Consider the following 72089-nt stretch of genomic DNA (forward strand, 5'->3'; position numbering starts at 1 on the left):
CCTACCCACCTGGCAAGGGCGCCGAGCCGATTTGGGCTCGCCCAAGAAGACTTATGGAACCTAGTAGGTTCCAGAATGCTCTGAAGGCTCTGGAGCCTGTCAGCGACTCAATCGATGTGCAGGTGGACATGTGGAACATCAGGCTGTCCAATGCACTCGACGAGATCGCCCCTGGACGCACTCTCCAACCCCGCCGAAATCGATCTCCTTGGTTCACCGAGGAACTTCGATCGATGAAGCGGGAAAAGAGACGGCTAGAGGGCGTGTGGCGAGAACTTCATGACAGAGCTTCGAGATCAGCTTACAGGGCATTTATGGAGTCCTATGAGCATGCTACCATCGAAGCAAAGAGAGTATACTATGCCTCTTTGATAGAGTCCGCCAGCTCACGCCCGGCAAAATTGTTCAAAATAATTAGATCTCTAACGACGGTTCCTACCAACCCAAAAAGTGATGATCAGACCCCTTCAGCCGAGGCTTTTCAAAGCTATTTTGCTGACAAGATCTCACTACTACGCCGGGACCTCCCCGCCACAACTGATACAATGAGAGAACTTGAGACTCCGTGGCCACTTGCTGGGCCCACCCTCGACCAGTTCATCCCACTGGACGCAGAGGGTCTCGATAGGCTCATAGCTGCAGCTAGACCGACCACTTGCTCCCTTGACCCGTGTCCCTCTTGGTTAGTAAAATCCTGCTTGGAGGGATTACGTGACCCGCTGCTGAAGATAATAAACAGCTCCCTTGAGCAAGGAGTCTTTCCAGAGGGATTAAAAGAGGCAGTGGTCTCTCCTCTGCTGAAAAAACCAGATTTAGATCGTTTGGTTCCCTCCAGCTACCGCCCAGTTTCGAATCTTTCATTTCTGGGCAAGGTGATTGAGAGGGCAGTAGCGGTGCAGCTGCAGCAGTTCCTAGACGACACAGCCGGACTGGATCCTTTCCAGTCTGGCTTCCGTGCGGGGCATGGGACAGAGACTGTATTGGTTTCCATCACAGATCATCTCCGATGCCAGCTTGACCGGGGCGGGTCAGTGTTGCTTGTGTTATTGGATCTCACAGCAGCATTTGACACAGTCGATCACAATCTTCTGACCCACCGCCTTGCCGTTGCTGGAGTTAGGGGGACAGCTTTAAATTGGCTGGCCTCCTTTCTTCACAACCGTGGACAGCGAGTGGAGAGGGGGGGCCTGGTCTCTGAGAGGTCCCCTCTACATTGTGGGGTTCCTCAGGGGGCCATTCTCTCCCCTCTGTTGTTTAACATCTATATGCAACCACTTGCTCAGCTGGTCCGAGATTTCGGGCTCGAGTGTTATCAATATGCTGACGACACTCAGCTTGTGTTAAAGATGGAAGGCCAACCGGAGTCTGTACCCGACAGTTTTCACCAGTGCCTCGAGGCCATTATTGGATGGTTGCGTTCCAGTAGTTTGAGGGTGAATCCAGCAAAGACGGAGTTCCTATGGCTGGGCCGACCGGGCAGTGGGGATATCCAGTTGCCAACCCTGGATGGTGAAGTGCTACGCCCGTCTTCACTAGTAAAGAGTCTGGGAGTCCTCTTGGACCCTTCACTGACGATGCAGGCCCAGGTCTCCGCCGTTACCAAAACTGCCTTTTTTCATCTTCGGCAGGCTAGACGGCTAGCCCCCTATCTATCTAGGGACAACCTGGCTACAGTGATCCAGGCTACAGTCATCTCGAGACTGGATTACTGTAATGCCCTTTACATTGGCCTTCCTGTGTCGGTGATCCGGAAGCTCAAATTGGTGCAAAATGCAGCTGCCCGGCTCCTTGCGGGAGTCCCCATAAGATGCCACATAACACCAATCTTACGGCAGCTGCACTGGTTACCAATTGAGCACCGGATCACTTTCAAAGTGATGGTGCTTACCTTCAAGGCCTTACATGGTCCAGGGCCGATGTACCTGAGGGACCGCCTCACCCCTTACAAACCCCAGAGATCCCTCCGTTCTGAGGACCAAGACCTGCTGGAAGTCCCCAGTTTTAAGACCTTGCGTCTAACTGCAACTAGACGCAGAGCCTTTTCAGTAGTGGCGCCATCTCTGTGGAACACCTTGCCACCTGAAGTTCGTGCCTTGCGGGACTTGTTGGCCTTCCGCAGGGCATGTAAGACACACCTGTTTCGGCAGGCTTTTGAGTTCTGTTGCTGATGTTTTAAAAGGTGCTTTTAGGATGTTTTAAAGATTTTTTTTAAATGATGTTTTTAAAATGTTTTTTAAATTGTTGATTTTAGCCGGTTCTTGTAAGCCGCTCCGAGCCCTAGGGGAGTGGCGGCATATAAGTTTGAAAAATAAATAAATAAATAAATAAAAATTTGGGGGGGATTTCTGGTTTCATGCTTGAAAGATTCGGTCCATTAACGCCAATGAAGAAAATTTAGAAGCTCGTGTCTCAGTCATTTTTAGGCCTATTGGAATGAAACTTGCCTCACTTATACATCACATGTTCTACTTCAAGCCGCCCAAATTTTAGGACATTTCGCCAATCCACTAGTTTTTGGAAATTTTTAAAGTTTTTACCATAATATTTAAAAAACCTCCACAAAAATTGAAGTGCCATGCATAAGCCACAAGAGAGGAGGAGACTGGATGGACACAGTCAACCAGGCCTCTGACTGGCTGAGAAAGAATGTGAGAAAAACACACAGAGAAAAACCTCAACTCTCATTATGACCTGGGAGGGAGTACAAGGCTCCTTCAATGCTTACACCACACAAAGTGCTGCTGAGGAAGCGAGTTCCCATTTGCCTCAAGCAGCCATGGGGGGCCTTTAGGAAGGGATGGAAGAGTCTGCTAGCCTGGGGAAGAAAGCAAAGAAAGAGCAGCAGTTTCCTGATTATCAAGGCTGCCCTGCCCACATGCCACCGGCTCGGATAGAGTGCCGCTCGGCCCCATTGGGCCCTATTATTAGCCCCCATTAGTCGAAAAGATCTAGCTTATGTGATCTATACTGGTCAAGGCTTCAGCTGCCCTGCGTCAAGCTCATTTCCATGCATTTGACAACCAAATCCACCAAATCATTCAAATCCGGTGCACAAAAATGAAATTGTGCACAACCCTATTCACTAATCCACTGATTTTTGGGAAATTTTAAAAGTTTTTACAAATAACCCTTTAAAAAAACCAAAAGAGGTATCCCTTGAAATTTCTCCACAGTCACAGAACAGGAGTAGGGCATAATTCCTGCCAGGTGTCTGAAAGATCTGCTCATCCACCATTTTTTGGGAACATTTGGGTCATTAGGACAAGGCGTCATTTATCCATCATGTTTATAGACATCAAGATGAAACTTGCCACACTTGTAGGACAATTAGAATCATAGAATCATAGAATTATAGAGCTGGAAGATACCTCATGAGCCATTCAATCCAACCCCCTTCCAAGAAGCAGGAAAATCACATTCAAAACACCCCTGACAGATGACCATCCAGCCTCTGCTTAAAAGCCTCCAAAGAAGGAGCCTCCACCACACTCTGGGGCAGAGAGCTCCACTGCTGAACAGCTCTCACAGTGAGGAGGTTTTCTTCCTAATGCTCAGATGGAATCTCCTTTCCTGTAGTTTGAAGCCATTGTTCTGAGTCCTAGTCTCCAGGGCAGCAGAAAACAAGCTTGCTGCCTCCTCCCTATGACTTCCCCTCACAATTTTATACATGGCTATCATGTCTCCTCTCAGCCTTCTTTTCTGCTGGCTAAACATGCCCAATTTTTAAAGCTGCTCCTCATAGGGTTTGTTCTCCAGACCATTGATCATTTTAGTCACCCTTTTCCAGACACATTCCAGCTTGACAACATCTCTCTTAGATTGTGGTGCCCCTAATTGGACACAGTATTCCAGGTGTGGTCTGATCAAGGCAGAATAGAGAGGTAGAATGACTTCCCTGGATGTAGAGCAGTGATGGGCAATCTTTTGCACTTGTTGTGTCAAAATTCACCAAAAAACCTAGCATGACTTGGGTGGTATGTCACTTTGAGGAAAAAAAAACATAATTTTGCAATATGTATAGTTTAAACAACAAAAATGTATAATTGTAATATATACAGTAGAGTCTCACTTATCCAACATAAATGGGCTGGCAGAACACTTTTCATTGGATAAGTGAAAATGTTGGATAATAAGGAGGGATTAAGGAAAAGCCCATTAAACGTTAAATTATGTTATGATTTTTCAAATTCAGTACCAAAACATCATGTTTTACAACAAATTGACAGAAAAGCAGTTCAATACCCAGTAACATTATGTAGTAATTACTGTATTTACTAATTTGGCACCAAAACATCACAATGTATTGAAAACATTGACTACAAAAACATTGGCTACTAACAAATTGACTACAAATAAAGATAGAATTGAATAAAATGAACTTACAGTAACAACATTGTTGGAAATTAAATCTGTAAAATGTTAATTCCTTGCTGCCTAGAGAAACAGATGTGGATCCGGACAGGAGGCAGACTATGTTGGATAATCCAGAACGTTGGATAAATGAATGTTGAATAAGTGAGATTCTACTGTAACTGTATTTAATAAACCAAAAACTATTTACTACCATTAGGTGATTCATGGAAGGGTGACACAGGGGATCCTGGTGATGTCACTGCTGCCTAGAATCCAAGGGAATGCAACCCACCCACCAATCCTCCCGTTTTCCTGCCTTCCTTCCTTCTCCCACCAGCCACCGCTTCACCCAGAACATGCACCTCAGAGCTCCGGGTTGTCCTCCTTGGCCCGAATCTTGCGGACCTTCACCGGCCACCTGCTGAGCATGGCTAACACTATCCTCTGTTGCAAAAAGTTGCTACCAACATAGTTGAGGGAGTGAGATTGGCTCGCCATGTTGCTGGGGCTGCTGTGCGCCACTGCAATCACTGGCCCCCCTCCCCCCGCCCCTTCATGAAAGCCCGGGCAGCCAATAGGCGCCTGGACTCCATCGAGCGAGCGTGCTGCTAGGCTCACGAGGTATAGCAGCTTCCGCCACCTAGCGCTTGTGTATCGCAGTGACAGCAAAAGCTGCATGGCTGCCCCATGCACAGCCCACGTCCTCTGAGAGAGGGAGGGAGGGGGAGGAGGAAGAGGAAGTGGGTGGAGCCTTCAGGGCAGAAAGGAGGGGCAGCTGGAGCCTGACAGCTGCTCACTCCCTTTCCTTTTAGGGTGCATCTATCTACACGGGACCTGGGCAAACTTGGGCCCAATTCCCCTCTGTATGCAACCGCATATGGCCGCGTGTCAGCAAAAATGGCTAGGTGTGTCAGTTCTGACACGTATGTCATAGATTCACCATCACTGATCTAGAAACTATACTCCTATTTATGCAGGCCAAAATGCCATAGGCTTTTTATCTGACATGTCACATTGTTGGCTCATGTTTAACTTTTTGTCCACAAGGACTCCAAGATCTGAACTTCATTCACTGCCTCATTCATTCCCAGAACAGAGTTATTAACTGAAGAGCATTGACTTTTTCAAAAGTAGTATTCTCTGATTCTATCCAATAGCAGTCAATGACAGAACCAGGCCAGTGATTGGCTGAGAAATGTGACGCAGCAAGTGTGGCTGTGGTCATCATTCAACCCCATTGCCCCCACCATTGAGAAATTGCTGCTTGTGCTTGCAAAACAAATGGTCAAAATACTAGTGTGAAAAAGAAGTCCAAACCAACAAATCTTTCCTGATTTTTAGACAAAAGATTAAGCAGTCTGTGTTTCACTCCAAAAAGGTTTCTAAGGGGTCCTTCTCTGTCCGTTACTGGTTGCTCAGCTGCTGGATCTCTGAAATTATCTGAAATCTGAATTGACCAATGGAATTTTGCACACCCCTAATAAAATGCCTTTTTTCCTTTTTTGTATATTACTTTGGAATAGGCAATATCGATCTATCATCTATTCAAATCCTGAGACTTATTCAACTTGATTTCAGTGATACTTTTTGTGTTAGGAGTTCAAGTTCATCTTGTTTATATATTGAGTATTGACATCTAAGACCACGGGGCATTCTCTCTTCCTTGTTTTTTCTCCTATTGTCCATGATTCTCGGTTATCATATATGTAATTGGAAGCAAATCACATGTGTAATTTTTGTATACGTGCTGAGAAAGGGAGACCAGGTGATCTAGAGCTTTATCAAGTGGCTTTAACTTCATCTTCACATGGATACATCGCTACTACACAGATGGGGCATTACTATCCTGACAGACTCTAAAGTGCAATATCCCATCAGCAAAATGTCTTTTCTTTCCACTTGTACCCCCAAAGAGTTTATGTGTGTGTGCATATACATGTGAATCAGAATCAGCGGTTGAATGTGGATAAAGAGAAATTCCTTTTTCTCATGATGAAATCCTTGTGTCTTTTCCTCTGCCATTGAAGTGTTTCTTGCTTAAATGATAGTTATGTTTCCAATAAAATACTGTCAACCCTTTGCTTTTGACATTGCATTAGCAATATATTTTACCATTGCTGGTTACTACAGCCTTGCTGTTTGCATTTAAACTGTCAGAAACAATTGTGTAATAACAGTTTGCCAGGCAAGTAAAATACAGATCATGGCCCTGGGAAAACGAAAATAATTTCTGTGCATCTGTGATGAAATAATGTTGGCCAAAGCCAGTTTGAAGTGGCCTTTGGTACTTTACTTTAAAGTGAATCATACCAAATCATTGTATTTTCCCATACTATTTCCAGCCCATAAATGAGATTAAGTATAACATAGATTAGTATTGGCATAGAACTCTGCATGATTACGAACAATAATGTGACTATCTGGCTTGCCATATGCACAGTCTTTCAATGAGACTTCATTGGTAGCATGGGATGGCTAAAGGTTTCCAACTTTTGTCCTAATAGAAATCCAAAAGGGTGGGTCATGGAAAATAAAAAAAAAATAATATTCCCTAATCCTAATCCTGAAATAATCCCTCTTCCCATTTTGCAGTCTAAAGATCTGTGTGTGTGTATATATATATGAGATGGAGGGAGGAATGGGCAAATGTTTGCTTCTGTCAAGAGTCACATTTTTCACTTCTCTTTCCATATTAATGGAGTCTGTAGCAACTTTTTAATGGTGTCAGAAACAAAAGTGGATGGTTCTGTTTCACCGTTCTCTCTTTCCCTTTTCCTTCTTACTTAGGGATTCTGGGATGGGTGCATGAGTTTGCAATCCTGAGCCCATGGCTTTGCAAATTAGGTTGAGTACCCCTGGGACAAGACCCTAAGTCACATGGATGTTTGCTTTTCATTCAGACTTTCCTCCATAACCCTTGCCCATAGGAGTTATAGCAATTTAGACAAAGTTGATTGTTTCAATGCATCTGGCAAATGTTGACAGAAATGAAACAGCAGCAGCTGAGCAAATCCATGCTTGGATTACGCAGCTAACAAATGGTGGGAAAGAACTCATGGGAACATGTGGCCATGCTGTTGCAATGCCAGGAGAGAACCTGCATTAACAGAAGGTGGCACTTTCCATCATGATGTGTGTAACAAGCACTCTTGGAAAAAGTAATATGAAACAGTATGTGTGAAATAGCACCACCTGCTGATATATACCACAATACCATGTTGCATTTGTTTCCATCCATCAGTAGAGGCACAATTGCTTTCATGTAGAATGTAGGTGTGCTTATGTGTATGTGTGCATGTGCAAAAACGAAGACATTACTACATCAGCAACATAAAGGTTTGTGACTTCTGACTAACTAGGAATGCCCAGCACAAGTGTGGGCCACTGCTTTCAGTGGTCTACACAGCATGGTTAATGGATTAGCAACCATACCTATGGCATGATACCTTAGCTAGTAATAGTATAGGTCCATGTCCTGTCTGGTTGACAAATCATCCATGAATTTAGGGTTGTTAGGGCAAGAGTATGTCAGGCATTGAAATTCCTAACCAAAACCTCAATCTGAAGGATGGCTTCATATGATATCTCAAGGGGTAGGTCCTGGAAATGTTACAGTTGCTCTGAGTCTCCCAAAAGTTACCACAGATGACCTAGCAATACCTCTCTAGGAATTTATTGCTCCTTCAGGACAACTTTATGTTATGCCAGGATTAGAAGTTAGGAGTTTAATCTATCAGTGGCTTCAGGTAACCACAGTCCAACTGGGAACATATTCCCGTGGATATTAGGCATTACTGTATATTTATGTACACATATATTTGGAATGTCTGATTTCTCCCATGTACCCTGACGGCCAGAGAAGAAGGTCAAGGTTCGGAGACTTGAGGCCAGGTTCTGAAATCTGAAACTGTATCAGTGATGCTCCCTTCCAAGATATAGCACACAAGATTTACAGCTATCCTTATCTGTTCCCTTTGCTTTTATACCAGTTTAGAACAATTATGTCTGGAGGCAGCTGGCTGTGAATTATTTGTGTGTAATTGTTGGTGTAAACTGCCTTGGGTCTTTGGAGAAAGGCGGTATAGAAATGTCCCAAATAAATAAATAATTTTTGAAAGTTGTGCAAAAAAATAATGTTCCAAAGCCTGGTACAGACGTCTTAATTTTATCAACCACAGCAACCTGGGATTATGAATGGGCAAACCAGTGTCTTTCAAGTTCATGTCCTTTTCCCATTCACTCACATAGATTTCTTCTGTCTCATTTCTGCATTCACTCATGGGATTCTTTTTAATGTGCATGAATTGTAACATTGAAACATGCATCTAGGCACCCTGATAGTCTATAGAGATGGTACATTATATAAAGCTACTGATTTGGCTAGTGGAAAGACCATGCTTAGACTTCTGAGATTTTGTACAGAAGGGGGAGTATCGGATGAGACGGAGGAGTCAGATAATGAAGAGGTCCATAGAAGCTTCAAAAGAAAGAAGGGGAGTAAGAAGGCCAAGGACACTCTTCAGGCAGCTGGACAGATAAGATCAACAGAGCTGGAAGCTGCAGACAGAGGCGGGCAAATAGAATCATGCTCGACTCAGAGTATATCTGTTATTGGAGACTTGATGAATAGGGAAGGAGAGCATGGTCAAGATTTACAAGAGACTATAGACTTAAGAAATTTGAAGCAAATGGACTTAGACCAAATACGAACTTTGGAAAAACAATTGAGAGAACTAAAAAAGCAAAAGCTGAAAGAGGAAACAAGGAGAATGGAAACAAGATCCAAGATGTAAGAGGAAAAAAACCACTTTGATAAACTGGGTTAAAATTTTTTGCAGGTGTGGGAACTGGCGAAGGGCAACGCAGCCGCCAAGTGGAGTCTGGGAAGGGAAGAGAATAGAACTCTTTCGAGTCCTTCTCTGATGGGAGAAGGGAAAGGACTGGACTCTGAGGGGAAAGGGGCACAATGGGGATCCAGGGAGGGGGGCAAAAAGGGGGAGAGGAGAAGAAAAGAAACTGAAGAGACAAGGGGGAGAGATAAAAATGGAATTATACAAAACAAATGGGTGATTTAACTATATTGGCACTGAATATAAATGGAATGGCAGATCTTAAGATTTATAGGATGTTGAAAATGGCAAAGGAATGTAGGATAAATGTGATAATGTTATCGGAAACTCATAAAAAGAGGGGGAGGGATAAATTGATTAAAGATAAAACATGGAATAGAATTTATGAATCTCGAGGGACAGGGAACTCACGAGGGGTAGCAATTCTAATCAATGAAAATGTTCCATTTCAGGAGCTTGATGTTCAAAGAGATAGGGAAGGAAGAACAGTTTTCGTGAAAGGCAAGATAAATCAGGTTAAAATAACATTAGCTGTGATATATGCACCGAACAGAAACACAAAACAGTATATATTGAATACTAAAAAGAAGCTGGATAATTATGCAGAAGGGACATTGATTTGGGCAGGCGATTTCAATTTGGACTTAACTAAAAAAAATAAAAAAGCAATAAATGTAAATAAGCTTAATATGGTGGATGTACACGCAAATCAAAGTATTAGGGATACTTTTTATTCAGCAAGACATAATAAATTTAGCTGTATAGATTATATCTTACTAAATAAAGCAAGCATAGCCCAAATAAAGAAGGTAGAAAGGAAACCAATATTTTTGTCAGACCACAGTCCTCTGATTGCAACCTTGGGATTGAGTAATGAGATTAGTCAAAGAATTTGGAGATATAATTCGGTGGTAACAGAAAAAGATGAATATAAATTGAAGCTTCAGGAGGAGATAAAAGAATATTATAGAATAAATGATAATGGAGAGTTATCTAAAACTGTGGTGTGGGACTCATTTAAAAGTGTATTAAGAGGTCAATGTTTTAGTATTGAGTCCTACATAAGGAAAAGTTGGAGAGAGAAAAGAGAAAAATGTATAAAAGAAATTGAATCAATACAAGAACAATTGAGAATAACGAGGAGAAGAAATATAAATAGTATATTAAGGCAGAAAAAGAAAGAATTGGAATTAATGGATGAGGTGCAATGGAACAAAATGAGACAGAGTGTGAGACAACGAATTAATGGATGGGGTACAAAATCAATGAAACAAATGGTGAGATATTTAAAGAGGAGAAAGGAAAAGTCATGTATAACAAAACTTAAAGATAAAAATGGATTGGTGAAAGATGGAAGAAAGGAACTTGAAGAAATAATGAGAGATTTTTACAGGGAGTTGTACCAAAAAGAACAGGTGAATAATGAAGAAATAAAAATTGGGAATAAAGTAAATGAGGAGGATAAAATTATGCTAAATGATGAAATAACACAGGAAGAAGTAATTCAGGTAATTAAAGGACTGAAACAATATAAGGCACCTGGTATAGATGGATATACAGCAGAATTTTATAAGACCTTTATGCATGAGTTGGTACCATATATGGCTGAAATGTTTAATGAGGTATATATGAGAGGTATTGTCCCGGTAACATGGAAACTTTCTGAAATTATTCCAGTTCTGAAGCCAGATAGACAACCGGAGCTCCCAGAATCATATCGTCCGATCAGTTTAGTAAACCAAGATTATAAGATATTCATGAAAATCATAGCAAATAGATTGGAAATTATTCTACCAAAGATTATAGGAGAAGACCAATATGGATTTGTTAAAGGGCGGAGTATCAGTGAACTAATAAGAAATGTTGTTAATGCGATTAGTCATGCGACAAAAACAAAAAGAAAATTGTCAATTCTAAAGTTAGATGTGTATAAAGCTTTCGACAAAGTAAACCATGAATATCTGTATAGATTATGTAAAGAACTAAATTTGGGGAATAATTTCTGTGAAATGATTAAAAATGTATATAGGGAGAATACGGCTTGTATTAGAGTGAATGGACAAAGAACGGAAAACATTCAAATTGAGAATGGGACCAAACAAGGTTGTCCATTATCCCCAATGTTATTTGCTCTGGTAATAGAACCCCTAGCATATAAAATAAGGATGGATGAAACATGGGAAGGGTATAAGATTGGGAGGAAGGAGGAGTTGAGATTGAACCTGTATGCGGACGATGCAATAATTTTAACACAGAGACCAAGGGAAATGATTAAATCAATGAAAATAATATTGAGGGAGTTTAAAAAAGTATCAGGGCTATCAGTAAATATGGAGAAATCAGAGATATTATTTATTAATACGCCACCGAAGGAACAATTAGAGATAAGGAAGGAATCAGGATTAAAATTGGGTATTAAAAAGATGAAGTATTTGGGAATTTGGATATTTAAGACACTTGATAAAATAATAGATGGAAATTATAGAATGGCATGGAAGAGAATGTTAAAACAAACGAGTAGGTGGAAGAATAAAAATTTGAGACAGATGTCTAGGATAAGGGCATTGAAAATATTGATAATTCCAAAAATGATGTATTTATTTCAGGCTCTCCCAGGAATTCCTCCCATGGCAAAATTAAAGGAATGGGATAGGAAACTAAATTATTGGGTTGAAGGAGGGAAAAGACCAAGAGTAAGGAAAAAATTGATAATTGCAAAAGAAATGAAAGGGGGATGGGGCTGTCCATGCCTAGAGCTATATAGTGATGCCTTCCAAATTGAAAGAGCAATAGAATTACAAGTGACAAATAAAAAATGGGTGAGATTTGAAAAGGAAATGAATGGAGTTAATTGTGAAGAAATAATCTTTAGAAAATGGGATAAGAGAAATATAGATAAATTAATAGGACCAATGAAAGGAACAATGCAAGTGTGGAAGAAATGGCAAGGGAGAATAAGTAGCTTAAAATCTAAAATGTCAACAGTATGGATAATCAATAAGGATAAGGAATCAAATATGAATAGAAATATTCAAACATTGAAGGAACAAGGAATAGAGAGACTAGAACAACTATATGACAGAGAGGGAACGGTAAGAGAAAATAAAATTAAACAATGGCTTGGAGAAGAAAATTGGTTACAGATAAGAGCAATCAGTGCATATTGCAAAATAAAAGAAAATATTAATATGGTTAAGAGAGAAGATAACGCCTTTGAAAAGATAATAAGAGAAAAGGGGGAAGGAAAGAAGGCACAGGCCAGCAAAATATATACAATGCTCATAGAGGCTGATGGATGTATAATACGGGATCTGAAAAGTATGTGGGAAACAGAGCTGCAAATCACAGAACAAGAGATGAGAAATGTGGTAGAGACAATAGGGATGAAAAGGAATACCAGAGTACGAGAAATGAGGAGGAAAATATTGCACAAATGGTATCGTACACCCTGCCAATTAGCATACTACTATAAAAAGGGGAGTAGTCAGTGCTGGCATGGATGTCATCAGAAAGGGCGGTTTATGTACATGATGTGGGAATGTGAACATGTACAATATTTTTGGCAGACTATACAAAATGAGTCAAATCAAATACTAGGAAATGAGTGGGTCATAACAAAGGAAATAGCGGTATTAGGGAAAAGAGAGGAAATGGGAAATAAAAGGGAAATAAAAGAAGCAATAATTGAATGTGCACAAGCAGTAATAGTATTAGGGTGGAAAGATAAATCAAAATGGACAGTAAATAAATGGTACCAATATATGGTGGAGCAAATGGAATTTGAAATTATGAATGTGAAACTAAATGTTGTAAAAACTAATGAAAATAGAACAAGAGAAATGGAAGAAAGATGGACAATGGTAAAGAACTATATCATGAATCAATCTGGAGATCAAGCCATAAGAAATAAGATACGAATGTTATATAGTATATAGGTTGGAAATGGATTAAGATAAAGATATAAAAATTGTCTCATAAAGAAATGAATATGTAAAAAGAAAACAATCCTCGTGTTGGTGGTGGGAATTGTAAATGTTGTGTATGTCTACGGTATGTATTTTTTGTGTTTTAAAAAAATAAAAATTTATTTAATAAAAAAAAGAAACATGCATCTAGGCAGAATTTTAAAATTTGTTTTCTTCCATCATGTATGTTTCAAAACTCATTTTCTCTCAACTCATATATTGTCTTTTGATGTGTTTTTCTGAGCTGAAGTCTATGTCAGACCATTCAAGAAAAACAGAAGCTAGTGGAAATTGTGTTCCAGTCCATTCACGAGTCTGTGTAGCTGTAAACCCAGTTTGTGCTGGGATTCAATGAGATTGAAGCTACCTTACCATGGGGGTATGTCCAAGCTTAGCCTAGTAGTTTGAGGCCTGTTTCCAAATTTGTATGACCTTTGTATGACCTGCAAGGATGTTGTAATATAGATGATAGTATGCTAATCCTATTAGTGAATGTGCTATGAACCAAACTCTTAAGCTTTTCTGGCATCTGTAAAAATCACCCAGCTGTCTTTAGGCAATATCCAACCTTCTGTTTGGACATATATTTCCTCAGCAATTATCCCTGCTTAAACTTTTTTGTTACTTCCTCATCTCATTAAGGAGTGTGAAGTTCAACACACTGGGTGTGTATGTGGGAAGGATAACACACCCTTACTTATAGGTTGGTGATCATGTGAGGGTATGATTTGTAACCCTGGGAACTGGTTCATTATTCTTCAGAAGCAACTACCAAACCTGTTTGGTATGGGGATTTCAAAACCCATTGGGCTAAAGTAACATTTCATGCGGGCACGTATATAAAACCTCCCCCATCATCTGCCAGGACTGGATTAATATGCACTCTTGTTCAATATATCCTGGCATTCAAATCTTCAAGCAGAGCCCGATACTAGAAGTTTCATTGTTTTCAGCTTAAGAAACACTATTTTTTTTCTTTTCACGTAATGCACATGGAAACTGATTTTTAAAAATCTTGAGGAACACGTTACTTCATTTCAAAGATCTTTGGAATCAACATATCCTCAGAGATTCTTCTGAATTTAGCAGACGTTGGGATGAAACAATGCTGAGAGATTCTGAAGGTCCACATCTGATGGCTTTTTCCAAGTAAGCATGGCTGAAAGTTTTAAATAATTTATAGAAAAGTCTGCAAAACATGTCAATTTAACTTAATTCAGATTGTTTGAAAACTTATAGTTGCTTAGGAGACCACACCTGACTAAAATACACTTGACCTCACTGCTATTTCTACTCATATTGTTACACAAACTGAGATGGCCACGTCAAGCAACCTCAAGATGCTAGAGGCAGGATTTAGGAGGACAAAGTGCAACTTTCCTGGGCCTTTTAAGTTTAATTACACCCATCAGATGTCATGAAGAACATGTCCCAAGTGATGAATCATCATCTGCCAATCTGGTCAGTTTGTGGAAATGGTATGGGAAGGAACATTATTGTGTCCTTCACCTTAGGCATCAAAATGCCTTGGCACAGCCCTACCCCTGAGTAAATTTGATGAGTTTCAAGATAATCTTAGACAATATTAGGTGCTGAACGGAAGCTCATTTGCACCAACAAGATATGCTAATTTTACAGTTTAATCAGGTATCTGCTTGCACAATATGAAGAAAGATGAGTCTAAACTGGCTCCTTAATGAGGAACATTTGTATGTTGATAGATAATTGTCTTTAATTTAAAATGATGAAGAAGATTGCTTTTACTTTCAATGTTATCCTCCCTTATGGACAGATTGGCTTAAACATCTGTATGCAAAGGTTGCCGCTCACATATCTGAGAAGTTACTTATATACTCAATGAACTTTCCTCACCGTTAATGAAACATTCCCTCACAGCACTTTGAATCTTGGTGTGATTTTGTGGACATGATATTGCAATGCTTGTAAAACATGTCACGATAGCCCCTACCCCACCTCACCATGGGGATGAACATTTTGATTGATTTTCCCCACATATCATTGTTAGCACATAATTGTTGATGTGACATACAAAAATCTTGACCTTGTTAAGAGGAACCTGTGTTAAATTCATGCTAAGCATATGCTCTACTTTGCCACTACATGTGCTAACTGGCTTCCTAAATACTAAAATGCTTGGGTTGTCAGCAACTGTTCTGTGAACCATCAGTATTAATATTTATTTATTTATTTACCCTATTTATACCCAGCTTTTCTCTATCCCAAAGGGAACTCAAGGTGGCTTACTTATGGCAATTATTCAATGCCTTAAAAACACATATAAAACATAAGCTTAAAATATTTGGAAATTAAAAATCAATACATATTGACAATTAAAACATTATGTTCAGTTAAAATCATGCCATCCAGAAATCTAAAGCTGTTCCATGGTCATATTACACATCTATTATTGTACTGCACTATTATCCAAAAGCTTGACCCCAGAGCCAGGTTTTTACTTTCCTTCTGAAGGCCAGGAGGGACAGGGCTTATCTTATATCACTAGGGAGGAAGTTCCACAGCCGAAGGGTCACCACTAAGAAGGCCCTGTCTCTCATTCCTGCCAGTCGCACTTGCAAAGTAGGCAGGACCGAGAGCAGGGTCTCCCCAGATGATCTTAATCTTCGAGGTCGCTCATAAGGGAAGATATGTTCGGACAGGTAAGCTGGGCCAGAACTGTTGGTAATTGGTTGATAATATGGTAATTATCCTTTTTAGTCCCTGTTGCATTTAATTTCCACCAGGCCTCAGTATCTTCAGTCCAATTAATCATCTCATCTAAACAAGACCTATCGGATCCATGGGAAGTTGATAATTCTAGCAGGTTCCATTAATTCAGTTGATACATTTTAGTGGAAAAAACTGGAAACAGCAGTGGCCTCATCACACTTGAGCATTTTTCCACTTTAAATGCTGTGATTGTTTCCTGCAGAATTCTGGGGCTTGTAGTTTAGGGAGGCCCAGGGCTTCTCTGGATGAGCAGTTGAAAGGCCCCTCCCTAACCTACAAGCCCCAGAATTCTGCAGGAGGCAGACACAACATTTAAAGTGGATTAAAGTGGGAAAATACTCAAGTACCCATCTACAATCAGTCTGTCCCCAACTCTGTGTACTGACCATTGGAATAATACTTCATGCATCTAACAAAATGGATAATAGTCACAAAAGCTCATTCTGGACTAAATACTTTTGCTTTTATGGAGTCATGGGAATCTTTATTGTTTTTGCTGTAATTCCCTAACACCCCTTTATAAACCACCAGGTCCGTCAAAAATGTTAAGAGAGCCATTGGTAGGAATAAAAAAAGAATGCTGGTTTTAAGAATGCTGCCCTTGGCTTGCTGGCCGAAATGATTGGATGATTGCCCTGAAATTGTCACTTCAGTTCAAAAGTCCCAATAGCAGTTTGGAACTAATTTAGAGTACAACTGTCAGTATCTAATGAATAATTTGGGGGGTGGGGGCAAAACTAATAAAATGAAAACGCCAGCATATTTACTTGCCCTTTTTTTACCCATTTCTGACTTTTTTCCAGAAAGGTCTCTTTCTTTTTGCATGAAACATACACTTCATGCAAAACCCAAAGCTTTTTAAACAATATACATTTTCATTAGTTACTGAACCATCCTTGTGTTTATGAACTTTTTGTTCTGCATCAAGATGACAAATTTTTCTTCAGTTTTCTGAAGCTGTGTCTTTGTCTCTTGATGAGCTTAGAATTCATTTTCAAACTTTTTTTTTGAGAATTCTGATGCTCTGTCTTCAAGCTCTTTTGCTCAATGCAGATGTCTAAAGTCTATGACTAAAGTCTATGTCTAGTCTTTTATGATAACTAAAATGTGAGTCTACTCCACTTTGGTGAAATACTATTTGTTAAATGAACTCTGAAATTAATTTTAAATACAGAGGTTGTATATAATGGTCATTTTGAATCAGCAAGAGATGTTGAAGTATATGAAGAAAAGAACCTTCTGCACTTGTGTTCTTAACCATGTTCCATAGCACATTGCAGGCATCATTTGCTTCATCTAATTCTAATCTAATATTTCCTAAACAATGTGAAAATTCAATCATTTTCATCAAAAATACAGAAATTATTGAAAAAATTCATAATCTAAGTGGCAAGGAAAGTTTTGATTTTTTTCTAGAAGAAATGAATAAAATAAAACACAAAATAACCCCCTACTAAACAATATTTCTGCCCACCCCCATATGTCCCAGTCAAGATTTTTTTTGCTCCACAACAACTACTGTAGGTTCAGCATCAGAATGTTTTCAGAGGTTGACTTGTCCCTCCACTGCAAGTGGCAGCTAGTAATTCTCATATCAGTTTGGTAGGCATCACGTCCAAGTTTTAGCTGGAAATGTACAGGAAATGCTGGATTTATTTCAAACAGTGGGTTAATTCCTTTAAAATTTAGACTAAAACCTAGAATGGATTTGCCACCCACATGGATGCCACCAACCACCATCACTACCTTGTTTGTAAATAATTCAATTTCTGTTATCAGATATGTGACTATGTATTTGTTTTCTAAAGGGATTGACTTGTTGCACTTAGGCAGAAAAGCATTTTTGACATTCATGGCTGACTCTAGGATTTTACCTGAAGAAAAGCCAACAGGAGAGCATTGAAAGACAATATTTCCATTTTGTCTAAAATTGGTTCATGTGTTAACTAGGTAAAGTGGTAATTTAAACTAAGAGTTGACAATGCACAGGACCCTCCTTCTGAACTTGCTGACCAAAAGGTTGATGGTTTGAATCTGGGGAACGGAGTGAGCTCCCGCTGTTAGCCCCAGCTTCTTCCAACCTAGCAGTTCAAAAACATGCAAATGTGAATAGATCAATAGGTAGCAGTCTGGCGGGAAGGTAACAGCGCTCCATGCAGTCATGCTGGCCATGTGCTCTTGGAGGTGTCTATGGACAATGCCGGCTCTTCGGCCTAGAAATAAAGGTGAGCACCAACCTCCAGTGTTGGCCACGACTAGACTTAATGTCAGGGGAAAACCTTTTCCTAGAAAATGGACATTGCCACACACCAGGAGGTCACAGACCAGCATAAACCATCCCGCGATGGCCTTACCAAATTCTAATAAAAGGGTAGGTTTAAAGTGCTTGCATTTTAATAGGTCTATTAAACATCAAATACATCTTTGAAAGTAGCATGCAAAGCGGTTTTTTGAAATGCAAATATTAGCTGTGTAATTTGTGTGTGCACAAATGCATGATAATAAATATGGAAATATAAATAGATATTATTGACATATTTTTCAAAAAATGAGAAAGCGTAGATGAATTTCACATTGCACTTAATTTGTCCCTCAGTTGTGTGCAAGAAAAGCAGTGACTGCTAACTTTCTTGTATAGCATTTTGCTGTGATGCTCCCTCATGTGTATTCTGGAAAAGTCAAAGGATATGTCTAAACTGCCTCTTGAGGGAATATTTAGAGAAACTTCTGCACTGCCATCATACCATTCAAAGACCTCAAACTAACTAAAGCCACTTCTACACTGTTTCAAGCTGCATTATATGGTCAGGTCAGTGTAGATTCATATAATGTATTTTATTGACATCGAACAGAACTTTCAAACTGCATAATATGGCAGTATGAATGGGGCCCAAGTTCACATACTGTAATAATTTACTGATAATTTTGGATGATTCTAACGAAGCTACAATTTCTCCATTCCTTCCCCCAACATGCTTGTATCTGGAGAATTAACCAATGTCTGATAATATAGAAGGCCCTATAATATTTGAGCATTTTTTTAAAAAAAAATTAAGGGTGCCATGGCTCAGGAGGCAAATTTCCAATTATTCATCTTTGCATGTGAAGAGATAATTTTCTCTCTACTACATGAATATTTCTCTGTGTATTCAAATGTCCCAAGGTATTCTGCAGGAATTATTCTTCACAGAAAGACTTATCTGTTTTTTGGGCACAAAAAGGTCTTCCTGGAGAGAAGTGTTGTCTGCACAGGAAACCTGTTTTTTTTCTTCCTCACAGAATAATTTCTGCATAGCATTTCAGGACATCAAATATTATGTGTGGGTGTGGGGGAGGGGGCGGGATTCCACATAATTCTAACTAGTCTATTAGAGGGAAAGCCTTTTTTCTTCCAACCCTAGTCTTGAACACCAAGATAAGATTCACATTGTGAAGATGATTGTGAGACAGATTGTTATGGTGGATAGATAATTGGACTGTAATGATTGAGGCTCAGCAGGTGACCATCATGATTAACTCCCTTGCACAGCAGTCAAATCTCTTCCATAAGGGTTTTTTTTGTGAGGATAAAACTGGCAGAGCTCATTTACACCACCTCAAGCTTCTTAAAGGAGGCAGAGGCCATAAAAGACCTCATCACACTGAAGTCCAAAGTTGGGTGGCAGTGAGGGTATTCACCACACAGTGTGGCAAATCCAGCGGGTAGTGAGGGGAAACCATTGTCCCATGTCCCACATCACACACTGCACCATTTCCCCCATCACATGGAACATGAAAAGCCTCCTGTTTTCTCAGGAAAGCACTCTAGCATGCTGCCAGGATGCTTCCTCTACAGAGCCTCGCCTGGAGTAGCTTTACGTCATGTGATGGCATCCGTCAGGCTCCACTAAGAAAGCGTTCCAACACCATGCTAGGATGCTTCCCAACCTCCATGTGATGAAGTGGCATGTGAGAAAAAATAAAATTCAATTGAGAGTTTCTAAGCCTGTCCATATTGCTTTCTTCCCACATCTGATTAGCCAGTATTTCCAGAACTCTCTCCTTTCAGGATGGCATTTTAGAAACACTTTTTTGCCATCTATTTAATGCAACAGCATTCAGCTTAGATTTGGCAAGGCAGTAGAAGACATAAAATTTAAGAGTGAGCTTTCTCGGAGCATAAAAATCACAATTGGTCCTGCTAGTAAAAGGATAAAATAAATGTCTATGCACTGTAATTACTATCAAGCCTGCGATTTTTTGGTTTTGTTGTGTTTCCTTTCTGTGTAAGTAAAAGCCAACTTGGTTTTTTATTGTATAGAGTGCAAATGCTTACCATTTAATAATATAAATCCTGCAGAGAATTAGGCATCTGCGCATTTCCCCCCTTCTGGCTCTTTCTTGCTTTAACTCAAAACGTCTGTGATCCCTGGCACAGAAAAGAATAATGTGGGCAGATCTGCACTTCCCTCCTTTCCAATTAAACCCTGGTTTTCAAAGCATCTGGTAGTACATTTGTGATGGCTGGAGTACATGTTGCCTAGTGCTCCTTTCCCTGCAGAGAAGAAAGAGGAGAAGGCTGATGAGTCATAATTTATGAAGAAGATATTCCTCCTTGCCCTGGTGGAATCTAATCATGATGATGTGATCACAAAGCCTGGGTGAAAAACTACCCTTCCCTGTTCTTACGAAAACTGGAAAGCCAAACTATCAAATAAAGCATTCAGTATTCATTTCATGAATCAAAGTGTTCCAAAAGATCAATTTCCCGATGCACAAATCAAACAGGCATCAACAAAGGTGTTGTTTCAAAGGTGCTACAAGATCCCTTTGTATACTGTTCGAGACACACACAGCTATGTCTTTCAATGTTGACACCAATGTTGCTAAAAGTTAATGTCCAGCTTTCCTCATGATTTTTTAAAAGAAATCTACATGGAATATACTTTTAATTGCTGTCTCATGATACAAAGTTATGGTGCTGTTGGCTTTCCATATCCGTGGATTCAACTATCCATAGTGTGAAAATATTCCAAAATATAAAAATAAATAAATCCAAACAGCAAATCCTGATTTTGCCATTTTATGTAAGGCACAACATTTTACTACACAACTATATATAATGGGATGTGAGCATTCATTAATTTTTGCATCCTGGAACCATATCTCAGTTGATACCAAGCACACATTGTATATCAGGAGTTATGGGGAGTTCCATTGCCCTCCTTCAATGAATAAGGATGCCAGACAACAATATGGGAGAGTAAAGACAGCAGCTTTCTTAAATCCAACTTGGCAATATCACAGCAAATGGGATAAACCTTGTATCAGACAATGACTTTCCAGTTTCCAATCATGACATCCTTTGCAGTCTGGTTCATCACTATCTGTTATTCACTGAAGAGGAACAAAGTGCTGGTTAGCATTGTTAAGAGGCATATACCTCTTGAGAGAAAGGATCTTTTTTTCCAGATCCTGTCAGCAATGAGAGGTATGAAGACTGGGTTCTTTCACCAGCTGATGCTTCAAGAAGATCACAAGGGCAACCAATCATTCACTTGAGTGCCGATATTCCAGTTATGAAATGGTAGAATTCTAAATAACAAAAACAAAAAAAAATTAAAGTATACCAAGAAGTGGTCAAACTGTGTTCATGATCAATTAGAGTATGATAAAAATATTGAAAAGAACCCAAATATACTTAAAGAGAGAGACTATGGGACTGCTCAACATGTTGAAGTTCATGTCTTTGCATGGAACCCACTGTCCTTTTCCTGCACAAATGGCAAGGGAGGACAAAGTTACTCCTGATCTAGTACCAGAGGGGTGAGGTTACCAGACATCATTCCATATTTTCATAAAGGAGAATTGCATCTACAACTCAGCAATACAAAGTAGACCTGCAGCACTGGGAAATAATTTTATCCTTCAGATCAAACTGGAAAATCACACCCCTCATTTCAAATTGTGAGTTCTTGTACTTGCATTTGCCCTTAATTTGCTGCTCTTACCCTGGAAATACCATTATTTGTTTATTTTTTCCGCATTTGCTAGTTACATCTTCAAGTAAATTCCAAGATGACATCCTAGGTAATGAAAAGCAAAATCCAAGCCATGACAATTAACCACATTCAAATTTAATATGAAAATTCCTATATGAGAAACAATCTAAATATGTGGTTTCACCACCAGTGTGTATTAAAACAATGTTAATAAATGTATAATGTTAGTCTATAGGCACACTAAGATAGTCTGTAACATATTACTTACTTAGGCGATCCCTCGTAGCTCGAGGACGATTGTCTTCCATCCTTGGTGTCTTGGGGGTGGGTTCTTAGGTGGCTGAAGAGACCTATTCTTGACCCGCATATTCTCCCGCAGTGAGGACATTGGTTTCCAGGTGGAAGGCGGTCCCAGTCGGGGTTAGCTTGATGCTCCTTCCTCTTGGCACGTTTATCCCTTAAGCCCTCCGTTCGTGCCTCTTCGAACTCCGCAGCACTGCTGGTCACAGCTGACCTCCAATTACAGCGCTCAAGGGCCAGGGCTTCCCAGTTCTCAGTGTCTATGCCACAGTTTATAAGGTTGGCTTTGAGCCCATCTTTAAATCTCTTTTCCTGCCCACCAACATTCTGTTTCCCGTTCTTGAGTTCGGAGTAGAATAACTGCTTTGGGAGACGGTGATCGGGCATTCGGACAACGTGGCCAGTCCAGCGGAGTTGATGGCGTAGGAACATCCCTTCAATGCTGGTGGTCTTTGCTTCTTCCAGCACGCTGACATTTATCCGCCTGTCTTCCCAAGAGATTTGCAGGATCTTCCTGAGGCAACGCTGATGGAAACGCTCCAGGAGTTTGTTGTGATGTCTGTAGACAGTCCACGTTTCGCAGGCGTAGAGCAGGGTTGGGAGGACAATGGCTTTGTAAACAAGCACCTTGGTATCTCTACGGATGTCCCGGTCATCAAACACTCTCTGCTTCATACGGAAAAATGCTGCACTCGCAGAGCTCAGGCGGTGTTGTATTTCAGTGTCGATGTTGACTTTTGTGGTGAGGTGGCTGCCAAGGTAGCGGAAATGGTCAACATTTTCTAATGTGACACCGTTAAGCTGTATTCCTGGCTTTGCAGAGGGATTAGCTGGTGCCTGTTGGAAGAGCACTTTGGTTTTCTCGATGTTCAGTGAGAGGCTGAGCTTCTCGTATGCTTCTGCGAAGGTGTTTAGAGTGGCTTGTAGGTCTTCTTCTGAATGCGCACAGACTACGTTGTCACCAGCATATTGGAGTTCTATAACAGATGTTGTGGTGACCTTGGTTTTGGCTTTCAGTCTGCTGAGGTTAAATAGCTTGCCATCTGTCTGATAGATGATTTCCACACCGGTGGGAAGCTTCCCATCAACAAGGTGAAGTATCATAGCGATGAAAATGGAAAATAAGGTGGGGGCAATAACACACCCCTGCTTGACACCTGATTCCACCTTAAATGGGTCACTTTGGGAGCCGTTGCTGTCCAAGACTGTTGCCATCATGTCATCATGGAGGAGCTGCAGGATGTTCACAAATTTGTCAGGGCACCCGATTTTTTGGAGGATGGTCCAGAGAGCGCTGCGATTCACTGTGTCGAATGCCTTTGCAAGGTCAATGAATGCCATGTACAGAGGTTGGTTTTCTTCCCTGCAGTTTTCTTGGAGCTGTCGAGCAGTGAAGATCATGTCCACTGTTCCTCTGGAGGGGCGGAAGCCATTCTGGGATCCTGGGAGGGTGTCTTCTGAAACAGGGAGAAAGCGGTTTGCAAGGATTCTTGCAAGGATTTTCCCGGCGGAGGTTAGAAGGGAGATACCACGATAGTTCCCGCAGTGTATTCTGTCCCCTTTCTTGAAAAGGGTGATGATGGTGGCATCCTTGAAGTCAGCTGGGATTTTCTCGGTCATCCACACCTTTTCAATGAGCTGGTGGAGTTGTTGTATCAGCTCAGGTCCACCCTCTTTGAAGATTTCAGCAGGAATCCCATCAGGTCCGCTGGCTTTGTTGTTTTTTTGTTGGCTGATGGCATTGCTGGCTTCTTCCAAACTAGGCAGTGCTGCAAGCTCATCCCTGGTTTGTTGTTGCAGGATTTGTGAGATGGTCTCTTCGGCCACATTGGAGCTGCGATTCAGCAGGTTCTGGTAGTGCTCTTTCCAACGTAGTGCAATTGATGTTTTGTCCTTCAGAATTTTGGTTCCATCTGATGAGTGTAGAAGCTGTATGCCATGGTTTCTTGGTCCATAAATGATCTTTGTGTCTTTTCCTATGATCCCTGGCCACAGGTCGGAGTCCCTTCCGACTCTTGCATTAAAGTCCCCCAGGAGGATGATTTTGTCCTCCTTAGGTATCTCCGATAGGATGGTGTCCAGCTGACTAAACATTTTCCTTGATGTCTTCGTCAGCATCTAGAGTTGGTGCATAGGCGCATATGATGGTTGCCTGTTGGTTTTTGTCAAGGTTAATTCGGAGGGTTGAGAGTCATTCGTTGATGCCAGTGGGTGCTTCAGTCAGGTGCTTCACCAGGTCGTTTCTGATAGCAACGCCAACTCCGTGTATTCTTCGCTCTTCTTCAGGCAGTCCCTTCCAGGAGAAGGTGTAACCTCCCTTCTCTTCCTTCAGCTGTCCCTCTCCTGCTCTCCAGGTCTCCTGAAGGGCTGCTATCTTGATCTTAAAGCGTCCCAGCTCCCTTGCTATGATAGCAGTCCTGCGTTCGGGGCGTTCGCTGTCAGTGTTATCCAACAGTGTCCGTACGTTCCATGTTCCAAAGTTCATTACTCTTTTTTGGCTGCAGAGTGGTGACCCCTCTGGACGCGGCAGTCCAGTCAGGGTAGGAGAGGCAGACTATGTTTAGGGCACCTTTTCTAGCCCCTTCCCCGTGTGGGGTGAGCAGAGCGGATCCTAAAAAGGGGTGCTCAGTCATGGATACAGCTGCCGGACTACTCAACTGCCTCGGTCCTTGAGGTAGAACGACTGAGTCCATATCCACTGCCCATGTGCCAGTCTGTGACTAGGGGCTTCCAGATTTCACAGTCCTGCCCCCGTCGCCACTTGCTGATCGCCATGGGACTTTTGTAGGTTTGTTTTTATTTTTGTTGGAAGACGCCTGTGTGTGATTTTTTTTAATGTGTGGAGATCAGTGCACGGCCGGTCAACACACAGTCTTCACAGAGTGAGGTTCCAGCAGTGGTGTGGTTAACACAACGAGAGTGGCTTCTCCGTCTGTTGCAGCCTTCTTCCGCCTTCACAGCCATTGTAACATGTACCATGTTATCCTCCGCCTGCTCTGCCGTTGAGGTCTTTGGGTCTTCGGATTGTGCTTGGTCTGGAACCTCCCCTGCGGCCACTCCTGGGAGTGCATCACTCCAGTGGTTGTGCCCACAGGTTCATCAGAACACGCAAGCCCCCTCACCACGGCAAGGTGACAATCTATCGAGGGGGTCTGTAACATATAAACATACAAAGAATGAGTGTAGTGTATGGTTTAAGTTTTGAGCCAGTTGGCCTGTATTTAAATTCTCATTAAGCTATTGAAATCCACTGGGTGATCTTGCACAAGTTGCAGCTTCAGCCTCAGAGGAAAGCAATGATAAACTACTCACTTAAGAGGGTTGTCATAAATCAGATTCACTTGAAGACACATAACGGTAATAAAAAAATTGATTTCTCAACTTGCAATATATACAATGTTGTGGTAAAATGAAGCCCTTTATATAAAATGGGAAACAACTCAAACAAGTGCTGGAGGAAGCCTGGAGATCTGTGTAATAGCAGGAGGCTACAGCAGGGTATGCCTAACACCAGCATAGTGGTTGACACGCAACAAGATCAAAGTTTGCTTTTTGGAAATATTTTTCCCCAAATATTTAGGAGCCATGGTTGGTTGAATCCATAGATGCAGAAATCATGGATATAGAGGGCTGACTGTATACTATTTAATTACTATACTGTGAAATTCACTGTGCTACATTACACTAATTCCTACTTTACTTTGGCTTTGGTTAATGGCCAAAACGTGGATGCACCTCCCAGATGCTGTGAGAAATTCACATAACACACAGCTGGACTCACAGCAGAAGCACTGAATCCATCTGTTTATTTGGTTCAAAGGGAATCAAGATTTGCAATGGAAGTTCCAGACTGATCCTGGAAATTTGGAGGTGTGGACATCTGTTCACATGTCCAACAGACCCACCCCTGTATTGCTAGGTCTCTCAACATCACTTCTGGTGAGGTCACATCATGGTGCCCAGTCTTGTACCCAGAAAAAGGTGATGATGTTTGCAAGACTCTGCCAAAAAACTCCTTGTTCTAGTGATGAAGTGACAGTAGTGATGATTCCAATGCACTCTCGATTTAGACAGCCATCTGGGGACACTACTGGGTTGTATCAGGGCACCTATGAAGTAGTTTATCTGATTAATTGGGTAAGAGTAGATACATCCTTAGTTGCTATGATCACTTTAGATTGGAATGTTTATCACAAAGTCATTTTGCTAGTTTACCTTGCTCAGATGATATCCCAAGAGGTCATCCCTAGATCTCAAGACATGGCAAAATGCTACTTATCACTGCCTGTCTCCACAATGTATAGGGACTGTTTTTTCTGGCTATAGTTTGACTATGCTCTGCTTTAGGCAAAGTTCAGGGATGCCCCAGAGTTTGCAAGAAACTCTGAGTATCCTAGGTTTCATGGCAGACTTAGTACCCAAATCAGATCCATTTTAGCTTGATCACCTATCCAGATGGACACTACCACCACCACCCTTTCTCTGTGCTGATTTGTGGAGGGAAAGTGGATGGTTCTTTCCCATGTTGCTGCCACCATTCCCCACAGGCCACAGAACATGCTGCAAGTCCCTAGCCATCCTGGTTGCATCCACTGTTGTCCACTTGGCAAGCATGCCTAATCATGTAGGTTTTCCATTCTGACATCAACACTCAATAGTTGATGGCCAGGTGCTTGCAGGTAGCTTCATAGTCACCAAGGAGTGGTAGCGGTGACAGATAAAATGGGACATCCCAGCTAGATATTGTTTGGCCATGGCCCGAGATTCAACAGGTACTTGCTGAATCTGAGACTGCCCAGTAGATACAATCCTAGTCTCAATGCAACCTATTTCCAAAAGGCTGCATCCTGCCTTGGCAATGAAGCAGATCCTAGGAACTCTCATTGTACAAACAAAAAGATTGTTGGGAAGAGAGAAGGTAGATTAATAAATTGTGAACAGTTTGTATGTTCCCCTAATAACTTTCCATTAGGAGTTCTGGGTAGACAGGTTTGATATTTCTAAAGGAGTACTGATCTAGGGAGAGATACACAGAAGAGATTGATGTTGGGAGGCAGTAGGAAATGAGAAGTTATGTCAAATTATGAAAAGCAATATTTTCCTGCCTATATTAGCGGCGAGTGGATGAACCGAGTGTTCAGGCACGTGTGCCCTTCAGACACCATTTATAATAGTTTGTTTATTTAACCTTTCTTTGTCTTTTCTTTTACGTTCAGGTTTCACATGGAAGTCAAAACTTGCTCCTTCGTCTGTTCACTAGATGCTGATGAAGAAATATATGTCTATAGGATTAATGGACATACAAAGCTTCAAGGCAAATATCTTTTTTTCTACTTCAGGGACTTATAACCAAAAATAAGCTTTTTGTTAAGCAGTCTGCTGAACATTATAATCTTTTTTCATACTGCAGTTTGGAGGATTTGAGTTATAAATTGGTTTCTGTTAAAATTAGTTCAAGGACTATTTGCACATACATCAGCCTAACAAACTAGCCTGGGCTATGGATTTATGGATAGAGGATGTAGTATTGAGTTCTAATACCCAAAACTCTCCGGTATATTCATCATGTACTCAAATGCACTCTGATGAACAAACATAAAATAAAGCACAATTCTCGTAGCATTTGTTGTTATTCTTAACCAATTTGATCAACATGCCTCAGAGTGGTATTCTAGGATAGTTTCACTTAGTGATCAGAGGTTCTTTCATGAGAAGGTAAGTAATTTGAATGCACAAGAATGGAAGAAAACAGTATACTTCTTTGCTGTTGTTATGAAAATTTTCTGTTGTTTCATTTCTGTTGTTGACCGCTCTGGGTCCCCCTGGGGAAGAAGAGCGGTATATAAATTAAATAAATAAATAAATAAATAAATAAATAAACTAACCACCAGATGTATCAGGAACATATCTACATGCACCAAATAAGGTGTACTTACCGTGAACCCACTGTGAGCTGTCTACATGATGTATTGCAGGAGAAGCGATTCTTCCGACCATTAATATTAGGCATGTGCGATCCAGGAAAAAAATGGTTCTAAGCTCTCTTTGAAAGTAGGGGGTGCTGGTGCTTCGTTTCTAAAGTCATTTCTGAATTTTGAAGGCAAAAAGTTCAAAACTTTCTGAAACTTCCAAATCTTTGTATGTACCTCGTTAATGGCTAATGCGCATGTGCATGAAGGAAAACATTATCGTCAATGGGGAAACGTGAGGGGCACTTTCTCCCTCATTTTTGAGCTATCCTAATGAAACTTGCTACAGTGGTAGCCCCGCTGCAAACCAGGAAGGAAAACGCTCCGGGTTTGGTTTCTATGGGGCTCTTAAGCCCCGATGCTAGCCAGGAGATTGGTTGAATTAAAACACTTTCTCATATATCCAAAGGTATTCTGAGGCCATTAAATAAATGGACTTCAACACTTAGAATTGGAAGGTTAAATCTGAAGCACCAAACCACCTTGGAACCCCATCCAGAACCCAAAATGGATATGATTTCATTTCTATTAACAAGGATTCTGATTAATTTGCACATGCCTAATTAATATGACACAAGAAGAACCACAAGTTACTCTGGAGCTTCCAGGAAGCCCCTGAGTGACCTGTGGTGTTTTTGATGTGTGGAGAGCTGGGTTGGATCTGGGGTGGTCTTATATCCGCATGACAGTAAGACCCACTATTGTCCAGAAGCAGCTCTCCAGCAGAGCCTTGCTGACAACGTCACTTCTACTGGTCACATAGCTGTGTACCCACTTGTAACCTCATTAGAAGTAATGTCACCAGCAAGGCTCTGCTAGGGAGTTGCTTCTGGCTGGTGAAATAATGGTAGTAGAAGTCCCCAGGAGGACAGGGTAAAAATAATGGTATGCGTAATGCCTGGCCAACTGTCTGGACAGCAAAATGATTTTAAGATATTCCTGAGGAATATCCAGCAACAGAGCACAGTACTTCAAAATATTTCACTTGATATAGCTTCAGCTCAGATTTGCCTACATTAGACTTTCTCTTCTGCTTTTTCACTTTTCACTTGCTCTTTCTCTCTGCACTTTCCACTCTTTTATTTCTCATTGGTTTTGGTCACCCCGTGATTGGCCAGATAGAGCTACTGAGAGTTTCATTCCAACTACATATGAGGTGCTGCACTTTTCACATTTCTGGCATAGATTAATTCAATGTATATTTATTTCATCCTTTACTGAACATGTGTGAGCAACAAAAGAAAAAAAAGAGAGGTGAACTGATTAGCTTCAGCAGCTTCTGTCTACCCCTCTCCAAAATGTTACAAAAGCATAGTGTTAAAGATTTCTCTTCTTCAGAAGAGGAAGGGGAGCAGGAAAGTTTTCAGGAGAGGTGAAAGGAAACAGAGCAGAGACGTCCTTCAACTAGGATAGCTGCCAGAAATGCACTTGATTAATTAGGAACTGCCCTAGCAGCTGTGAGGGGACCCAGGACTATAAAGCAGAAACAGGTGCAGCCAGCTCTTGCTGGTAACAAACTGACTCTAATGCCTTCGCTTCCCATGTGCCTGATCTGAGTCTGCATCTGGATTTATTGCTGTTTCTTTGTCTGAAGTAAGACTGCTATTTGATTTGGGACTGTATCAGAGACTAAGAACTGCATTTGCTGTAAGACTTCCTTGCTTCCTTTTGCATTATTCCACTGAGTGTGCTGTAATTTATGTTTTGCTGAAGTAAAGCAGTTTTCATTTATTTACCACAGTGTCTTAAGGCTGTTCTTGAAAGACAAAACAGGACACATAGACCCATAAGTTTGGTCAACACAAGGGACATTACAAGAAAAGTGGTAGCTGGATGAATTTTGGGAGAAACATTGACATACAGCCTTATCACATTGACTGCTGGAATCATCATGGACTGTGGCAAATCTGTCAGTGCCCAGCCTGGGGCATGGGGAACCTGTCGCCCCATGCCTTGCATCGCCTGACTTACCCCAAATTCCATTCCACGGGGGAAGCACCCACAACCCGGCTTCCCCCCGTTGATCCCTATGCAAGACAGGAAGCGTCCCATGTTGCCACTGTGGCAGCCTATGCTGGTTCTTCTCCATTTGTGCTACAGAGCCTTGCCGGAAATAGCTCTACACCATGGAATGGGAGCCGGAAGGCTCTGTGGGGCTCTGGAGTATGCTGCCAATTTTAAGCCCATCTGATGAGGATGATGATCTCTAGAAGAGTGCAATTTTTTTTATTCATGCAAGGCTTACCTTACCTGATTTTTTTCACTTCACAACTTTTTGTCTTATGAAAACAAGGTTATATTGAAATAAGTTGACCTCCTCTTTTTGTTGTTGTTATGTGAAAAATTGTTTTTATCCTGTCTATGTTATTTCTTCTTCTGATGCCTAAGTTTCTATTAAAAAGTAATTCCTAGGAACACGTTTACTTTGTTTTCTGAGGTGTACTTGTGATATTAAGTCCCTTGTAACAGGGGGAAAATGGCATCACTAAGATTTATGGCATTGGAAACTAATATTATTTAAAATATGCATAAAAACCCACTAATTTGAATAGGACAAACATGAATTCCCCCAAATATTAAGCATAAAAAAGAATAGTGTAGTATTATTTGAGAACTATACATTTTCCTATATTGGTAAACAGTAGAGATGACAAAAAGAAACGAGGATGATTGACATTTGTAATCTAAAGTGTAAGGATTGCAAAAAAAAAAAATGTATAGAAAATTCTGCCACTATAGAAAAGGGTGGAATCCATTCTTAATGCGGAATTCTATGGGTGGAAATCACAATGGAACCAAAGGAAACTTCTGATATTTTTTTCTACCTTGTGCCATAATTAAAGCTTGGAAGTAACTCATTAGTTAAAATGGAGAGACAGAAGGCAAAACCATTTGCAGTACCAGAGAAACATGATGCAATAAGATTTATGCCCAAAGAGATCTGAAAGATTATTCCTTCATGGACTTACATTATCTTCCTCTTAAACTTGAGAATGGATATAAGAGAAATTAGAACACACACACAATCGGTCTTCAGATTTTTTTTTTTGTGTGTGTGTGTGTCTTGGCATATTAAGAACAATGTAGATACCTTTAGCACATACAGAAAAGCTATACAGATGTACTTGCAGTTGACTATAAATATACTGTTTTGACATACAACTTAAAGTGTGGGGAAGGTTAGAACTAATGCACCTGAACATGAGATTCTGCAGTTTGAGACATATCATTCGGTTGAACTTTACAGACAGGCTATTATGTTTTAATCAAGAGATAATACTATGTCAACTCACAGTATTTCTTGAACTGGAAAAAATACCTCAAGGCCTTCTTCCTGTTCTTCACTCTATATGGCTTGAGCAAAGAGTTTTTATCACCCTCTTGCCATTTTCAAAATCTGCCTCATTGCACTCTCTGTTTTGAAAACATGATGCTGGGAATCATTTTAATTAGAGTTCTTCCTGAAAGGTTGTTATTATGAAATGTAGAGTGTCTCAGATAACCAATAACACCCACCTTCCTTAGCCTGAAGCATGTTTGGAGTGGCATATGTCCAGGAGTGAGGCAACATGAAGCTTTGTCAACAGGTTTCATCTGAATCATAAAGCTTCATGTCTCTGAAGGGCATGCAGTCTATCTCCAGAATATACTAGAAGGCTAAAAGAAGGGAAACTGGCATCTCTGCTAATTTCTGCTGGTTTCTGAGCTGCCTGATGATAAGTACTAAACAGAGCCGGCCCTAGGTATTTTTCAAGTGTAGGTGAACATAATTTTGCCCCCCACCCCAAACCAATCACTGAAAAATAAAAGCGTTGGATAAGCGAAAATGTTGGATAATAACGAGGGATTAAGGAAAAGCCTATTAAACATCAAATTACATTAAGATTTTACAAATTAAGCACCAAAACAGCATGTTTTACAACAAATCAACAGACAAAGCAGTCTCGAGTGCACCCCCGTATGTTTTGCGCCCCAAGCAACCGCTTAATTCACCTCATTGTTGGACCGGCTCTGGTACTAAACTCCAGTGACGTCGCTATCAACATGTTGTTCCAATTTCAGTGCTACCATGATTTTTGTTCTGATCCCAGAGACTCAAACCATCTCAATTTCACCATAATTAGCAAGGATCAGGATTATATAGTCCTGCAATTGTTGCTGAACAGTCATTCCTATTGGGTTGTTGTGCATTTTCCGGGCTATATGGCTATGTTCCAGAAGCATTCTTCCTGACATTTCACCCATATCTACCTCACAACCTCTCAATCTCTGAGGATGTCTGCCATGTGGGTGAAATGTCAGGAGAGAATGCTTCTGGGATATAGCCATACAGCCTGAAAAATGCACAACCACCCAGTGATTTCAGCCATGAAAGCCTTTGACAAGTCATTCCAATTATTCCTTACTAGTGATGATGCTGGTTAGGCTGGTGGGATTTGCACTCCAGCACAAACTTGAGGGCCACACATTCCTCTGTATTAGAAGGTCAAGACAGAAGTTTTCTCCATACCATGACTTTTTGTAGCCTGGTCCTGAGATTTTCTAAATGAAATTGGATCTCTATAAAGGAAAGTTTCAAACATTTCTCTTTTAACAAAAAAACTGATTTGATTTTTTTCAAATAAGAGTTACCTTTTCCTCCCCATTCCTAACCTTTTCTAAAAGAAAGCCCTCTTGCTTTTGCCTTGCAATTCACGAATAAAGGAAGCAAACAAATTCAAACCAGTCATCAGTTTAAAAATTTGCTGCCCAGTTTATTACACTAATCTTTAGATTAGGTTTTATTTTCTTTTTCTTTCAGTAAAATCTGGTCTAGAGTATGTTTCCAATAACCAAAGCAAGCTGTTGCTAGACCAACTGGGCTGCAGAGCTGTGGATTCATCTCCAGCTATGGCAATAATTCTTACAGCAATCGTTATGATACTTCCAGATGTCAGTACATGCATTAGGTTTTCCAAGCACAACTCAAAACCTCCATGTATCCCAAAACCGCATGGAAGGGGAATATTAGATCTGGGGGTGGACAGTATCTATGTAATTTCCTCTGGTTTCTACATTCCCTTGTAACAACTGCAAACAGGTGAGAAGTATTAGCTGATACTAAAAGCAACATATTTCAAGCAGCAAGCCTTTGGGGTAGGCAAGTCTGGATCCAGAGTGGAAAGACATGATTCATTTATTTAAATCGGCCTGGCATTGGCAGAGGTATTTGAGCCTGCTTAAGTGAATCACAGAAGCTCAAAAAGCTGCTTTGTATATCCATTAATTTTACCTTGTATTACCCCATCAGACTGGTAGCAATGGTTCTCCAAATGTTCAACCATCAAGAATGGTGTCAAATGTTTGGTAAAATGTATGCAATAGTTGGGGATCCTGATTAAGAAGTATAGGCAGCAATGCTCCGTGGAGCCCTTGGGGTTCTACGAGTGGTAGTCAGAGGCTCCATAGTGCCATGCTGCTTCCTGCCAACTCCTCTTTCTTCTTCCTCCTCCTCTTGAGAAATGCAGGGAAATTAAAGTTTGGAGCTGCTGAAACAACAGCAGCAGCGTCCTCCCAGGGTACAGACCCTTTCTCCACTGCCTCTCCTGTTGCCCAGAGTCTTTTTCTTGCCACCCAGACCTTTCCTCCCCCCTTGCTTTCTTTGCTTCCAAAACCAATTTCCCTCTAACTACTTAGGGAGCGCTTTGATTGTGCTTTTCCTGCATGGAAGCTGAACTGGATGCCCCCTCCTATTACTCTTATTATTACTTCTACTCCTACTACTATTTGTTGGAATTCAACACTGCACTGCCCAAGTTTGCAATCCTCAACGAGGAACAGTTAGTTAACTTTAGAATATGTTGAGGGAATTCCTTCCCCCAACTGCCGAATGTCAATTGAAATGTATCTATCTGTTTTCTCTCTATCTTTTTGCTCCTATCCTGATTCACCAATCAGAATGGATAATCTTCAGGTTACACGCCTTTGCTTAACTCTTCTGCTTTTTCCATCTACATTCTCTGTGTGTTTGAAGAGATGTTGTGTTTTGAGGTTTTTCCTCTTATTTTGGAACTTAGAAGTTATAGAGAGAAGCTTAGACTCAATTCTTTCCTATCAAGAAATGTAGTTCTTATTTTTTAAGTAAACCTTTTTGTAACTTTAAAGATTGAATTCTGCATTTTTGCCTATTAAGCTCAAAAATTATTTTGCAGCCACACAACACTTCACCTTTCTGCTTGCTGTGAGCTGACTGCTCAATTAACTATCCTGTATATATTTTTGGATGCTCTGCTATTTTTGGGAGAATTCCCTAACACTATTGCTACAGATGCTGGATTGCGATGTGCCAGGGGCACTTTGTGCTTTTCCCAAATGGCATAAATGTGTTGGCTGGATGGCCCCTGGGCTTGGTCCTATTATTATTATTATTATTATTATTATTATTATTATTACATAGGCGGAATGGCCAGCTGTTGAGTGTGCTTTCATTATGCTTTTCCTACATGGCAGAAGATGGTTGGACTGGATGGCCCCTGGGGTCTTCCACTGAAATACTGTTAAGTTTATGTTGGTTAAAATTGTTTTTAATTTTAAATATTGTATTATTTTTTCCCTTTCTGCCTTTTTTTTTGCACTACAAATGAGATATGTGCAAGTTGTATAGGAATTAGTTCATTTTTTCCAGTTAGTTCACACAAACACTCTCCATCCATCTGCCTCTGGCCAGGTCCATCTGTCAAATTTTTAAATGCAATGCAACCTGTGTATCCAAATGTTTGTCCATGCCTGATACACACACACACACACACACACACACACACACGCCTTGGGGCCCCACCATAAACCTTTGCTTCAAAAAGTGCTCCACGGTTGAAAACGTTTAAGAACCTCTGGCTTAGATCAAATGGAAGCATTATTATGGTAATTTAATTCTAAGAGTGCATTTACACTATAGAATTACATAGAAATCCCTGTTTGAACTGTCAACATGTTCGGAAAACAACCAATAAACAACCAGCTCAAAGACCCTTCATATCCCAAAGTTCTGCATCTATGTTAATAATTGTTCTAATAATGTCCAAAACGCAAACCTCGATTTGTAACATGGCGAGCACTACAGTGCGGTGTCAGCATAGCCTGCTGTAGCCTCCAGCCATTTCACACATCCTCAGGCCCTCTCCAGCAATATTTAAAGTCTCTTGGATGAAACTGATTATCTAGATCCATTTCAATCTGGTTTCAGGCCCGGTTTCAGAACTGAGATGGCATTGGTCACCTTGGTGGATGATCTATGAAGAGAACTAGATGGGGGAGTGTTTTTACCTGCTAGTTCTCCTGGACCTCTCAGTGGCTTTTGATACCATCAACCATGTTATCCTTCTAAGCTGCCCCTCTGGGATGGGGCTTGGGGACACTGTTTTACAGGGGCTCCAGTCCTTCTTAGAGGGCTGTACCAGAAGGTGGTGCTGGGGGACTCTTGTTCAACACCTTGGCCAGTGGCTTCTGGGCTCTCTCAGGGTTCTATTCTGTCCCCCATGCTGTTTAACATTTACTTGAAACTCCAGGAAGAGGTTATCCAGAATTTTGGACTTCTGTGTCAAATTTATGAAGATGACACCCAACTCTATCTCTCCTTTCCACAAAATGCCAAGGATGTTGTCCTGGTCCTGAACTGGTGCCCATCATCAATAATGGACTGGATGAGGGCAAACAAGTTGAAATTAAATCCAGACAAGAAAGAGGTACACCTGATCAGTTGGAAGGTGGATCTGAAGATCACGCTGAAGTCATCATTGATCCTGGAACCTCTGGTATTTGCGGTGGCCAGGAGCACCTTTACACAATTAAATCTTGTGCACCAGCTGCATCAGTACCTTGAGATGCCAGACTTGGCCATGGTTGTCCACACTTCAGTCATATCCCGCCTGGACAACTGCAACACTCTCTATGTGCCTTTGAAGATCGTTTGGAAACTTCAATTGGTTCAGAGATCAGCAGACAGATTATTAACTGGAGCACTGTACAGGGAATTGACAACTCCCGTGTTATGGCAGCTCCACTAGCTGCTGATCTGCTTCCGGGCTAAATACAAAGTGCTGGTTATTACCTATAAAGCCCTAAATGGTTTGGGACTAGACTGAAACTGCATCCCTGCCTATAAACCCTGAGATCTTTGGAGGGGGACACTGCGATCATTGGAGGGGGGCTTCCTCTCAGTCCCATACATCATCTCAAGCTGGTGGGACCAAGAGAGGGGGCCTTCTTCGTGGTCACCCCTTCCTTCTGGAACTCCCTCCCTAAAGAAATCAGAAACAGCCCCTTCTCTCCCTCAAAAATCAGCTAAAACTTATTTGTATATGTTAGCTTATGGAGAGGAAATGTTTAGTTTTTACCATCTATTCTAACCTGTCGCATGATGTTGACAACAACCTTAACTTAATGAAGAGCTATATACTTATATATTTTATATTCTTATACTTTTATATTTTTATAATTTATTTATACAAATTTTAATGGTTTAATATGTTCATGGTGTTATTTATGAGGCCTGAATGAGTTACATGTTTTATCCAAGGTTGTTCAATTGTTCTGTTTTTATCTGTTTATTAAATGTTTACTTTAATTGTCTTAATTTGTTTTGTATATGGCATTGAATGTTTGCCATTTTTCTTTTTGGAACCCATCCTGAGTCCCTCAGGGGAGACAGGGCAGGTTAAAAATAAAGATTATTATTATTATAAAGGGGCAGGCTGCTCTTCTACATCTTCTTTAACCTGAAGATTCTTGCTGGTACCAAATTCCAAATAATGTATCATACAATAAGAAAACTGAAGCTGTAAGGAGGGTGAAATCCAAACTATACTTATCACAGTTTTCAGAAGATGCAACTATACTGATGACTAGATTTTCATTATTTCCAAACAGAAGGAACAGAGAACCAATTCATACAGCAGAGGAAATTTGCAGTTTGGATAGCCTAAATGGCAGCACCTTGTCCGTAAAGTATGTTTTGTATGTTTTGAGTGAACAATTGCATACATTGGGTTTCACTCTAAAATGTGTATGCCCTGAACATCATATTCCCTTTTAATTAAGCACTTAAGTGTGTCAGTCTATGGTTATTTAATACCTGTTTTTCTAAGGGTAGAAGTAGAGACATTTTGAGGGTGTTGATGAAAAAAAAAAAAAAAGAAGAGCCAAGAAAGTGTCAGCGTGATTTTCTCGGTCCATTTCCTCCTCCAAATTTAAAACAAAGGAACATGAAATAGTTTCTTCCAAAAGGGATGTAGAAAAAAGAGTGTTCCAATTTTAAATTTGTTCTCCATATTCAATATGGAGAGATCAGTGGAATCAAATTGAAATATAAAGTGAAAGGACAGGCAGAACATGGATAATGTACTATCAACAGATAGCAGGAAGAAACTGAATTTACATTTTCTATGACAGCCTTCCAATATGTATCTTTAAGTTAGAGATGTGTAATGATACTCTGGCACACAGATGATACAGGTCAAAAATTAATTGTCATCATTTATGGCAATTCTCCTTTGAAAAACTGCTTGGTTTGGAGCTGGACTTGCTAAAAAATTAAATTATTATTATTCCACTGTATGGTCTTGTTCTCCAAATTTCCTAGATGGTAATTGCTACAAGGGTCTCTTCTGCCACTTTCCACTAAAGAAAAAAACAATTTCTTCAGTGGTTTCCAACTCATTCCTTCAACTTCCAGGAAGAAAAAATAAACATCCCTGGTGAGTTACATAAGGCTGTAGTTAAGGGACTTGTAATCTCAGGAAGTAATTTAACAAACAAACCCGCAACACACTTTCCTTTTTTAAAATATGGAAACAGAAAAATGATTTTAAAGGGAGGTATAGAGGAAGGAACAGGCAAAATTACCTCTAAGTATTCCTTGCCTTAGAAAACTCTATCAAATTAATGGAGTTTGCTATAAGTTGACAAATGACTTGGAGGCACATATGCACACACCACTCTGGGATATAGCTTACTGATTAGTTTGTTGGCGGATGTCATCCAAGCGTGTTGCAATTTCTTAAAATTAATATTGACCCTAACGTTTCTTTTCCTATAGTAAATATATTGCCATTTTTGTCAATTTTTTAACCACAAGGTGTCTGAGGCCCCATTTACACCGCACTATAATGCAGAGCAAAGGGCACAATGCTTCATGATAATGTACATTAACCTGGAATAATCCAGGTTTATTCTAGGTTAAAGAAACACCTGCAAAGATCTGGACTTTCAGTAAGGTGTGGAGATTGTCTTCAGGATGGCCATCCATGAACATAAGGGCAGTCTACACATCCATTCTGCCTTTGCAGGCTCAAGCAGCCCAAGGAGAAGGAATGGTAGTGCCATCCTCCCCTCCCTCACCCCCTTTGAGCCTGCAAAACAGTAAGAATAGCCTTCTTACCAAGGCTGGAGGGTGTCCTTTGCTCCCTGGTCTCCCCTCCTTCACCCCCTTTAAACCTTTAAAATAGTAAAAAATAGCCTCCTTACCAATGCTGGAGGATGTCCTTTGCTCTATTTGCTAAATTGAGCTTTTGAGAGAGAAGGGGGGATTCCCCCTTGAAAGTTCTGTTGGTCTTTAAGAGGCACCAGAGAGCAAAGGAGACCCCGCAGTCTTGGCAAGGAGGCTATGGGTGATGGAGAGTAAGAAGCCAGTGCCATACACCCCATCCCAAATGCCAATTGCAAATTGGCATAATTAGGAATGTGACTGTCCCCTCAAAAAAAAAAAAGGGTGAGATTTTGGCTCCCTGTGTGGGCAGCGAAAGTACAGAAAACCAGATATTTAAATTATGGTTCACTCCACATTTTTGGCGTTGTGGAAGCACCCTGAGGGATGCCTGGCTGGATGACTGGGCAAAGAAGAAGCCCCTCTGGCACATGGCCGGCCCAGAGAGAGACAGGCAGAGACCACACTCACATTGAGGCTTTAAGGCGGGAAGCAAGCAGAATTCTGAGAAATGTAGTTTAGGGCGTGACCCTTTGAATTCTCTGCTACAGGGGTCCTCACCTTCCCAAACCACATTTTTTAGAATTTTGCTTACCACCTTGTGCCACATCCTCTTCCTTGAAAGTTTTGGTGAGGGAAAAACCTGTGTTCATTATCTAAAGGGATTTTGAGATAAAAGGGGATTGTTGGGGGTTAAATCAAGGCTGTGAGGTAAGCAAAGTTGAGAGGCAGTAACTCTAAAGTTTACCTAGTAGGTTTCCTATTATTACTGTTTTTATTATTATTATTATTATTATTATTATTATTATTATTATTATTATTATTATCATGACACAGCAAAGAAGATAGACATGCTGGATTTCGTATCACAAAATCACAAGTCGAACACTTCCCAAGTGTCTAGGACTGTGTGATGTATTTTCGAATGATGCATGCAGATCCCAGTAGGGTGGCCTTTTGCAGTTGTCAGATCGTGATTTTGTCAATGTCTATTGTTTCCAAATGCTGGCTGAGATCTTTTGGAACTGCACCCAATGTGCCGATCACCACTGGGATCACCTGTACTGGTACAGCCTTTGAATTATTATTATTATTATTATTATTATTATTATTATTATTATTATTATTATTATTACACAGGCTGGATGAGTATGTTGGGGAGCTTTTACTGTGCCTTACCTGCCTGGCAGAAGAGGGTTGGACCAGATGGCTCCTGGGGTTTTCCACTGAAATAGTACTGTTAAGTTTATGTTGGTTAAAATTCCCTAAAAATCAGTGGATTTGCAAATCTTTCTGAAACTTAGGAGAATGTCACTCTGGTTATGTTGTATCATTAAAAATACAAATTCAAGAAGAAGCTCTTGTAGGTTTTTTTTTAAATGTTGTTCACCAAAAATCAGTAGATGAGTAAAATGTTCTGAAATTTGTGTGTGTGTGTGTGTGGGTGGGGGGGGGGGGGGTAACAGTGATGAATATTGAAAAAAAATGATCACACAGACCAACTAGAAAGCCAACAGTATAGTAGGAACTAATTTTAAACAGGTTTATAAACTTATTGGTGTTAATAATCATAGTGGGAGCTTGTATTCTCTTTATCACAAAATCATTTGACATTTATCTCCCTATCAGTTGGCAAGAGCAGGTTTGAACAACACATACAGTGAAATTAATAACTTCAGTTACCACCTTGTAGATTCATGTGTTGATCAACCAATGATAAACACCTTTCTTCGGTGAGTTATACATTTGGCCTGCATGTGGAAAAGAACAAAGCCAAGACAGTCAAATTAAAGAGATTTGATTGAGTTGTAATAAACTAATCCCATTTCTAAACCTTGAAATGTTTCCAGCTGGCTTAGATTGTTGGGGCACAACCCCTGGGAAGCACAAGATAATAATGAAGCCATGGGAGAGATTTGGAAGGCTACAGGTCAACATTTGGGATTGGGAAGAATTTTGTTTCAGTTCATGTTTGAGCAAAATTAACCAAGATTTGAGAAATCTTAAGTGCCTTTTGTCCATCTTCTAGGAAGTGGGGATAAATCTATTTTGGTATTTTTTTTCTAGTCAGAATTTCCAAAATACAAAACACACACACAGAAACCAGAACAAAAACCTGAAAGTAGAAGCATGTGACACTGATACATTTTCCCATTTGTCATCTATGTTTAGAACCAGCATTTTGCATTGTTTGAATGTTAATTAAGACTCATGGAGACTACAGATAAACCCTTGCTCAGACATGAAAACCCATATTTTGGAAGAGTCTCATTCTTCTCTCAGCCTCAGAGAAAAACAATAGCAAACCTAAACATATTTTATCACAAAAAAAATATGATAAGTTTGCTTTGCGGTTGCCATGAGTCAGTAACAACTTAAAGTTTCATAAAACATCTATGTTTATAAATGGAGGAACACTTTATTTCTCAAGAGCCATATTCTCTAGAGAATTAGAGTACCCTGATGAATGCTGCCAGAGCCAAACATGGAACGGGCCCCTTCTTTCTGTTCTTGTATTTTTAAGGTCCAGATTTCCCCCCTGCTGCTAAGATGCTATAGTTTTGATATAAAAAGTTGGGGATAGATGAACAATTCTTCACTGTCTACTCTGAACACTGTCAGTTGCCTTTTGGATATGTCTTTGCAAAATCCTGACAAATTTTAAAAAAAAGAGTTTACAGTTTTCATGTCTTACATTGTTATAATGGCATTATTCCGCTTTAACTGCTAAGTCTGCATCCTGTGAAATTCTGGGGTTTACCATTTATAGGTTAGTAAACCAAACAGCACTTTGGTTGAGAATTCTACATTCCACTCCAGAACTGCAAATTTCATAGGATTTCATAGGAGGCAACCATGGCAATTAAACCATAATCGAGATTGAGTATCCCTTATCTGAAATTTCAAACTCCAGAATACTCCAAAATTCAAAATGTTCCTCATTGGGTGGCTAAGATAATGACATCTTTGTTTTCTTATGGCCCAATATACATACATTTTGTTTTATGCACAATGGGATTAAAAGTATTGTATAAAATGGTAACTCTAATGTGGATAAGCTTGATAAGAATAATGAATTTCATATTTAGATCTAGGTCTCATCTCCAAGCTATGTTATTATGTATGTATATGCAAATACAAGAATTCCAAAATCCCAAAATAAAATAAACTAAAATCCAAAATTACAAACATTCCTGGTCCCAAGCATTAGGGTACTCATACTGTAATACTGCTATAATATGTAGTGTGATGGAGCCACTAGTCATATGGCCTTGCAGAAGAACATGATTGAGGCATATTGAGATAATTTCTGGAACAAAATCTTGCTTTTAAGAACATCTACAATAGGCAAATTAGCTCAGTGAAAAGCCCAAGAGCTCTAGCTAAGCTCCTAGATACTGTGGGAGCCCTTGCTGATGTCAGAATGGTGTATCCATGTGACCATCAAGAAGGGGAAGGGATGACCTCTCCTTTTTTCTCATTGCAATGAAGCCCTGTTCTGACATCAGCAGAGGCACCCATAAATAATCAGCAGCTTGAATAGAGCTCTGTGGCTGGCTACGAGTGATAGCAATTGTGGTGTGGGTTTGATCCATTCCCTTTTCCTGTACTGATTAGTGGGCAGTGCATTGAGTGGAATTGGACCTGTTCCACTGGCTAGACTGTCCCAAAGTCCCAAGATACTCTGGAGTTTTCTGCAAACTCTGCAATATTCTCAATCTTTGCCTAAAATGGAGGTTACATGCTATACTCACTAGAACTGCTGTGTGTCATTAAGACTCCCAACAGTCCAAGTGATGCCTGGATTATTTGAAAAAGGCATTGTTTGTTTTTGGATGTTTGGTAATATCCGTTTGGTAATTTGTAACACTATTTATTAGAAAAAAGTCAGTCTTTGCTTTTGTTTTTTATGAGTGTTCCCATTAGAAATTGCATAAGGATGTGGGTGAACTGCAATTCCCAAAAATCGTGGGTCAATCATGTCAAACCCCGCCAGTATTCAAAGTTGGCCACGTTGTGTCAGTGTATCAGGTTTGGTCCAGATCCATCATCAGCTGGGTTTAGTGCTCTCTAGATGTGTCTGAACAATAACTCCCATATTCCAAGGTCAATCATCCCCAAACCCTGCCAGTATTCAAAGTTGGCCATGTTTGGTCTGTGAGCTAGGTTTGGTTCAGATCAATCATCTGCTGGGCTCAGCTCTCTCTGGATACGGGTGAACTACAACTTCCAGATTCCAAGGTTAATCACCCTCAAACCGCATCTGTACTCAAAATTGGCCATGTTGGGTCATGCTAAGTTTGGTGCAGACCCATCATCGGTAGGGTTCAGAGGGCTCTCTGGATGCAGGGTGAATTCCCATCTGGATGGGTCACCCCCCCCCCCAAACCGCTCCAGTAAGTTATGTTGGTCATCAGGATTATTTGTGTCAAGTTTGGTCTAGACCATTTTATTTCATGTCAAAAGCATTGCATAATAAATACGTTTAAAAGTGATAAAATAAAGGAATCACAAACAGCTAAATAGTTTTGGACCAAAAGCGGGCAACAGCAACCGCATTGTCCGTAGCTTTAAACAACTCCTCCTCCGTGCATGAGGCAGGGCATTGTGGGCAAGCATACATATGAGGAATTGTTTGTTCAGCTCCATAGTCACACAAGATGGAAGATTCCTCCAGGTAGTGCCATCTTGCCAGGTCTAGACCACCATAGGTGGGGTTCAGAGTGCTCTTTGAGTGCAGGACAAACTCGAACTCCAACTATGTTCTGTTTGTCATGGGGGTTCTGTGTACCAAGTTTGGTCCAGATCTTTCATTAGTGTGGGTCACAGTGATCTCTGGAAATGAGAGCCAATAGGAAAGCTGCTGCAAACATACACCTCAACATACATACATATGTTCATTTTTTTAAGATAGATAGATAGATAGATAGATAGATAAATGTAGATATAACATATCTTGATTTCATTAAGGCCTTCGACAAGGTTCCCCATGACCTCCTTGCAAACAAACTAGTCAACTGTGGGCTAGGCAATACTACTATTATGTGGATCTGTAATTGGTTAAGCAACCAAATCCAAAGGGTGCTCACCAATGGTTCCACTTCATCCTGGAAAGAAGTGATGAGTGGAGTGCTGCAGGGTTCAGACCTGGGCCCAGCACTCTAAAACATCTTTATTAGTGTATTGGATGAAGGTTTAGAGGGCATGCTTATCAAGTTTGCAGATGACACCAAATCAGGAGGGATAGCTAATAATTCAGAGGACAGAATCAGAATTCAAAATGACCTTAACAAATTAGAGAGCCGGGCCAATACTAACAAAATTAATAATACGTTTATTATTTAAATGAATTTCAACAAGGACAAATGTAAGACACTACACTTAGGCAGAAAAAATGAAATGCAGGATGGCTGGTTCCAGGCTTGACAACAGTCAATGTGAAAAAGATGTTGGAGTCTTTCTGACAACAAGTTCAACATGAGCCAACAGTGTGATGCAGCAGCTAAAAAGCTAATGGGATTTTGGGTTGCATTAAAATGAGTATAGTGTCTAGACTGAGCAAAGTCATGTTGCCTCTCTATTCTGCTTCAGTCAGAGCTTACCTGAAATACTGTGTCCAGTTCTGGGCACCATAGTTTAAAAGAAATATTGACAAGCTGGAAGGTTTCCAGAGGAGGATGACTAAAATGATAAAACATCTGGAAATCATGCCTTATGAGGACCATCTTAAAGAGCTGGGTATATTTAGCCTGTAAAAGAGGAGGTGGATAAGAGACATAATAGTCATGTATAAATAGCCACGTGAAATGATGTCATAAGGAAGAGAAAGCAGGCTTGTTTTCTGCTGCCCTAGAGGCTAGGATTCGAAGCAAATGATAGAAGAAATTCCACCTGAACATTAGGAAGAACTTCCTGACTGTAAGAGCTGTTCAGCAGTGGAACTGTCTGCTTCGGAGTGTTGTCCAAACTCCTTCCGTTGAAACTTTTAAACAGAGGCTGGATAGCCATCTGTTGGGGGTGCTTTGATTGTTCTTTTCCTGCATGGCAAAGGGTTGGACCAGATAGTCCATGTGGTCTCTTCCAACTCTATTATTCTATCATTCTATGTCTATATGGAAGCAAGTAAGAGCTGCATATTGTTAAGGATTTAAGGCTTGGACACAGCTTTATTTCCAGCATAGTGTGTAGCCCTAAAGAGGATTACATTGAAAGCTGAGAAATCTGAACTCTAGCCCCCATGAACTCTGAAGCTAACTGGATGATTTTGAGCCAGTCACTCCTCTCTTCCAGCCTGATTTATCCCACAGACATCTTGCTGTAAGAAAAAAAAAACTGAGATGAAGTATCTTGCATTTGAAGTCCTTCTGAGGAACAGTTGAATATAGCAAACAGACAAATAAATCCATACAATATTCTCCTGATTTGAGATTTCCTACCCACAAGAGATGAATTTGTTCACGACAAGCTGGAGAAGCTAAAGTAAAAATCATATACGTAATCTATCCCAGAATAGTTTATTCAGGCATTCAGTTTCAGACCTGTGGAAACATGACAACAATGTCTGATGATATTACTGTTTGGATAAAGCCTTTGCTGTTGCAAAAATGGTTATATCCTGTAAGTCATGAAACAATTGCCACTTTTAATTCTATTGTATCATATTGTTTTCTTAACCACGCAGAATTGACAAGAATGGAAACAGTGGACTCACCCTCCAAATGCAACAGTCTTCCCAGCATATTGAAGAAAGATTGAATCCGTTTTGAATGGCACAAGTCTTTCTCAGTTGGAGTTGTCACTCACATTTCCACTGTCATGTTTTGAAAAGATCAAAGTAATGGTAAAAATATGAAAGGCCATCAATGATAAACAATGTGCAAATAGTTGGCATCTCAAATGTGATCATAGATCACATTTATGCAACACATTTGAGCTTTTTTCTTTGAAAACAGCCTTTGAAAGGGGTCCAGAAGTGGCTTATTGTTCACTTCTACCACAAATGTGCATAACTCTTTTCTCAAACTCAGGTGAAAAGGAGAAATCAATGCCTTTTCAAACCTTAGGCTTTGTCAATGCAGCTCAAAGTTGAGGCTAGAAAAATTTCACGCAACAACTGTCATTTGGTTCCATAGGACACATTCACACTTGTACCACTGACATGCACATCTTGCTCGCATGCTACATTCTCACATGCTAAATGTATATCAAAACTGTCAGAAATCTTTGTTGTCAGCAGCCCTCAAAGAGTGGAAAGCAAAGATATTTCCAGGCTCTTCTTTGTCTTATTCAAGTATTAGAAATAGACAAGAAATGGCCCTGATGTAAACAAGACTTTAAGTGATGATACATATTTTATTGATGCAGTAGGCAGGGTGAACCAGAACCTCATGGTTTGACTGCATATACATATATTTTTCTTTTTTCCTCTCCTTCTGTAAGGAAGAAACTACATGTCTCATTTGGGACATGTCTCAGTTTGGACATGTATATAAGACTTCTCTTCCATCATGGACTTTCAGTTATAGATTATCAAGTCCCATTATATACAATGGTATAATAAAACATTGACCATTGTATAAAATGGTGATGAATTCAAACAGGTGTCAGAGAGAGCCTGAGGATCTTTAAAATAGCAGGAGGATATAGCAAGGTATACCTGCACATTAACATAGTACTTGACTCTTTGGAAAAGTTTGGAATCTCTTTCCAAATACTTTTGAGTCATAGTTGATTAAATCTGTTGATGCAGAACTCATGGATGCAGAAACTAACTGTATATGATAATCCTATTCCAACCATGGTCTTCTTTAGCTGTCACACAACACAGCCCACTTAAATAAGCTACCATTAATCACTAGAGGAGATATTGGGAATGTGGACTGTGAGATAAATCTAACACGTTGCTCTCATTCTTGAAGAGCTGATTGGTGTTGCGTATTTGAACTGCTTAGGGTTACATATGTCCAACATCTTGTGGAGCGAAGACAAATGCAAATAATGCATTGATTTTGTCTGTCATCACCTTATTTCCAAGCTGTCCCTTCACACCTTCAAAAATTCTTACTCTCCTCAGTGGTCTCCATGGATGGGCTTCACAGTCCTCATGTATTTTTTTAAAATGTTTTCCTTTCTATGACTTTAACAGTTGCAGCTACATTTCTTCCTTCCTTCCTTCACTTTTCTTAAGATATAATAATAATAATAATAATAATAATAATAATAATAATAATAATAATTCACTTCATTTATATTCCGCCCTTCTCCCTTTGGGGACTCAGAGTGTATTACAACATTTACATACATAGGCAAACATTCAATGCCTTTACAATCACATGAGACACAGAAATACAAACAAAGGCAAGGCTTCTCCTTTCATTTCCAGCATCCTGAGACTGTGCTCATCTTTGGCTCTGAAAGGTGCTTTTCTCCATTTTCAAGCAGAGGAGCCTGTGTTATCACCTCCTGATCATGTGGCTGGCAAGATTGCTTGGAACACCTCTTTGCCTTTTCCCGCCGAAGTGGCATCTATTTATCTATTCACATTTGCATGTTTTTGAATGGCTAGGTTGGTAGGAACTAGGGCTGACAGATGGGAGCTCACCCTGTCTCATGGATTTGAACTGCCAGCCTTCAGACCAGCAGGAGATGTTGACAAACTGGAAAGCGTCCAGAGGAGGGTGACTAAAATGATCAAAGGTCTGGAGAACAAGCCATTTGAGGAGTGGCTTAAAGAACTGGGCATGTTTAGCCTGCAGAAGAGAAGGCTGAGAGGAGACATGATAGCCATGTACAAATACATATGGGGAAGTCATAGGGAGGAGGGAGCAAGCTTGTTTTCTGCTGCCCTGGAGACTAGGACGTGGAACAATGGCTTCAAACTACAGGAAAGGAGATTCCACCTGAACATCAGGAAGAACTTCCTCACTGTGAGGACTGTGGTGGAGGCTCCTTCTTTGGAGGCTTTTAAGCAGAGGCTGGATGGCCATCTGTCGGGGGTGCTTTGAACGCTATTTCCTGCTACTTGGCAGGGGGTTGGACTGGATGGCCCATGAGGTCTCTTCCAACTCTACTATTGTATGATTCTATGATTCTATGATTCTAAGAGTTTAACCCATTGCACCACCACGGCCTTCATAAAATATTGTCTTATCCTAAGTCAGATTGTTGGCCCAGTGAACCATGCTGCAATCTATTCTTTTCTTACTATTGATTTTATATCTAATGAGAACAGCATCTCTCAGATGATTTCAGATTCACCAAATTTACTTTTATTTCCATTGGATTTATATTCTTTAAAAACAAGTACTCTGGCCATTAATTTATATTGGCTTCTATCATTGGCATATTTTTTGTTCACAAATGCTTTTTTATTGTGAAATATATATACACACACATAGAAACATACGATCTTTGATATTCCACAATCAAAATACAAGTATTTTTCCCCAGTCCCACCACTTCCTCATTCCCATTCATGAACCCCCACCCATGACTTCTCTTTACATAATATGAAGGTACAGGAATACTATTGAATATTTATACCTCAGTATGATCAAGCATGTGATCATTTCCCTTGGTTTCACCAGCTATTCTATTATCATTCAGAATCTTATTAATCTTATATATAGCCGTCTGTCCCAGGTTCTCAAAAATACTCATTTTGTTTTCTTCATCATCCTGTATCCCATTTGACATCATTTACTATTAGCATATCAACACATTTTTAAATATCAGCAGCAGCAGCATCAAAGGAATGCAAATCCAATTGTTATCTCAGGTAGAGGAAACCCACTGAATTATCAGGGATGTGGTCAATCAACAATTTCCAATGATTCACTGGACTATTCTAGCAGAGAATACTGATTGGATTCAGCCCAATATATACTGCCCACTTTTCCTTATAAAATAATTACAAGTAATTATAATTCTAGTTTGTTGAAATACTGGATTTTCTTGTTCAGAAAATGTCATTTGGCACAGGAAACAATAAACAGAATTCCATTTGCATTGCTTACTTATGTAAATAGCATTTCTGAGCCCACTTACCTAAAATGTACTTTACCAGGCATCAGCCATGCAGAGAGGTAGGTGTCCATTCTGCTGGTGATTGGCTTTTACCTGGCAGTGAGGTTGCAACATTTAACCATGCACACAGCCAGCCAGTCCCTGGTACATCAGGGTTACTGCCACCATGTCACCGCAAGCAAAGAACTCTCCCCCGATGTTGGCTGGTGATATCACGTTCCTGGTCACATGTCTCAGTACCAAAAATGACATTATCAGAAATGTGATATCACCAGCAAGCATCTCAGAGAGAGACGGCAGTGGCAGATGAGTTGGGAATGTGGGCAGTGGATTGGACCAGATCCAACCCAAATCAATTGTCCACACCTCTGAAACTGTGGGATGTCTCCTGAAATTCCTAGAAGTTGTGGAATAAATCCCATGTTCTGTAGACAGGGATTAACTGCTGCATGCCATGCATCATATGGACTCTCCGCAGCAGCTGAGTGTTGACTCCACTTTATTTTGACCATGTAGACACATCATAGTCTGTTCCACAAAACCAGAAAAATTTCATGTTCTTAAAACCCAATCTTCAATACTGCTAAAGAAAAATCCAGCATTTCATTTCTAACCTACTGCCTGTAGATATATGTCAAAATCCTCAAATTCCATCTTCCTAGGTTTTGCAAGAGGTTACTAGTTTTTTTGGTATGTTTTCAAGCCATTTATTTCATTTGTTAGCCTCAAAGTGAACCTATCATTTGGATTTCTTGGTAAGATTTATTAGGAGAGGAGGGGGGCTTTGGCTTCCTCTGAGGCTGAGAGAATAGGATATGCCTAAAGTTACACAGTGAGCCTTCATGGCTGAGCAAGGATTTGAACCCTAAGCTCTAGAGTCATAGCCCATTCCTTGAAATCTGGACATCACAAATGAATCAGTATAATGGTTTCATGACTCCACTAGAAGACTATTAACAAGAACCATGCTAGACAGCTGTTTATTTTTACCTAAGTAATTTAGATATAGTAAGAGTAAAGTAAATGTTGCTAAACAACTCTCTGATCATTTCTGGTTGAGTAAAAGTCTATAACCTGTCCTTGAACCTGATTTCCCCCTTCTTTCCCCTCATGTTGTTCAGTCTGTGGGAATTATTATAGTGCATGGCAGGAAAGAACATGTCCAATTTGACAGAGATGAAAGAGCTCACGGCAAAACGTACTTTAGGAAAATCAGCATGCTCAGTCAAGTACTGTAAAAGAGATATTCAGGCCCGAGTGCCACAAAACAGCATGACTTACCTTCAGTTGAGGATGATTGTGGTTACAGGAATTCCTAGTCTTCAGTGTTTGGGAAATTTTGGAGCATGGAAGAGAAAAAATATGCCCAGAAAAAAATGTCCTAATGGGGTTTCCCATTATTAAGATACAGCACACTTTGCATTTCATCTCTATATTTGTTAAAATTCTGTTTATAGCAGGGCATCATTTGCCTCTCCAGATGGTGTTTAACTACATCTCCTAACCATCCTAACCAGCATAAGAAGCAGTGAGGAATACTGGGAGTTGCAGTCCAACAACAGTTGCCATACAGGGCACTTACTACAAGCTGCTTTTGTAGAAATCAGATGAATAAAGAGTGAAGTGACCACTATCTTGGTTAACATCTAGGTTCCTCCCTAAAATTCATAGATAACATTAAATCTTACATCCTAGAAATCCTCCAGACAAACCAATAGTTCTGGAAATTTGTTGAGAGTTAGTCGTTTTCCATCCTGCATCAATTCAACTCCTAAATTGGTCCTTGGTTTGTTGTTATTTGTCTGCACTTTTCTTTTCAGTCATTCTTCTCTGTATTGAGAGGTGTTGAGTTTCATTTCCACTATCCCCCCTTATGAATTCAACACTTCGACATGCCAGCTAAATCCATTTGAATTCCATATTGCAAATGAACAAAATGGAGAAAAGTCAAAGGTTAGTGAATACTTCAGCAAAGAATTGTAATGTGAAGGTCTTTTGTGTGATTGCTTTTCTATTATTTTGTAATCCAACCTTTTTGACCACAAAACATTCCCCAACAGTTAACTTCACCACTGTCCAAAACAGAATTCAGAAAATGCAGCCAACTGCCTTTTAAAGAAACATTTTTATAAGACTCCTAAACACAAACAGCAAAAAAAAAAAAAAAAAAAAAAAAAAAAAGCAGGCCTGATGCCTGCTCCGGACCTTCGATCTGTCTTAAATGGGCTGCTTGGGTTGGTCCCATCCCCAGCCCTTGCCCTTGCCCATTGGAAGGCAGGGCCAGGCCTGCTGCTGATTGGCCATTAGGCATGGTGGCGGGAATTTTTCCTGCCATGCAGGGGGCTTCTGGGAGGAAGAAGCCCCCTGCCAGCTCCATGACAGGCCGGAGGGCACCCAACACCACTTGGGAAATGTGAAAGATTGTGGTGGATCTCTCCAGCAGAACAATCAAATTGGGAAGGCAGAAACTGGACAAAAACACTAGTCATACACCAATCCAGCCTTCTAGCTCTAGCAGAAAGGACAACAAGTTTAGTATTCTTCACTAATTTCAGTGGTGCTGTCTAATCACCTCATCATATTGAGAGGGGAAGAATGGATAACCATCCCTTTAAGGAGATAGTCATCCCTTTAAGGGAGAGAATCACCAGGTTTTGAGTTCTGCCTTCCCATCAGAATCACAAATGGAAACTTAAGAGCTGGTAATACATTCATAATTTACATTCATTATGAGGTCAGTATTACCTTTTTTAATAATGAGAAATAACAATATCTAAAAACCAAGAGATCCTTGCCCTGCCCAAAGGCCTTTACATTAAAGGAGACTGCCACCAGTTTAAAACCTCATCTTCCCATAGGATCCTATTGATCTGCATGGAACTCCAAAGGATACAAGAAACAGTAATTTGGGTTAAAACCATTGCTTTCCATAGCATCCCATGGTTGTGCCTCATACCCCATAGGATACAAGAGACTGCTGATGTTTGGGCAATGAAACAGAACAGGGAAACTTTGATGCTTCCCATCCCACCTGCTTTTCGGTTGGAAATATGTGAGTAAAGTGTGATAAGAGGTAGAAGCTCTGAACACGATTGCTAGTCCATGTTCAGAGTTCCCTCCTTTTAGGACATTTCAGCTTCTTTTCAACCCTGGAACATATGATGATCTCAGTGCCTCTCCATGCTAGAAAAGAGGCTGAAGTTTCCTTTCAGGGAAATTTCTCAATGTGATGAGACCGGTTGCTGGAGTTCTCTCTTTTCAGCACAGTTCTGCCTCTTTTCAATCATGGAAGGCTATGCATGATGTCCAGAAATATCTTAACTAATGTGATGAGCTCAGTGCCTCTCCATGCTTGAAGAGACTCTGAAGTGTCCTACAACTGGGAGATTTATCAATGTGATAAGGTGGTAAACATGAAATTTCAATTTGAGCTCTGTAGTTATGGCCTGTATGACTTAGTCAAGGTTATCCAAAACACTGCCTCTTTCTATATGAGCCTTTGGAGGAGGGTCTTCTTTTGGTCCCACCACCACACCACCACATATATGTCTGGTGTGGACTCAAAGATGAGCCTTCTCAGTGGTATGGAACTCCCTGTCAAAAGAGGCCTGACCTCTTTTGTGTTCTCTTTTCACAAGCAGGCAAATCTTTTTTTATTTAAACAGGACTTCAGCTTTTGACTGGCGTCCCATTAGGTCACTGTAGATGAGGATAAGCCCTGTAGTGGCCAAATGCTGCATGGGCCTGATATGTGGTAACACGAGCAAGGTCATGGGGATTTCCTCCCACCTCTGTGGTGGCTGGGATAATCCCTGTGGTGACACTTTTTGGGAGCCAATCCTGTATCTAGCAGACCAGATGGACCCCAAATTAAGTGTCAGTGTAGATGTGTTCTGGTTGGATAGTGGTATTGATTTGTAGTGTGCTGATTCATGATGTGTAAGAGGATTTAATGTGTTTTTAAGTTTTCTAAATGTTTTTAAGGAGATTGTTATTTATTAATTTTTGTATTACAGATTGTAGCTGTATTGTTTTAAGGTAGGATAGGCAACTAACAAATACTTAAATTTATAAGATATAAAAGTGACTTTACTTATGAATTAGTCTGCATCCTTTTAGTATGAGAACTTCATTATTTGTATTTTATTTTTTATTATTACTTTTTATTGTTTCGTATTAGTATTGTTGGAAACCTAGCTGCAAAAAGGGGCTATTAAAGAATTAACGATTGAGTGAATGAATAAATGTCTTGTGCATAGTCAAACATCTACCACCTCATCACATGGAGAGAATTAAGCATCCTAGCACACTGCCAGGATGCTTCTTCATGGAGCCCATCAGATGCCATCTCATGACATAAGGCAACCTCTAGCTGGGCTCCATAGAGGAAGCATCCTAGAGGCAATTTAGGAGGCTTCCCTGGGAACACGGGAGGATTCTCATGTTTCATAGAGAAGAATGGGGGGAAACTGGGTGGTGACACTTTCCCCAGTGTGATGATGTAAGGAGTGCAACAGGCAATGCAGGATGCAGGGTAAGCATTTCCTTCCACTCCATGAGGTCCATAGTCTAATGGAAGCTAGAGTGATGTTTTGTGGAAAAGTAATAAATTGAAATTTTGTAAATATACAAACTATCAATTAGAGAGCAGCAGCATACAGCAACTGCTAACAAATGAGTCACTGCTGAACTTCTCTGGACTTCTTTACAGGATTGACAATTGTGAACAGTTGCTGTGGTGTTGTCTACACTGAACATGGCATCTCAATAGGAGCACTGTGGATCTCTTTCACTTCACCCCAAAGTCTGTTTCTGTTATCCATCATGATATTTCTATTTCTTGCTTGACCTCTAAGTTTTTTTTGGAAACAAACAAACAAACAAAATACAGTACATTTTAAGGACTTCTGGTAACTTAATACATTGTTTACTTAGTGTAACTAAAGTAACGCCTCTTCTCCACTTGCTTTCCAAACCATTAGCCACTGGCTATGGACCTCCTTCATCTAATCTGGCTACTAGCCAGATTAGATGAAGGAGGTCTGTTCAGTTGGAGAATGGGGCAGAAGGAAGAGGAGAACTCCATCACCTGCTGCCATATCAGAATACAGATCAGTAACTCAAGATTATGAATCCTAACTGCAGTACTAAATATCAGCCTTGATACCCCTCAAAAAGAGCAGTTTGGAAAAAGAATTCAAAGATATAGCCACGTTAGTCTGGATCACTATGTAAAATGACTTGCAGCACTTTTGAAATGCATATGATGGACTAAGTTTAAGTCTATAATAAAATAAATAATAAAAATAAAACTTTATTTACACCCTGCCACCATCTCCCCGCGGGGACTCGGGGCGGCTTACATGGGGCAGAGGGTTATGCTACTGAAAATTTCCTTTCACTGAATCTCAAAGGTGCTACAAGGGGTTTTTTTTGTACACAGTGTTTGGAAATGTTACATATTTGGATTAAAAATACTAAAATTACATTCCAACATGACAAAATTCTGGGAACTGTAGTCCAAAAGATTTGTTTCCCAAGCTCTGGGAAAGACAGAATACAAGCTATCTGGTCAGATTCTGGGAGCTTTGTAAAAGGGAAATGGAAGTTTTATGAGTCTTGAGGTGGTCTGAGAAAAGATGTATGGGAGACTGACTAATTTGTCCGTGGAGGCCCGTATTTGTATATACAATCCTTATGTGTGAAATATTATATGAATGGTGTGTCTCATTTGCTAATTTACCACCGCATTTGTCCAAGCTTTCTTGTCTGATCTTTTTCATTTACTACTGAGAAATTATATTGAAATCAATTGAAGAACATCAGATCATTTTCATAGCCATAAACTCTAAAAACAGTCAAAACAGCAGGGGAAAGAGAAAGAAGAAAAACCAGTAGAAATGTTTTGGAGCGTGACTGCTGACTGTGGAAGTTCCCACTTTGTTCTTCCAACCGCCTTCTTGTTTTTCTGCCAAAAGCTACCACTAAATGGAAATGTTGGCAGATTTGATATCAATTTTTCTTCTAACTTAATTTGCCACTACCTATTTGATATCTCCGTTACCCATATTAAGCTTAAAAAGTACAGCTAATGAAGATTCTTAACCTGCCTTGAAAAAAGCATGGCAGTTTATGAAAAGCTTCAGCATTCCCTTCCAATGTAAAGAAAGTTTACTTTTTCTTCCCATAAATTACATTAGTATCGAAGGCATGATACGAAGCATAAGAAGATAGAAAGATACGTGTGGATATAATCCAAAATGTGCCAAAAATAGTAGCAATCTGCTACCTTGACTAGCTTTTGGATTTCAACCCATATAAAAATTACTTATAACCTCTGTCTCAAGAAGTTAATGGAACTACCTTTATGACCCCAAAAACCTTTTGCATTCACACAAAGAATAAAAAGAATCACAAGCATTGGGCTTTGTGAAATGCTTGAATTTAGACCACATCACTTTTAACATTTGATCCGCAATGAATACTACGAGGATTGAATGAAAAGTAATGCCTCCACCTTCATAACTCCTCAATAGATGGCAGCCACCATAAACAGCTTGCATTCTCTGATGAATCTCCTTTGGGGTGACACCTTCTGCTGTCAAGAATTCAATGACTGCATGTTGCTTAAGTCACATTGGCTGACCGTCTGTGCAGGGTTCCATACTTTGCATTTTAACAACACAACCATTCAATGCTAAGGCTTCCTGCCAAATGGAATTGTAGAGGAGTGTCTACTGAACAAGCCAGTATCTGCCACATACCAGTACTGCCATCTGTGAGGAGTTACGAAGGTGGAGGCATTACTTTTCATTCAACCCTTGCAATATTCATTGCAGATCAAATGTTAAAAGTGATGTGGAAAAGTGATTGAAAGTGATTGAAAGGAAAAACAAAGTTTACATTGCCGGTTTGCTGAAGGTCTTAGAAGTAGTATTTTCTGGAGAAATCTATGTCTAGCCACTAGAATTTCCCTGTACACTTTATGTTCCTTGTACCTATTACATATAAACAAAGCAAGGTGTTTAGGGCATCAAAGTATTACATAGTTTTTTCTTATTTCTGCCTAGACTTAGGAGCCATAAGTCATTGTTGTGTTTGCCAATTTGGAAACTTTTTCATTATTTGGGGGGAGGGGGAGCATGTTGAGAAAACTTGTAACAGGTTTTTGCAAAGTATGGGTGGAGTGGAAAAAGTGATCCAGGCTTAATTACCCACGCTTAGTCATAAGCAGCAGGAACGGAAGCTCTCTTTAAAAAGTAATAAATTGGAACTGTTTTTCATGTGTATATGTGTATTAAGATGTTAATTTCCATCACGTCATGCTATATAATAACCTACAATACCTATAAACAGAATGTCTAACTGATATAAAAGATAAAAAGTCTTTTAAAAAGTGGGAGTCTATGGATGGTTCCTTAATTGAGATTATATCACAAAGAGAATCAAGTAATTATTTCCTAATTATATTAGTATTTATGAAATGGAATTACTTTGTATGGGGGGGGGGGGTAACCTGACTCCTTTCTTTAATGATGCACAAGTAACTGATGCACTCATATGTGTTCATTTCTAATGATGGGATTAATGTGCAAATATCACTAGGAATGAATGAAAATGATATTTTAAAATATTTTTACAAGTTGTTGAAAAACTGTTTTGTTGAGTGTCAGAAAAACCTGGCAAAGAGAGCCCTGCTTTGAGAATATTAGCAATTCAGAACTTTTTCTGCACTAAATCCACACATTGTAGTTTTGTGGATGAAATGCCATTTACTATGAAGAAAATGCTGGTTGTGAGTAAAAACTCATGCAGATTTTGCATAGAACTGGCAACTTAACATTTTTGTGAATATTACATTTTGGCTTCTTCAGAAAAAAAACTATTTCTATAGAATAAGTCCTAAACTGTGCATCATTTTTGAAAGTAGTACAGTTTTCGAAGACCTTCCTGCAGCAGGAAGAAAATTGCTAATATTACTTATGCTATATTTGAGAATGAAATTGGCAAAAAATGATACCACAGCATGACACTTTTAATAGTGTATATTTCAATTGCATCCATTCAAACATCAAACTATTATTTTTCCATCAATGCCTGCTGGAGAAGCAAGTCTGAGGCTGGAAGCTAGATTTTAAACAATGAACTTTCATTTATATTCTGCCTTTCCTCTAAAGTGAGGAAAGTTTGAGATGCTGAATGATAACATTTAGCTGGGAAATAATGCTGAAATTAAACCTTAGAGACTCAATAGTTAAGAACTAAAGCACCACAAATGTGTTTTTTTTAGTAATGTGGATACTAAAATGCTGTTAGGAATGGGGGGGACAGGTATAAGGTGCTTTTCACTGTCAGCCACGAAGCCCAATGGCTCCCATCACACTCCAGCCAACTACTTCCAGGGTAGGTCCGTGGCTGAAGTGCTGCTGCTACTGAAAAAATGATGCCAGCAGACAACGGCAGGCTCCCTGTCTTTCCATAAGGAAAGATGAGTTGAGCCATTGAAAAAAGGCTTCCCTACATGTGATAAAGTCATGACAGAATGGAGCATGGGGAGGCAGGTGTCCTCGCCCCCTGCATGATCGCCAGTGGGTTGAAATGATCCAGGATCCCTTCAGTGGCACATGTGACAAGTTGGTGAGTGGGCACCAAACATAGAATGGACTCTGTAGGATGGAGCAATGTCAATTAAGTTTGCCTAGACCTCTGGGGAGAATAGTCTCCATCATTAAGAATTCATTCCTTCCTCCCTCCCTCCCCCCCCCCCCCCCAAAAATACGTTATTTGCTTTTTCTTTCACTGTAGCCTGTAGCATGGCTTATTTGAGCAAACAGTGTGCTATATGCTTTTCACTTCAATATTACAGACATATAGTACCCTTTCCTTTCCCTTTATTCATGCAAATTATTTTGGTATGTCAGTGAATGGAAAAGAAGTTTGAACAGGCATTTGCTGCTCACACATTCATCTTCCATGTGTTGATATGAAACTCTGAACTGAATTTGTGCCATTGCAATTGCAAGCCATTTAACTAAATTAAAATGCTGCTGAAAGTTGATGAATGTGTTTGGCATGGAACATACACAGAATGTATGGATGAGGGGATACACTAGGTTTGTACAATAGATAAAATGTTTCAAAAGTCATTACAAAATTAGGGGGTGCTGGTGTTTCACCTATAAAGTGTTTCTAAAGTATAGGTAGTGAAAATTTTGTTACAATAATGGGAGTAATGAAATTCCATTATTTCTTTGTTATAGTAATTGCACATAATTACTATAATTGGGGAAACTCCAGGGGCTTCTTTCTCCCTCAATTTTACAGCTATTGGAGTGAAACTTGCTACACTGATTGAGCACTATTAGTCCAACAATTTTCAGAATGTTTCACTCATCTATGGATGTTTGGGAATTCTCAAAGGTTTTATAGACAACATTTTTTTAAAAAAAACTACAAGAACTATCTCCTTGAATTTTCTATCCAATGACATAAGATAACAGGGAATCATTCACCAACTTTCAGAAATATTTATACATCTACTGATTTTAGGGATTTTTAAAAAAAGTTTTTACAAAACGTGTTGTTTTTTTTAAAAGGACAGAGAAGAGCTCTTTGGCTCTGCACATTCATCCACTCCCTCCTCATATGTCCTAGACTGGATGAGTGTTGGTAGCATCAACAGAGGATATGACCACCCATTCTAGCACTGGGATTTTAAGATTCCCTGGAATATTCCCTATCATGCCAAATATTAGGACATGGTCAGAAAAGGAACAGATGAAAGAGGAGGGGAGCTTCCTGCTCTGTTGGATGATATAGGATGCTTTCACTCAGCCATTTGTGGATCAAATAGATCAATTTTGCTGTGGACTGCTTACACAGACACCCCAGGAATCGGCTGGAAGCTGGGACAGAATCCACACAGATCTGTGCATTATGGATAAGCCTGCTACAATTTTTCCCCTACCTTCTCTGGTAATATGCATTGCACAAAAGCAGACTACCTGACAAGCATTAGTGTTATAGCAATTTAAGGCAGAGCAGAAAAGGAAAAGTGGTGTGTTTGTTTACCTTCCAGCTAAACTGTGCATCTGGTTCCTGTATTCAAAAGTCCAGTATTCAGCACTAGCCTTGCCCATATGCGTGCATGTTGGTCCTCTTCTGCAGTGGACATACACTGATGCAGAGGATTTTGTGGCTGATATCAGACTTTCCAATCAGTTTTTAAAACATGCTTTTTGGCTGGATACATGCTGGAGGTTGCACTGGGGTGGGGAATGTTCCATAGGCATCCCAATATCAAGTTGCCTTCAAGCTTTATTACAGTGCTTGTGTCTATGGTGACATAGTCAAGGTGAATTAAATGAAAGGGAAAAAGAACACTTGTGCTGAGGACCAGGATTTGATGGTGCAACCCAACATCTGTGGATGCATGGAAATGGTAGAGGCTGTTGGGGTTCTTTAAAAACAGTTGTCTTGGCATTTTTGTCATCATCTGGAAGAAAACAAGATTTCACATCAGGTTAAGAAACTGAACTATCTGACAAACTTCATCTCACAATATGGACCTGAGATTCACAGACCCTCACCGTCCCATTACCTTCACTGGTAACTTTGGAGGGAACATGAAAAAGGGCTTTCTCAATGTATGCCTGAATAGTTTGGAACATTCTTCCAAAGGAAGTCAGAAATGCCTCCTCTTTACTGTCTTTCTTCTATCAAGTGAAGATTTTTTATTTATTTTATTTACTTTATTTTTGTCCCACCTTTCTCCTGATATAGGGAGGCTTCTTCAGGAAGGCTTTAACAAAGGATTGTAAGTGCTGCATTGTTGTAAATTATATTGTGTAACTATTATAAACCTTTTAATCTGTTAACTGCCTTGAGTATCACTTGAAGGGCAGCAAATAAATAAAAAGGAGAAGAAGGATCAGGCAAAGGCAAAGATAAAGATAAAGATGAAAAAGGAAGATACTTTGTTTTTCCTGATCTTTTCAGAAAGCAAGTATAGTCCCCAAAAGACCATTAGCAATTCATTCCTTTTATTAAAGTGGGTACATTTGAAAGACCAATTTGCTAAAGTAGAAATGCAAATGTATTTATGTACTAACTACAGTACCCATGACTGTTTGGAGAAATCATTAATCTTTGTTAAAAATTATTTATTTGTAATTGCTCTGAAAGACTACTGTCTGTCTCTTCTGGTGTTCAGACATCTCTCAAACTGCACATCAACCTCAGTTGCCCTTGAGGGAACGTGTCTCTTCCAGACATTTGCTAAATAAAGAATTCTGTATGAAAGAAAGAAGTGCACCCAGAATGAACTGGTCTTTAGTCCTAAACCAAAATAATAAGCATAGGTCTCTTTCAAAATGCTGCTCTCGTTGTTACGAAGAAATGTTAAATATGATAGGAGATTTCATGTGTATTTACACTGTAAAATTAATGTGGTTTGATACTACTTTAATTATCATGGCTCAATGGTATGGAATCCTGGGAGTTGTAGTTTGGTAAGGTATCAGCACTCTTTGGCAGAGAAAGCAAAATTCTATATCTACTAGGATTCCATAGCATTGAGCCTTGGTAGTTAAGTTAACTGCATAAATGTTACAGTGTAGATGGACTTCTGGTGGTCAGTCAGAAAAGCCGATTTGCAACATCATGGGTCTCTGGTAACTGTCTTGGGGATGGCAATTTAGAAATATGTTCCTGACCTCACTAATTCTCATGGAAACATAGAAACCGAGGTTGGCGTAGCTAATTAACAGAAGGGTTTGTTTTTAGCTGGTGCAAATCCACACTCCAATTATGCCATGAATGTTTATTTTTCTCCTTGACTGACTCTGGACACAGTTTGCAAAGGTTGCCTTGCTCAGTTTGGGTGTTGGCTCTGATCTTTTCTATGCCATTCCATGTCAGACTTGTAAAAAATAATAACAGAGACTGAGGGACTTGTTGTTTTAAGGGGTGGGGGCATGTTATAGGTACAAGCGTCATTTGAGGTGATTGCCCTTCAGGACTGCATTTAGAGGCCAGGTATCATGCCTCAGAATCAGTGAATTGGAGGCTGGAATGGGGGAATGAAGAGAGAGCCAATAACAACTGAAACACAAAACAGAAATGCCTTATATTTCTAAATTTCCAGAGTTTATGCTTCATTCCCGAAGCCCTGACATTCACTATGAAGGATTTACTTAAACTCTTGGCATCAAAATGGTTGCAGAATATTAGGTGGTAACATGGGAAAGTGCTGCCCACCTATGGATTTTTTTTAAAAAAAACCCAGAAAATAATGATTTGGTCTTCAAATCAACAACGTAATAGAGCAGACTTGTTCATAAACCATTCCATGAGTTCATGTCTTGTTCCATCACTCTTTTCCCCCTCAGTGACATTTAAAAATAAGCCATTGCCATTCTGGGCACAGTGGTGTTTTAAACCTAGATAGCGTTGCTTCGTAATGTCACTCTTAAAGTACTTTACTGACAGATGTTCAAAATTATAGACTTTGGAGGAAAGCGTTATTTTAAAATTAGAAATTTACAGGGTGGGTTGGATCTATATTAATCTATTACAGCTAAAACAGCAAAAAAAGTCTTGTAGCACCTTAGAAACATAAAAATTAACAAGTTTTACTTGGCTTTCATGGGCACTACTCCACTGTATCTAATGTATGTAAGGCAAAAGTGGAATGAATTTTTAAAAATATTCAATAAGTGGTAGTGAAAGACGTTGTTTGAGTGTTCAAAATTCCTGATGAAAAAATCTGGATTCATTTTGTGCTAAATTTGCATGTGGCTAATTTGTGCATAAAACAGCATTTTCTGCAGAAAGAAAGAAAGAAAGAAAGAAAGAAAGAAAGAAAGAAAGAAAGAAAGAAAGAAAGAAAGATAGAAAATTTTTATACATATCTGTGGAGATTCTTTTCTATGCGTACAGTGCTATTTTGTGCCAAAAGCAACTACATGCACAGAATAAACCCAGAATTGCAAATAGACTTGGGAAAAGGTTGAGTTTTCAGACTTTTTTATATTTGGGAGAAAATTGCTAAAATTACTTGCTTCTTTCAGGGAGAAACCTACAGAAGGCTACCATCCTCAGTGTAACAATACTCTTTCCTAACTTCGTTTCAAAGAAAATGAATCTTCTGCATTGTGGGAACCCAGCTCTCAAGAACCAGTGACCAAAGTTGATGTGGTTGCCTCCTCTATTACTGTTTTAAAAGCATCCCTGCTAGTCTGGATGAACTTCTAGCAGTCTTTGACAGAAGCCAAATTCTTGATTGGCATTTCTGAAATCCCACTGCAAGCTTATTTATTTTAATTATTACAACATTTTCCCCTCATCTTTCAACAGAAGGTGCAATCAGTGTGACTCATAAGAATACTAAAACCATTAAAAAAACAGTGGCACAAAAATAAAGCAAACCAACATAGATGGGTTCAGTTAAGATATATAGAGAGAAGACAGAAGGACTCACTTCACCTGAGGTTCTAGGGCTGGTTACCTTAGTCCTTTGGGTGGGGGAATTAAATATTCAAAATGCTTCCCCCCTCTTGTCTCAGACTGATTGCTGTCAAATCTCAGCAGTAGCTAAAATTTTAATTTATACACTCTGATTTTTAATGCAAATTCTTTCTTTTTTTAAGTCCAGAGGTACACAGCTGCATCTCTTCTTCTGTGTCAGGATGGGTTTTTGCCCACTTCCCCAACAGTATGAAAATCTAGAGGAAGGCTCACACTTTTCTATTTCCTCTTTTTAAAAGCAGGGAAAATATCTCCCCCCCCCTCTTTTTAAAAAATAGGGGTAGGGGAAGCAGAAAGGTAGTGAAAGAATGGCTTTATCTTTTTCCACCATCCCTCCTGAAATTGCCAAGCATACAAGGAGGCTGTGGTAAGACTATTTCTTAAAAAAAACCCCATCCCTAGACTCATCACTGCTAGACAACTATGGACCAGTCTACAATCTCCCAACGCTATTATTCCTTTCTACCTAATTCCAAAGAAATGGTTCCTGTGCTAAACCAATACCTGGCAGCTATAATGGACTGGGATGAGAGTAAACCAACTGAAGCTTAATCCAGACAAGTCAGAGGTGCTCCTGGTCAGTCATAAGACAGAACTGGAAATAGGGATTCCGCCTGTATTACATGGGGTCAAACTCCTGAAAACACAGGTTCGCAGTTTGGGGGTAGTCCTGGATTTGTCTCTGAACCTGAAGTGAGCAAGAGTGCTTTTGCACAATTAAAACCAGTGCAACAACTGTGCCCATTCTTGGAGTAGTCGGACCTGGCCACAGTGGTACATGCCTTGGTTACATCCTGGTTGGATTACTGTAATGCACTCTATGTGGAGTTGTCTTTGAAAAATGATCAGAAACTTCAGACCAAATAGCAGCAACTAGACCACTTGCTGGGACTGTCAACAGGCTGCCAATATGTTTCCAGCCACAATTCAAAGTGCTGGTTTTGACCTACAAATCCCTATATGGCTCCAGTCCAGGTTATCTGAAGGACCATATCTATGAACCTGGTAGACCTCTATGATCTACTGGGGAAGGCCTTCTCTCTGTCCCAGCACACAGTCAAGCGCATTTGTTGGGAACATGGGAGAGGGCCTTTGTGGTGGCTGCTCCTATGCTGTGGAACTTCCTCCCATGAGAGACCAGGGTGGACCATTCCGATTGGCCTTCCACAAGCAGGTCATGACCTTTCTCTACCAGCAGGCATTTGGAGAAGGTTATAGGGCATGCTGCTGGAGAGGTTCTGGTGGGATTTGGGTGGGATTTTTAATTCTACTTGTTAAATTTTAATCTTTTTTACTTTAATATACACTTTATTTCATTTTTATTGTGTTTTTTACACTATGACTAAAGTGTGGGATTGTTACCTGCCTTGAATCCCCACAAAAGGAAAGACGGGGTATAAATAAATGCAATTGGACACCACTTTAACTGCCATGGATCAATGCTATGTAGTTTTGCAAAGTCTTTAACTCTCTTTACCAAAGGGCATATTCACAAGGCACTGTAATCCAGGGCAGGCAAGAATTGCCCTTGTGGTGTCCACATGATGTATGGGACCTTTCCCCACCCCCAAATGGGCCAAGGCTGTTTAACATGGTTTTGCCCTATGTTAGACAAAGTTGGGAAATGCTCTTGCACTTGGGGGTCATGTAAATATTTGATCTGGTTCTGAATTAGAATGGGTCCCACTATTTATGCTACCAATCTCTGTGACAATAGGGATGCTATCTACAGCTGCTATATAATCCAGATTATCAAAGCAGATAATCCACATTATCAGATTTGAACTGAAGTTTCTGAATCTACACAGCCATATAATACAATAAAAAGCAGATGATTTAGATCCTATATGGCAGTGTAAAAGGGACATATCTTGGTGGTCCTGTTGCCATTCTTGTCAAGATTCCATTTTGCCACCACATCAGGTTCTAGAAAGATGAAGCACCAGATCAATCCTTTTTTTTTTTTACTGTATTCCTAAAATCTGGAAAATGCCAAGCCAACCCATCTCAGTGAAATGAAGATACACAACAATCTCCTGCCACAAGTAATCCAACTTGTGTTTAGAGGTAAAATCTTTAAAAAGAGTTTCAGAAAGTCTATTGTAATGGACCTTTGGAAAAACTGTCTTTGGAAAAAAAGAGCTTGAAAAACCTTCTCCTTAGACCAGGGTGAAGAATGTTTCTTTCTTTTCTGTAGTATGTGAGAAGTAGAATCATTTAGATGTGGTTAGACAGTAACTTCCATCATTCTTGATGATCCACTGTGGTGGCCAGGGCCAGAGCCGGTCCAACAATGAGGTGAATTAAGCAGTCGCTTCAGGCGCAAAACATACGGGGGCGCAGTCGAGACTGCTTTTTCTGTTGATTTCTTGTAAAACATGATGTTTTGGTGCTTAATTTGTAATATCTTAATGTAATTTGATGTTTAATAGGCTTTTCCTTAATACCTCCTTATTATCCAACATTTTCGCTTATCCAACACTTTTATTTTTCAGTGATTGGTTTGGGGGGGGGGGGTCGCCAAAATTCTGTTCGCCTACACTTGAAAAATACCTAGGGCCGGCTCTGGCCAGGGCTGATGTGAGTCCAACAGTCTAAGAACATCAGGAGGGCTGCACAATTCCCAATCTTGGGTTAGAACTTGAGGGCTACATGGCAACAATATAGTGAGGCTACAATTGAGTGGAGGCAAAATTCATCTCTTTTTCTATCCTCTTCTCTCTAAGATTGCTGAGACAGGGACAGATTATTTTAATCTTAGTAGTGGTCTGAGCTGACTGTCTGTTTTTTTTTCCAGCCCTCTTTCAAATTCCATTATGATTCCAGCCTTCTATGCTCCATTGTTCCACACTTGTCCTCCTGCTTTCACGCTAAGCTTCCCCTCCAAACAGTGGCTGTTTCTCTAAACAGGGAGTTTACCTTATGCAGCCCTCTTGTGAATGTCGGACCAGACTTCCCAGAATTCCTCCCTGTTGGTCATGCTTGTTGTAGGGCTACTGGGACATGCAGTGCAACACCTTTTGGAGGGTAGCAAAAATCCCACCCTTGCTCTAAAAAGTCTTTTATCAAATAACACTGGAGAGGAAGTAAAGCCAGAACTACTCCCACTCAACAACATAAAGCGCTACTCCACTGACTTCAGCATGCTTCTTTCCAAGACAAATAAATAAATAAAAGCTTCTCCTACTTAGGTGTCATGTGTGGTCTAAGCAGTATTTAGTAAGGTCTGAGTCATCTCTGCCCTACCGGAGGAGATGCAGTGGAATCACATGGGCTTTTGGAAGCAAACAGATTATGTGGCAAATGCCATGGTTTGGGAAGTAGAGGAACTGATTTTTTTTTCACACTGTCAGCTTAGTCATCTCCCTTCTGGATGTGAGTAAAATCTCCTTATAGCTCATCAAGCTCTGCCTCTAGAATGGAATTGCTGGCAGGGTTGTGTTGCTTCAAAGTGTTGTCTGAACAATCTTATCCAATCTTTTATGATATGCTTAACATGGATCTAATCAAACATCTTCATTTACAAGGTTCGCATGTAAAACCTGTGCTCAGTTTCTAAACAAGAGCTGCTCCAGAGAGGTGGAACTTCAAGGAGATGGAGAAGGAGAAAGAGTAGGATTTTAAAACAAATTTGTTACACTGCTTGGAAGAATTTTTAATTTGGAGAAGTGGAACATATTCATGTCTTAAATCAATAAACGTATTTGAAAGCTCATATCCCTTGATCTTAAATATCTTCCATCTTAATCCGAGATAATCTTAGATATGCATGGCTGTTTTAAAACTCTTTAGTTTATATTGGAATGTTTCCTTTCTTATTATTTCATGCTGGTTGACCCAGAACAAATAATTAATTGTCCCAGCTATCACACATATCAACGTAACTGATAAAATAAATAAACAAAAATCCAGTTAAATGAACCATTTAAAAGAAAAAAGAAAACAATAAAGGGGACATAGGGATAAAACAGAGGTACAGTATTAGTTATAAAGAATTAGCTAAGTACTCGCAGATGAACCTATATCTGCATCAGGTCAATAACTACAGATATAATGCCACCTTGTATATTCTTTGCTGCATAATTATTCACTGATAAGATAGTACAGTAGGCTCTTGCTATCCATTGGGGTTTTTGTTTTGAGGACCCCATGTATATCAAAATTCATTGATGCTCAAGTCTCATTATATAAAATGGCATAGTAAAATGTTGTCCCTTATATAGAATGACTGGACCAAATTTTGTTTTTTGGATACTTTTAAGAATATTTTAAAGTTATGGATGATTGAATTTGTGGATACAGAATCTATGGATGTATGGGCCTGACTATATTTCTTAATTACTAAATGACTACAATTAAGTTGGGCACATATAACCCAGGGTAATAGTATCATACTATTACCTGGTAAGTCAAAACTGGTTAGGTGATGGCCTCATGAAAGCTGTTCAGAAGCAGGATACTCCCTCTTCCCTTCATGCCAAATCTGTAAGAATGTTATATGATCCAGTCAATCAAAATTTTTAACACAACATTGTATACCTATAGCATTTCACAGATGAAAATTGGTATGCATGTAATCAAATAACATCAGAGTGTGGTGAGGAAGCCAAAATTACTAATGAGGAAAAACATACAAGCGACAAGCTAGGAAAGGTTGCGGCAGTTTACCTTTGCCTGACCCTTCTGGGAATCAGAACTGGAAAAGACCCCAAGAACCATCCAGTCTAACTCCATTCTGGTTTTGATTAATTCTCACCCAAAAAAGAATCATGCCATACTTTCCCATCTGTGCCCAGTAGCTAAGAAAAGTGATATTCATATAAGCCATGTTTTAAGACATCATATCCCTCACTGCTGGGCCCAGGAACTGAAAAGAGATGTAAGAGATGAGTCCATATTCAAATGAAATTCTGAAGCAGTGAGTCTTGCTGATCAAATAGGGCATTTGTGTGCCTTTACACTGTAGAATTAATGCTGTTTGACAAAACTTTAACTGTCACTGGTCAATGCTGTGGAATTATGGGAGTTGAAGTCTTGAAAAAATTTAGCCTTCTCTGCCAAAAAATGCTGATATCTCGCCAAACTATACATCTTAAGATTCTATAGCATCGAGCTACAGTTAGTAGTATCAAGTTGTATTAATTCTAAAGTGTTGCTGTACCTTAAGACCATGTGAACAAACCTTCAATAAATCAGGCAACATCGGCAACTGTGAGCAGAGCTAAGCAGCCAAGCCAGGGATCAGAGCCTGGAAATCTATGCAAGGAAACCTTGAGATAGAGGATATAACAACAGAGAAAAAAAAAACCTAGCCTAAGTTTTGTTATAAGGTCATGTTACTGCATGAAAAGTAACATCATCTGTCTGATCCCTTGCATGTATATTTTCATGTTTGTGTTTACAGAGCACAGCAAATCGCTCCCCTTACCTCCTGAAGTTTCTTCTAGGCCCACTGCTCCATTATCCATGGTTCTTCTGCCTCATGCTTGCTTGCTGGCATCTTTGGCATCCCAGGTGAAACAGTGTTTTCTGTTGCCCAGATGAAGTCCAGGTGCTTGCTGCTTCCTCTCCCCATTCCCTCTATTCCTTTCCCAGGACTTCAGACAATCTGTCTGGGGCTGAGACTGGGCCAGCCCTGACTTTGTTTTCCACCATTCATCCTTCTTACAGATCGACTGCGCCACTGTGGAATTTTTACTGGCTGTAAATGCTTTATTGGGTAGATTAATATGATTTAGAGCATTGCACACCTAGTAAATACCCTGTGCTATTTGCTTTAGCAATACCTGTGGAAAGGGCAACCAGGGGATCAGGCGCTGTTGGAGCCAATGGTACAAGGGACCAGAGGGGGGTCTAGATGAATAATGATCAGCAGTTGTTCTTGGAGGGAGGTCCATCCAGCAAGGTGACTCCACTGGTGCATGCTACTGCTTTGTGTAGTTATGTTCTACTTCACTGACTATCAAAGCTTTCGACAACCTTTCCTGCTGAGCTTTGACCAAAAGATCTTTTCAAAATGGTCAAGATAGAGGGGGTGAGGTGAGGAAACTAAAGAAAGAAAATATGATTAAAAGGGGAGCAAGGCAGTCAATTTTCTGGTGGTCCCAAATTTGTGGCCTGTGAGGTTTTTTTTTAATGGTGAGTTGCTGTTTCTTCTTCAATTCATTCTTTTTCTGATGTCTATTGTTGCAGCACACAGGGCATTCCTTAAATCACCATAAATTGTCAGCAGTAGAAAGGGGATAAGGTTAACCAAAATCTTTGCTGTTTTAAAGAAACATAAATGTTTTGACAATATGAAGAAAGGAATCTGCATGTGGAAGATGAGAGGAGATCTCTGTATCTCCTCTGAAGAGTTAAAGATTTTAATCATTTGAGTGAAGTGACCCTCATACTCACTTACCTGAAAGCAAGATAGCATCCAGATTGCAAAATTATACCGTTTGGTGCCACTTTAATTGTCATAATGCCATTCTATGGAATCTTGGGAATTGTAGTTTGCTGTAGCATGAGAGTACTCTGGCAGTGAATGATCAATGTCTCACAAAATGCAAATCCCAGAATTCTATAGCACTGAGCCACGGCAGCTAATTTGTTGTGAAACTGCTAGAAGTCTGCAATGTTGATATAGTGCAAGTCTACTGAACCACTGATGCTTATTTCTGAATAGATGTATGAAGGATTGTACTGTTCAAAAATATGTGTTAAATACATATATGTCTTTTTCTTCCTTTCAAAATACAACATTTAACACTCTTGACTCAATCTCTTTTTTGTTTTAGATGAAATGTATCTGATTACTTTTCTTTCTAAGTTATGCATCTGTAACTATAATGTAGCATGCCATCCAATGTTTCCTTTAAATGTTCAAGAAGAAATCAAAACTGCCAAGGGACTGCCAAGCATATCAATGTGCAAACAGTCTAAAACACCTGGCCCTGTGGGTCCACTCTGGCAAAGCTCTAAAACATCAGACTCCAAGCTGGAACATGTCCCAAGGGGAATGGATCGAGATAGTAAAGGGTCCAGAAGCCTGTGAGGAATAATTGAGTGAGCTGGGGCAAATTACATTGGCTATATGCCCCAAAATGGGTAAGATGTTGCTTTGTGGCATCCGCTTGGCACAGGGAGCCTTCTCACCCAAAAACAGGGTAAAGCTGCTTAATATGGTTTTGCCCCACATTAGGTAAAATCGATGGAAATCTCTAAAACTTCTCTGAAGTTCTGGAGCAGATCCACACTTCGGGGTGCATGTGAACAGCAGGTTGATTCTGATTTGGAACCAATCCTGCTGTTAACACAGGCCAATGCCAGCATCCTGCTTTCTCAACCCTCTGAGGCATGGGGGGGAAAGGAATCTCATTTTTATGGCCATCACTTGGTACTTTTGATTATGTCAGGAAAGTCACCAGGAGAGTAGAGATTAGGCTTGTGTAATCCAGGTATACTACAAACCATTTTGGTGTCCTGGATGTCAGTGGGGGTCCTGATCTGTTTTTTGGAAGCCTCCCAAATTTGAGAGGACATACCGTATATACTTGAGTATAAGCTGACCCAAATATAAACCGAGACACCTAATTTTACCATTAAAAACTGGGAAAACTTATTGACTCGAGTATAAGCCTAGGGTGGGAAATGCAGCAGCTACTGGTAAATTTCAAAATAAAAAAATATACCGATAAAATTACATTAATTGAGGCACCCGGAAGTTAAATATTTTTTTAATTTTTACCGTATTTCAAAGAAAAACAGTAAACTAGCTCTGTAAGTGGAAAAGTAGGGTCAACAAAGACAATATGGTATTAACAATAACTTAACAAATACAACAACAATAAAACTTCGTTTGTACCCTGCCCTATCTCCCAATGGGGACTCAGGCTGGCTTCCAATATAGTAACAGGCAACATTCAATGGCTATATAAACAATGCAGAGCTAGATATAGATCTATAATTATATATACTGATTTCACATATGCATTTTCCCTTGAAATGTTTACAAATCCTCTCTATATATGTGCATTTCCCTCCTGTATCTATCTAGAAATCTCTATATATGTGTGTGTGAGTGTGCGTGTGCATGTGTGCGTGTGTGCGTGTGCATTTCCTCTGTAGTATTTCCAAGTCCTATATATCTATATTCATATATATCTAGCTAGACATCTCTCTATATATAGATAATTATATCTGCATAGGATTTGCAAAGACTTGCAAACATGTGAGGCAAAAATTCATATATAAAAATAATGTATTCACATAGATACAGATATACAGGTATATGGAAATCTCTAGATATCTATATGTATATAGGATTTGCAAAGAATTGCAAATATGAGGGGAAATTCATATATAAAATTAATATATAGAGAGAGATGCAAATACTTAGGTGCATAGGGATTGCAAAGGCTTGCAAGGGGAAGTGCCTACATATCTGTAGCAGAGATTAACAAATATTTCAGGGGAAAATGCTTTTATAAGATTAATGGGTAGATATATAATCTTCTTCCTTACTTACAAGGGCTTATTTTCCTTTTCAAAACATTCCCTTAGTTAAGAGCGAGGAAGGCTTTGGAAAAACAAACACACTGATAAGGGAGGAGAGAAATATATCATATATTGCAAGCAGTTGCCTCCATTGCCCGGCTTTACCTTGACCCCATTATAAGCCGAGGGAGGGTTTTTCAGCTGATAAAAAGGGCGGAAAAACCCGGCTTATCTTTGAGTATATACGGTAAATCCATTTTTTAGCCGGGAAGCCGAAATATTCATTTTCTATCTGGCCCATTGGCGGCAATGGGGAGGGGGACTTCCCAGACTCCCCTTCCTGTCATTTTAGGCATTGTTTATCATTATAGCCTTCATTAAGACCTGGATTAAAAGCATCAGAGTTAAGATACCACTTTTTCTGCAATCCTTTCTCTTTGGTCTGTAGAGTGGACCTGGGTTTAAAGAAAGGGCTTAAGAAACCTCGCTTCCTGTGATCCTTTTCCTTTTAGCGGATGCCTCCTCCTGCACACACACTCCACATGAACCAAAACAAACCGAAAGCAGCCGTTTTTCAACAGCCACTGTTCTGTTGTGGCTGGTAAAAAATTGGCGGTGGAGCACATGCCATTACAGGCTTCCAAACCAGGTGACAGACAAGCTGAAGACAAATATCCATAAAAAAAATCTGTGCACAAGCCTAGAAAAAATGATGGTAGACTCTCCTTCACTGGGGATTTACAAGTAGATACCCAATGACAACGTACCAACGATACTTTAACTGTGATACTTGTACTAGCAAGGTGTGAAATTTGAGTACTTTGGTGAACATTTCCAGCTCTAAGTCTACAACTCAGGTCCCAGGGATAGTTGGAACCAATGTTGCAAAATTAAGCACTCACTATATAAAACTTGCTCTCTTTTACTTACTTAGTCTCTCCTTTTTTGATCAAAGTGTTTACAGAATATAAGTTTTGTTTGGAGGCCAAAATAATTACGCTTATGATCTTTATGAATGCGCATACACAAATAAATGGACAGTAGGAAGGCACTGGGCACTTACAATTTCATTTTCATCTAGAGTTTTATAAGTTCAGTGAGAAATACAGTTGTTATTCCTCACCACTTTCTGGGTGGGTTTGCTGCCACTTCTTTATAACACCAAGCCCACATCAGATAGTCATCTTTCTGTAGTTTGGAGCCCAGTCAAGTCATAAAATTGTTTTCTGGAGGCATGACAGGATGTCAGCTTTCTGAAAGTGTTTTTCTTGCTTCCAACAAGTTTTACAATATTAGCATAAAGATAAAGAGCCAAACATGCAAAAATTGACCAAGCTTTTGCACCTTTATTAAGGGCCACAATGAACTTTCTGGACTGTTTTGGTTCCTAAAAGAAATCTCTGGATCTTGCATATGTAATGACTAAATGG

The 72089-nt window shown here is 39.9% G+C and overlaps 2 long non-coding RNA genes across 4 annotated transcripts; both read right to left on the reverse strand.

Moving 5' to 3' along the window:
• Positions 1 to 40092: 40092 nt before the first annotated feature.
• Positions 40093 to 50797, reverse strand: LOC134296301 (uncharacterized). 3 transcript variants are annotated; one of them, XR_010002997.1, is made up of 3 exons: positions 48673 to 50797; positions 44229 to 45436; positions 40093 to 40376 (listed from the first exon to the last, which is right to left on the reverse strand). It is a non-coding gene; the product is annotated as an uncharacterized LOC134296301 (long non-coding RNA). The 3 variants fall into 3 exon arrangements; XR_010002995.1 differs by lacking the exon at positions 40093 to 40376 and adding an exon at positions 43040 to 43461; XR_010002996.1 differs by lacking the exon at positions 40093 to 40376 and having other exon boundaries at positions 43941 to 45436.
• A 12957-nt stretch (positions 50798 to 63754) lies between these two features.
• Positions 63755 to 68141, reverse strand: LOC107983235 (uncharacterized). Its single transcript, XR_001730671.2, has 3 exons — positions 67607 to 68141; positions 66580 to 66661; positions 63755 to 64104 (listed from the first exon to the last, which is right to left on the reverse strand). It is a non-coding gene; the product is annotated as an uncharacterized LOC107983235 (long non-coding RNA).
• Positions 68142 to 72089: the final 3948 nt, after the last annotated feature.

The sequence above is a fragment of the Anolis carolinensis genome, chromosome 2 (assembly GCF_035594765.1).
Source record: "Anolis carolinensis isolate JA03-04 chromosome 2, rAnoCar3.1.pri, whole genome shotgun sequence".
In the NCBI taxonomy this organism is placed as follows: domain Eukaryota; kingdom Metazoa; phylum Chordata; class Lepidosauria; order Squamata; family Dactyloidae; genus Anolis; species Anolis carolinensis.